The sequence below is a fragment of the Juglans regia genome, chromosome 14, assembly GCF_001411555.2.
Source record: "Juglans regia cultivar Chandler chromosome 14, Walnut 2.0, whole genome shotgun sequence".
Classification (NCBI taxonomy): domain Eukaryota; kingdom Viridiplantae; phylum Streptophyta; class Magnoliopsida; order Fagales; family Juglandaceae; genus Juglans; species Juglans regia.
The window spans coordinates 28433176-28493942 of NC_049914.1; the positions used below are offsets into that span (position 1 = coordinate 28433176).

The 60767-nt window shown below is 36.3% G+C and overlaps 6 protein-coding genes across 14 annotated transcripts; 2 read left to right on the top strand and 4 right to left on the bottom strand.

Annotated features, from left to right (window-relative positions):
• Positions 1-1842: 1842 nt before the first annotated feature.
• LOC109003582 lies at positions 1843-5341 on the top strand. 6 transcript variants are annotated; one of them, XM_018981810.2, is made up of 3 exons: positions 1843-1901; positions 2528-2947; positions 4936-5341. In XM_018981810.2, the coding sequence occupies exons 2-3, from the start codon at positions 2607-2609 to the stop codon at positions 4997-4999; spliced, it is 405 nt and encodes a 134-aa protein (XP_018837355.1). In that variant the 5' UTR covers positions 1843-1901; positions 2528-2606; the 3' UTR covers positions 5000-5341. The 6 variants fall into 6 exon arrangements, with proteins under 6 accessions (XP_018837355.1, XP_018837347.1, XP_018837330.1 ...); XM_018981802.2 differs by lacking the exon at positions 1843-1901 and adding an exon at positions 1918-2001; XM_018981785.2 differs by lacking the exon at positions 1843-1901 and adding an exon at positions 2011-2278 and having other exon boundaries at positions 2377-2947.
• A 951-nt stretch (positions 5342-6292) lies between these two features.
• Positions 6293-10971, top strand: LOC109003605 (protein MET1, chloroplastic). Of its 2 annotated transcripts, XM_035685228.1 has the most exons (8): positions 6293-6845; positions 7643-7749; positions 8927-9021; positions 9157-9233; positions 9655-9775; positions 10141-10200; positions 10292-10359; positions 10746-10971. In XM_035685228.1, exons 1-8 carry the CDS (start codon positions 6457-6459, stop codon positions 10810-10812), a joined length of 984 nt encoding a protein of 327 aa, XP_035541121.1. In that variant the 5' UTR covers positions 6293-6456; the 3' UTR covers positions 10813-10971. The 2 variants fall into 2 exon arrangements, with proteins under 2 accessions (XP_035541121.1, XP_018837365.2); XM_018981820.2 differs by lacking the exon at positions 10746-10971 and having other exon boundaries at positions 10292-10656.
• Positions 10972-11962: 991 nt separating this feature from the next.
• Positions 11963-19284, bottom strand: LOC109003613 (pumilio homolog 12). Its single transcript, XM_018981841.2, has 7 exons — positions 19062-19284; positions 16622-18272; positions 16356-16518; positions 14051-14214; positions 13014-13272; positions 12269-12379; positions 11963-12189 (listed from the first exon to the last, which is right to left on the bottom strand). The coding sequence occupies exons 2-6, from the start codon at positions 18265-18267 to the stop codon at positions 12272-12274; spliced, it is 2340 nt and encodes a 779-aa protein (XP_018837386.1). The 5' UTR covers positions 18268-18272; positions 19062-19284; the 3' UTR covers positions 11963-12189; positions 12269-12271.
• A 967-nt stretch (positions 19285-20251) lies between these two features.
• LOC109003624 (ruBisCO large subunit-binding protein subunit beta, chloroplastic) lies at positions 20252-26155 on the bottom strand. The gene is made up of 15 exons (XM_018981853.2): positions 25905-26155; positions 24740-24994; positions 24505-24630; positions 23893-24030; positions 23661-23756; positions 23287-23529; positions 22946-23180; positions 22681-22850; positions 22453-22530; positions 22297-22368; positions 22062-22166; positions 21794-21886; positions 21607-21699; positions 20870-20993; positions 20252-20755 (listed from the first exon to the last, which is right to left on the bottom strand). The coding sequence occupies exons 2-15, from the start codon at positions 24977-24979 to the stop codon at positions 20742-20744; spliced, it is 1827 nt and encodes a 608-aa protein (XP_018837398.1). The 5' UTR covers positions 24980-24994; positions 25905-26155; the 3' UTR covers positions 20252-20741.
• A 4086-nt stretch (positions 26156-30241) lies between these two features.
• On the bottom strand, positions 30242-32365 carry LOC109003410 (probable WRKY transcription factor 43). Of its 2 annotated transcripts, none has more exons than XR_004798352.1 (3): positions 31893-32012; positions 30904-31044; positions 30242-30639 (listed from the first exon to the last, which is right to left on the bottom strand). XR_004798352.1 is itself a non-coding variant. In XM_018981524.2 (3 exons), exons 1-3 carry the CDS (start codon positions 32275-32277, stop codon positions 30348-30350), a joined length of 468 nt encoding a protein of 155 aa, XP_018837069.1. In that variant the 5' UTR covers positions 32278-32365; the 3' UTR covers positions 30242-30347. The 2 variants fall into 2 exon arrangements, 1 of the variants encoding a protein (XP_018837069.1); XM_018981524.2 differs by lacking the exon at positions 31893-32012 and adding an exon at positions 32243-32365.
• A 9883-nt stretch (positions 32366-42248) lies between these two features.
• On the bottom strand, positions 42249-46269 carry LOC109003631 (probable serine/threonine-protein kinase PBL16). Of its 2 annotated transcripts, none has more exons than XM_018981874.2 (6): positions 45770-46269; positions 44633-44928; positions 44386-44521; positions 43684-43820; positions 43084-43207; positions 42249-42838 (listed from the first exon to the last, which is right to left on the bottom strand). In XM_018981874.2, the coding sequence occupies exons 1-6, from the start codon at positions 45831-45833 to the stop codon at positions 42441-42443; spliced, it is 1155 nt and encodes a 384-aa protein (XP_018837419.1). In that variant the 5' UTR covers positions 45834-46269; the 3' UTR covers positions 42249-42440. The 2 variants fall into 2 exon arrangements, with proteins under 2 accessions (XP_018837419.1, XP_018837423.1); XM_018981878.2 differs by having other exon boundaries at positions 44633-44938; positions 45770-46248.
• Between the last annotated feature and the right edge of the window lie 14498 nt (positions 46270-60767).

A 60767-nucleotide genomic window follows, 5' to 3' on the forward strand; every position in this document is an offset into this window, starting at 1 on the left:
GCCTAGGAGGCCTGGCGTGGTTCTGATACCTTGTCATAGATAGCTACACTGACAAGCCTTATAGCCAGGAGCATTATCGTTGGCTTTTCCAACTTCAGATCTCTCAAATTTGCCCTACCTCTCTCACTCCACCACCACCGACGATCCATACCCGGCTTGGGGATCAAAATCTATGGCCAACATGATATTGCTAGCAGTCTAGCACCACTCTTTTCTACATGTAGTCATGATGCAAAGACAGATTTGCAAAAGGGAGGGGACCTTTGTTCCCACAATCTTGTACAATCAGGCATGCGCTTGTCTCTTTAACGCATAAAAAAAAAAAAAAAAAAAAAAAGGTTTCCAAGCCTCCAATCAATTGCTAGCATCACTATTTTCCAAAAAAAAAAAAAAAAATTGAAAGCCTCACCGGGCTTTTCAATCACCAGCTTTCTGTAATGATGTTCATTTCCACAGGTTGCAAATTCGATTGCTGGGCCACCAAACCCCATGTCGTCCTTCTTAACATGTGGCACTCTTCCATATCTGTCAATTTAATAACATTTCTTCAAAATAATTATACCAAGCCAAATGATTACGTGTACTCTCAAAGTTTTGCGAATTTGGCTCCTTTAATTTGGAGGCTGAGTTTAGATGTTGAATTAAATTTAATTTTTTATAAATAATAATAAGTTGAATAGTGAAAAGAGTTATATGAAATCTATTTAAATTGAATTTAAAGTGTATTTAGATATTAATATGAATTTAATATTTTTTATAAAAAATTAAAAAAAGTTTTAGATCCTACTTATAAAGATGTGTTAAGTTAAAAAAGATTGTAGGTCTCGTGTATAAAGATGTTTTGAGTTAAGATGAGTTTAGTAATTTGAGAGTTGAGTATTTAGATATTAAACTCAGTTTAAAATTAAATTTAATTCAGCTGAATCTTGTAACCAAACGCAACTGAATATTTGTTAAGGCCGTATATCAGTTATGCGTGACATGATCTCTGTTTGCAAGAACAATTTCATTTTCTTAGAATGGAAACAGAGTATGAGAGAGGAGAAGAAAGGGCAAAGAAAGATCATATTTTTGACACAATGCCTTTTGCAATGTGACTTTCAAAGGAAGCTGGGGACAACCAACTGATGGTGGTTAACGCGTCTTAAAGAGTTTATCATCAAAGAATAGGGCAAACAGAAAGGAGAAAGCCTGTTTGTTCAAATATGATATAATTATTTATCCCTGTTGAGAAGAAAAGGAAAAAAGAAAAAAAGTGCAAAAAGCTGCTAAGCTCTTTTATGATCTGACCTTCTGTTGAGGAAAAGGCAGCCAAACTCCTTTTCAAGAAAGAACTGTTCCCCAGCTCCTCAAGAAATCAATGGCGTTTGCTTTAGCTTGAATCATCTCAAATTCCTTGAAAATCCTCACCCAATTATTAGAATATGTACGTATTGAGGCAACTTGGAAGGTTTAATGGCTAATCATTTAAAATACACTAAACTTGAGGTACTTGAGCACACCATTAAGAAACTAAAAATGGGCTTTGCTGAGGTTGCATTCTGGTTTACAGATGGTCCAAAAATTCTGCATGTCTCAATTATTTTTAATAATATATCACTTCATTGACCACAATCTTCTATGATCCTACTCGAAATCCCATTCCAGCTGTTCATTTTCCATACTTAAATATAATGAAATATTAATAGAGACAGAGAACTCAATCAAATCTCGAAACCTCTCTTTTTTTTTTTTTTTTTAACGTTAGTTGGTGCGAAAACAGACTGTATAATTTAAAAAAAAAATACTATTCAATACGCTAGTATATTAAAAAATAAATTCGGCAGTTACTATTTAATCTTTCTTTTGGAGGCTCCAACAGTTGCATGTTAGAATGTTGGCAAGTTGGATTTTCAGCTAAGGTTTTCTTCTCTTTTTCTTCTTTCCCATCTCAGCTATTAAACATTGGTGTCTTCTCCTTATTCAACATTGTCAATGGAGGTGAAATGAAATCCTCAAAGGGTAGGATAGTCTTTGTAATTTTGAGTAATTTGTTTGTGTCTCTGGTAGACTACAAAACAAGGAGTCTTTTCTTTCATGGGAACCGGGGAAAAGGAAACAGAGGTTTTTTTTTGGATGGTTTTGGGTTTGTTTCCAAGTAGCCCGTTTCTCTTGAAGATGAACTTCATTATCACAAACCTCCAAAACTCAAATTGCTTTCTGGGTTTCGCTTCTTTCACGGCAAAAGTTTGTATTTTTTTTCTCTCTATCAAAGCCTAATTCAGAACCACTAGTGCATGTAACCCCCCTATTTTTCTCTTATAATCATTATTTTCCATTTAGTTGCTTCAATTTTCGTAAGATTTTGTAATCTGGGTCCTTGCTATTTCGATATAGGCAGCTACAATTGGTCTTGTGTTCTTCAGTGGAGTGCCTACTTGATAACAAATTCACCATTTATTAGAGTTTTCCTGTGAAATTTGCATGTTGGGTTTTCTCTCATTACATTTTGAAGGATGATAATCGACCGGTTGATGATTTGATACAGATCCATTCTTGGTATTCGGAGTTGCAAAGGAATGGGCTAATTTGTAGTAAGAATCAGTAGTAAAAGAGGCAAATATGTGATGAGGTTTTTGTCCTGCAAGATTCATTGTCCTTCCTTCATTTGCTTTTGCAAATCCTCCCCTCATATTTACAGTCCTGGACCATTGAAATTGGAAAACATCCCACATGTGCTTTCAGAACCAGCCTCGGTTCATGAAGACTCTGATCAGTTATCTGGCGAGGCCATTGAGGTCAAGGAAGATTGCTTATATCTGAAACAACAACAACCAGCCGATCATCATTGCCTGAAAAGCAGTATCAGAAAGCCCATTCTCGCCGCCAAAGAGGATCGGAAGAAGAAGGTACAATGGGTGGATTTTTTAGGGAAAGAACTTGTTGAGATCAGGGAATTTGAATCCAGGTAGGCACTCCCCCTCTCTCTCTCTCTCTCCCGGCTTCCTCTCTAATCTGCCTTTGGATTTCTGGTTCTGTGTTCTTTTGTGCAATTTTTGTTTTAAGTGGATTTTCTTGTTAGATGTTGATATCTTATTGAGTGCTAGAGAGATCGATATCTTACTCATATTGAGAAAAAATATACGTCTTCTTTATTTATTTTCTGCTATTCGATTTGAATAGTAAGATTCCTTGTATGAATGCGGAGAAACTAAAAGGGATTTTCAGTTCCAAATGTTGTTGATCTAGAGTTCAAGACATGACGTTTGAAGGATAGGTTACCTTGAGGTTATATTTCTAAAGGTTGAATGAGTAGTACTTGAAAGATGAAAACCTTTGCTTGTGAGGTAGAAATGACTGTGTGATCGAGTAACCCAATAGGAAACCAATTCCAATTTCATATCTTGGCATTTTTGAGAGACATTTTGACTTTCAATGATTTCCTATTCTGGAAACGAGTATCCTTTGCTGCTAAAGGATAATCTTCGCCATAAATGCATATAATTATGATAAAAATGAAAATTGGTTCATGGTAGGTGAAGTAATTAATTTCTAAATATCTTTTGGGCATTTATTTCAATCCTTTTGAATAATTTGTTTCCTTCCATCACTTAAAATGGATAATATTTATTTAATATAAAAGGATAATAATAATTAGATTAATATCACTCTATATTATACATTAAATAAATAAATAAATATTATACAACATTGTGTTTCCTTTTGCTTATGAGCAAAAATAGAAAATAAAGATAAAATCTTTCTTTGCTTGAAGTTTCAAGATGACGTCCCCCTAGAAAATTGTGCACGTATAGTTTGTCAATTTTTGAAGAGAAATTCTATTTACAGTCTTGAGTGAAAGATTGTGTGTGTAGTCCTATTGATGAATGGGGGTAAAAGGAGAAAAAACATCATTTTTAAAAAGATATTATTATAATTTAAAATTTTTTTTAAACATAACTGTATGGACTTACATGAACAGTCTTCATTTGGGGACTGAATGTAGACTATTTGCATGGGCATTGGTTCTGGATGATTCCGTGTATAAACCGAGCCCCTTGACGATAGAAGGTGTTCCTTACCCTTTGTTCTGTCTTTAATGTTCTTATTCCAGCAAAGACAGGAAAGATTAAGATTGTTTCTCATAGTACTAAAAGTCTAAAACAACATGCTGGAATAGAGGGTGTGTGCCCATTGTTATGAGACAAAGATGTTTCCAATCGTATCAGAGAGAAATGGGACGTGTTAAACTTCTTATACCAAGAGAGATTTAATGATATTGTGGATGGAAGGAAGCTTTACCCATGGCGTGGTGTCCCCTGACTTTTCCAATTCCTCCCTTATGCTGAGGTTTTTATTACTGTTGGTCCACATGATTGATTTGGATATGACCCCTCTAACCCAGCTATCGATTTGAGATACCTCCATTACTTTTTCATACCTGTCCATGTTGGTGCACATGATTTGGTCAATTTTGTTGGCTTCTCTCTCATATTTAGAAGATTTCCCACATTCTTATAAACATGTTAAAAGACGTAAAAAGTTTCAGTTAACGTGACGACTGAAGAGACTTCAACAGAGATGCATGTCCAGGTCGAAGATTACTTGTGAGTGTAGTCTCTGCTCACAGGTCTGCTTCTGTCCGTCATCTGCAGTTCTTCGACTAAACTTTTTAAAGACAATGTCTTTTAGAAATGGAATAAAACTTATCTAGCCAATATCATCACACGTATAATTCCTTAGAACAGGAGGTGTATGGATTTTGAAATGTGTTTTCGGTTACATTGGCTTCAAACACGTAACAATTGCTTACTAACATATGTGTCGGCATGGCATTTGTAGGAGCTACATATATGCATGTACATTACGTGTTGCGTGTTGTTTATTTTATGCTGAAATTATGAACTAGGTTGTGTTTGTGGTTGCTTATCTTGCATCCTTTTGGTTTTCCAACAGTGAAATAGAATATACTGACAACGAAGGTGATGATAATAGAGGCTGTGTTTGTGTTATTCTATGAATCTGCTCAAAACATCCTCCGCTCTGCAATTTCCAACAGCAAGTGCCGCAACAACGAGAGAAAGACAAAACAGAGTTTAGCTTTCTGAACTGAAACACATTCAGCATAGGGTTCTGGAATTGGAATTGAGCCATGCAGTACGTCTGGCTCAAAGTTCAAAACTCGTCACTTTCTTTGGCGCTGCCTCTTCAGCCTTCTAATCAAGTCTAATTCACAGAAATTCTTGTATTAGTAGATATTTTCTTTTATCTCATAGATTATAAGAATGTCAAGCTATAGTTTATTCTCTTTCACCCGTCAAGATTTGATTCTTGAGCTGCTTAGCTCTGGCCCTTTGCAGCACATGGTTTTATTCCTTCACTTGGTATGCTTACTGTTTCATCACATTCATGTTTCTAACATAAAGGCTTTCTTAAAGCTGTTATGATCTTTGGTGACATTAAAGTACCTTACATTACAACCGGTTCATCCCATAAAAGTTGGCTTGCTAATTTTATTGGTTTTGACTTGTAATTTTATGATCTTGAACTTGTCACAACCCACTTTCTTTTATAGCAAACATTATCGTGGCCTTGTAAATTTGTAATGCATTCTTGTTCGAGTAATGCTAGGTATAAGTTCTAAATAGATAAATTTCGTGTAGACCTTTTACAAAAATATGGGTTCTACTAATTTTTTTTTTTTTCTCTTTTTCAATGTAAGGTCTATTTTTTCACAAAGGCATGCACGAGACTTATCTATTTGAGACTTGTATATTATATATATATATATATATATATATATAAATTTTATAAGAATGCAAATTTGAGAATTATACTTTGGTGGATCAAGCCGCTTATTTTCTTAGGCAACCGAGAGTGGTGCCTTTCAAAAGTGACCGATTTTGTGTCTTTTTTGTTTTTACTTAATAGTAATTTTTTAATGAATTTGTAATTTTTTTTAAATATTTAAAGGAATTTAAACATATTTTAAAAAAAATTATAATTAACACTATCGATATACATAATACACGAGTCACCTCTTTCAGTATCCCTTATAACATCGTCCTTTTCTAAATGGTCAAATTAAAATTCCTACAACTGAAAAAACACAAATTAAAGATCTCTAAATGATATTGTGCTAAAGATCAGCGTGTGAGATCTTTTAGTGGAATTCCTTCGTATTTATAGTTTTTTTCATAAAATAAACCAAACAATTTACAATATTTAAACATTCCAAGCCATTTTCCCGTAAGTGACACGTGGCCTAACACCATCGAACTTAGCACAACGACCTACCAGAGCCACTGAACAGTCCTGTAATCCAAAACATCTTCGAATTGGAGACCAAAAGTACTTCCCTCTCCAAATGGTACCATGTTTTCTTCCGGAGTTCACAAGTCTAACATTTCACCTCTGATCTGGTCTGTATAAACTCAAAACAGGCAAAATCAGACTGATTTTTTTAACATACCAACCATGTCTTTAGCTCTCTACTCCTCACCACCATTGCCAAGAACCATCAGAACCCCAGCTCTGGTTTTTCAAAGCAACCATTTGTCGTTCAACAACCACTCATTTCTCAGCCCTTCAAACTTTTTTTCACGTACCCAGCTGCTCAAACCATCCCTTTTGATCGTTAAAACATCGGAAACTGGGTCCCAGATGTCGAAACCAGGCGGTGGAAGTGAAGGGGGAGGTGGAGATGAACAACAGTACGAAGAGTATGAGGTGGAGCTGGTGCAACCATATGGGCTGAGATTCGCCAAGGGCAGAGATGGTGGAACTTACGTAGATGCGATTGCGCCGGGTGGGTCGGCTGAGAAGTCTGGGATGTTCACTGTTGGGGATAAAGTACTTGCCACCAGGTTTTCTTAACTTCCTTTTCTTTGCATTTCTTTTTTAATGTTGTGACAAAGTTTGTTCTGCTGTAAACGATAATATATGCAGTATGGATATTTATATAATTATATGCGTACTCGATTGATATGCTTGATGAGATTGTTAATGAGGTAGGAGGTTAACCTTCCATCTGGGACTTGATGTTATTTATTTGTGGAGGAGAATTTATATATCCTTTGTCCATGGAATGTTGCAGAGTTGGTCAAGATACAAGGTTTGGATTAAATTCTGTGATAGGGACGATCCGTAGAGACCAGGTCATCACTTAGCTTTAACGGAACTAACTTCTGTGTTATAATTGAGTCGAAGTTCTTTCTTTGGACGTTTTGATCATTTTCAAAGTAGACTAAGTTGTGACAGCATCGATTATGCCTGGTACTTATCTAGCATAGCATTGAGACGAACCAATGGATTGGTGGAAGACATGGCGCCTTGGTTGAGCTTAATGATGAAAAATTATGTTTCAAGATCCAAGAGATTGGATTTGTGCTTTACAGAGCTGAACATGGCTTATGAGTGTGAATGATGTTAGTGTCTTATTTTATATACCACAAGTTTCATTGGAATTTTATACTCATGCATCTCGCAGATTTTCAAATGATTTAGGGGTACCCCAGTTCCTGATAGGCAATATATATTTTTATGGGATTATCTACATCTGTTTGATTTCCCTGAATCCTAAAAGAAAATTCTGTGATTCTTGTTGGAATTTCGATGAAGACTTGGTTGAAATGTAACTAAGGAGTGCTAAATGTACATGCAGTGCAGTGTTTGGGACAGAAATATGGTCTGCTGCTGAATATGGAAGGACAATGTACACAATTCGCCAAAGAGTTGGCCCATTGTTGATGAGAATGCAGAAGAGATATGGTTAGTTTGCAATCCATTCTCAGGGAATAATGACAACCAACCGTGCTCATGCTAATGTCAATCATTTTAAATTTAATTAGACAATGATGAAATCAGAAAATCACAAACAACAAAAGCAATAGAATAGAAACTCCTGTAGGATAGGAGAGACCATAAAGTCTTCCTTTTTTTTTTCTTTTTAAAATAAAATTTCATCTCAAAGCATTTCTTCATTTTTCGTAGCAACAAAAGACAGGAGCATTGATTTAACCACTGAAAAGTGACAAGTGCTGCTACTAATCTATCAACCTATCATTTTGCACAATTTTCCCCATCTATTGCGTATTGAGATAATAAACCTCTTAGATTGAAAGGAGGTCTAAAGGATTGAGATTGTAATTTATGCAGCAAGTAAACCATTTCTTGGCCATATCTTTTGTATTGTTGAGGCCAGATGCTCTTTTCTTCTTGATAATATAGCCTTTTTCCTCCACCTCGTTATTGATTTCACATTTTACTTTATTCTCTTCTTTTTCATTAATATTAGCATATTCTTTCATTATTGCTATCTCCATTTGAAGCTCTCATTTTCGTGCCATATGACTGAATATTCATTATCCTAAAGCATTGAAGTTCCTTCGATTGTGGAGTAATTCAATAACTTGAGGTCTATGTACCCACATGCATGACAAGAACACGACTCTGATACCAATTGCTGGAATTTGAAACTCACAAACAACAAAAAACAAAAATTCACAAATAACATATGCAATAGAAACTCCGTTCAGATAGCAGAGACCCTGTGTGTGTATATAATAAATATATACGTGTGAATATATATATATATATGTATTGTGGTTCAGTTAGTTAGAAAATGAAATACAATCCAGTCATAATGCAAACATATACCAATCTAATCCTAACATAACAGTAGATCCAATCCAAACCAAAGACAACCAATAGACCTCAAGTCCTAACACAGCACAATCTCTCCCAATCTTATTCAGATGCATAATTCATTTTTGGCTTGTCTTCTATGACACTTCCAATTTCACTCTCTAGGTCAGAATGGTATTCCATCAGAAAATATCCCCGATTCCCCACAAATTTATTGCTATGTTCGTGTCTCCATTTTATAGTTTATATTGACCTTGTAGATTTTACATTGTGGTCTGAGGCTGTATACTTTTTTTGTCAGGTAAGCGGGAGGATAGCGGTGAATTAACAGAAAAAGAGATTATCAGAGCTGAGAGGAACTCGGGGGTGATTAGTAACAGAGTGAGGGAAATTCAAGTACGTGTTTCCTTCTCCAAAATGGAAGTTAATATTGAATATCTAGCTGATATTGCAAGCTGGAACTCTTTCTTAATTCCTTTGCTTCCTCTATTATAATTAATCTTTAGTGTCTGATTTTGTGATTGAGTTCAGTTGCAAAATGCTCTAAGAAAAAAGGAACAGAAAGAGCTCAGGACAAAGGACCTTCGTGAAGGACTGCAACTTTACAAGTAAGACATGCCGATCCAACTTGATTTAAGGTTGCTTTATTTTGTTAGTGGTGGCCTAAGCTGATGACTCTGAATCATATAATAGTAATGGGGTGGACTGCGACCAATTGTACCAAAGCCAAAATTGATAGATTTTAGAACTTGTTATTCTAAGGTTGTCGCTTTTCATGACTTTGGGCCCTATATCCATATCAAAACTTAGGAGAGGAGAGGTACCCTTTTCCCCTCAACAAAATTTCCAGCTATAGTTCTTTGGGGCCTGAGATGCCTTTTGTGCTTATTTGATCTGACACATATAGAATATACTGCTTTTTCCCTCTGCAGGCAAAGTAAGAATCCATCTGCCCAACAAATATATCTTTTTTTCCCTTTTCCCTTTTCCCTTTTCATTTTTTTGATAACTTTTATGTTAATGATAAAGGAATGCCAAATATGAGGAAGCATTAGAGAGGTTCGAGTCAGTATTGGGATCACAACCAGATCTAGATGAAGCTTCAGTAGCAAGTTACAATGTGGCATGTTGTTATTCTAAGCTTAATCAGGTACTGCTCACGCTTGCATGATCTCATTGCCATCTTTTGTAGGTCGAGCAAACATGTCTAAGAGCACTATCCTCAGTCTTCCCAAAGCCTATATAAAAAAATGGCAAGCCGACTCTCCCCCCATCTGCACTATTTGGCCTTGTTTCCCATAGAGGAGTTTTCTCCATTTGCAGTCTCTATTCTAGCTCATGTGCTCAACTAGGAAGAGCATCTCATCTGAGTTTAGCCATTGACTTTTTGCTAGTTGTTTACATTATTGCCGTTGATGATGGATATATTCTTGTTTTGTATCTCTCACACTTATTTGCCAAAAGCCAGGATTTTTATACATATGTTTATATAACCAGTAACTTTTTTTTTAACAGATCCAAGCTGGGCTCTCTGCGCTTGAAGATGCCTTGCAAGCAGGATTTGAAGACTTCAAGGTAATTAACCTGTGATTAAAAAGAACAGGCACCATTTTTCTTATACAGTACAATCTTGAAGCTGTCTAAAATTGTTGCTACTGATGAACAGAGAATCCGAACAGATCCTGACCTAGCCAGTATAAGAACATCCGAGGAATTTGAGACTCTTTTAAAAAGGTTCGATGAGTCATTTATCAATGAAAATGCCATAAATGCCATTAAGTCTTTATTTGGCATATTCAACAAGAACTAGAGCCTTGAATTAGTTTCAAATAAAACGGAGTCCAAGTTCTAAATCGCATTAAGAAAATGCAGGGATTGGCATAGCAATATTTCAAAACAATCAGTTTCTCTTTCGTGAATTTGTTCATGTCATTACTTTTCAATGACTATTGAGAATTCATTGTGATTTTTTTTCTTAATGACATGTTTCTCTTGAATTCTATCTTCAATCAGAATATATATTATGTGTAATTTTGAAGACAAAAAACTCATTGAAGGGAAGTCTTAACAGGGTAACGTTTCATTTTCTGTTACCTTGATTGTCTTCGTTTGTTATGCAGAACAAACAAACATACATATACGTGCAAACTCTTGGTTCCAAAATATTTTCTTGTTGGCAGAGTTTGAGAAGCAAGAAACAGGTAGTCGTTATTTTCTTAAATAAGTCGAAGCATGGTTTGAGTCATTTGGCAGTAAATGGCCATAAGTGCAATTGTTTGGCTAAACTGTTTCATTTTAGAAAAAGACATCATATTTAAACAACGAAATTTGTTTGCAACCCTCTCACTTTAAAAAGCTGGGATTGTTTGAGACAAAACGCTTTTTGTTTTTGTTTTTGTTTTTTCTTATCTTTTTAAAGAGAAAATATATTTGTAATCGTGAATTGTGCAATAGTCGCGTAATCGCTTTAAAAAAAGTGAATAAAATATAGAATTTACATGAAAAAAATTAATTTTTTAATAACGGACCAATTAAGCGGCATTTACGCATTTCATGATTATATGTAAAATTATTTTTTTTTAAATAAGTTTTTTCAGTCTACATGATAAAAAGCCGTAAATAATAGTTGACTCACTCTTGCAATATTATATTGGATAATACCGTTAATTGATGTAATCGGAGAACATTTTTAAGGTTTAGACGTTACAAAATCTGTAGATGTATGTATGCCTGTGTGTGTGCACTGCTCGCACTCAGTGACAATTTGATCATTTGTGCATTTAGAATAAGATATAAAGATGAGAAATGATATTTGTCGTGGATTACGTAAGTGTCACACAATTCCTTTAAAAAGAGTAAACACAAGATTTATGTGAAAAAAAATTAATTTTTTAATAATGAATCCTATTCTTTTTTAGAATGATTGTGCAGTACTTGCATACTTCACGACTGTATATAGCATTACTCTATAAAAATTGTGTCAAACAATCAATATACTTACAAATCTGTAGTTCTTAATTTATTTGTATTTTCTTGACATTTTCTTTATTTGTATCTCCCAAAGTATATCAGGTGAAATTACGAAAATGTACACTCTTAAGTTTTTGCTCTCATTTTTCTTTGAAGACGAAAATGTAAATTGCTTAAACGATGTTAAAAAAACAAAATAATCTCCAAGAATCCACACATCTAGCACGACTCTCCAAAGAATTTAAAAAAAAAAAAAAAGGTTAGTATTTTGGGCATTGCAGAATGCAGACTCATCAATAACTCTATAGATGGCATTATGAGTTCTAATGACACCAGCACAAGGTCAAGTAGAAACTAGGATAACATAAACAAGGTCTAATCGTGGCAATCTATTGCCAAACACCAAAAAGATAAATGCCTAGCATGAGAAATTCACCTTCCATCTATTTAGATGAGCTTTTAAAGGCATCATTGACCTGTTTCTCTTTAAGTCAGGGTTTTGAGTTCCGAAATTCACAAGCCATAAAACCCAGCTCAAACCTTTACTTCACTTGCTTATTACATAATATACAAGATCTTCTTCAACAGCCAGACCTAAAATGTACAAAGGAAAAAAAGACTGAGAAGGCTCAAATGCTATGTCCAGGGCAAACAAAAGCTGTATTATACCCACAATTTATTTCTTCAAACCGCAACTAGAGAGGACTTTCTTCCCATAAGGGCTCGTCTGAAGCACAGGATCATGGCGTCTTATGGCAGCCACTAAAGCATTATGAAGAGCTCCCTGCTCAACAAGTAAAATAATTATAAAAATCATAAATTGCCCAAAAAATTAGTTAAGTCATGGCAATCAAAGACTCAATTTCCTTCGGTAATCTGGAATTCTTACTCTAATGTCAAGTTATGTTTTAATTGTTCCCAGTTGGGTCACATATAATGCTGGAAACTAAACAATCCTCTCTCCAATTTTTAATCAGCATAACAAACATAGCAATCACAACAGCAGTTTGTATCAAAATTTACCACACAATCATATCTTAATGACGCCATCTATCACACTTCCCTAAATTTTTAAAGCCATAATTCCTGCTTTAATCTCCTGCTTCTACTTAGCAAACTGAGTACTTTAAACCTTGCTGTTATGACACCATACCTGAAAACATGGGTTCTCAGGAAAGAGAAAACTAGATTTAAATCCATGAAAAGGAAATGGATGCTTCAATACTAAAGAAGATGACTATAGTAATGACACCACAAGAGGAGAAGCAACCAAAAATAAAAAATAAAAAAGTCATCCAAATACATGATTGATCAATCCCAAGTCTTCTGAGTATAATCTTATATATCATACAGTTGCAAAGCAAAAGACGTTGAGATTTTCCGTTAAAAGAAAAGATTAAAACAATGTACTGACTTACCTTTGACTGACTTAAAGCTGCTTGGATAACATAATTTCCATAAGGATCTAGCATAATTTGATCTAACCGAGGATTATCAATCAGCTCTTGGATGACACGAGGTTGGTGGTCTTCACCTGCATAGTTCAGACATTTCTCGACCACATTACTGCTAAATTTCTGCACGGACAAGTCCGCATAGTTACCCTCCAATTGGTTAAGAATATCTACTGTTGCCCACGGAAGTTGTAGACTGAACACATACTGCACGACATAATTCCTGCGTAACCGAAATTTTAGATTCCAAATTTCAAAATCCAACGTTCAAACATGCACGCATAATGGGAAATTAAAAGCCTCACTAGAACAAGAACAGTAGTGTAATAAAAGTCGCTGAAATCTTAAAATCCAAATAGATATGGCATAATAGATACTGTTGGGTTGCCTTTCTTAAAATACATCCCTCACATGAAAAATAAAATCTCAAAAAATGCTGGAAATGGAGCCAGTGACCCACTTGCAATTGAGTCTTCAGACACCAAAGGACTGGTTCTGAAGCATTATTACTGCACATGCAGAGTACGAATTTAAGTGTGCACATTCCTTTGACCATTATGAGAACATTTTCTGATAAATATCAACTAAGCTGAATAAGAGTAATAATACACCTACAACTCTAAGAACAATTATGTAAAATTGAAAGATTCAAAGAAGAAAACTTAAGCATTTTTAATGAGGTGGCACTATCACATTGGTTAGTTGTTAAAGAGCTGTGGGCGTATCATTATTTGCTGAATAAAAGCCTCATTACAAGCATTTCAGGTTAGCTACATGACCTTTTCTTGGCCATCCTGGTTGGTGCAAGGCATAACGTACTTAAACCATGAGTGATCAAATTAATGCATGTTTTCAATTATTGTACTTATAAAAAAAAAACGTTTTCAATTATTGTGTGAGAAAAATTGCATCCAAGCTCCTCCCAGGAAGAGATGTGTTTATAAGAAAAAACGATAGCATGATTATAGGGGAAAAAAAGAAAAGAAAGAGAACAGGAGTACCCATATGGATCTTGGGAGAGTATCAGAGCATTTGATGTTATCTCGCAAACTAAACGGCGTCTCTGCTCACCATCAGAATGGCTAAGGCATTTTTGAAGCACGCAACAACCATGGCGATCCGTTGCAAGGTCAACACAATTAGCAGTTGCAGCTTCAAAAAGGAACTGCAAGGAAAATTACTAGCGTTTAATTTCATGGCATGGTGTTCCTTCAATTGCTGAGTCAAATATATATTAAGATTTATTACAGCAGAAACACTATGAGATGCATCAGCTGACCAAATAGGAGATGATAGTTTTAGTCAAGACGTGCATGGAAATTGCAAACATTATATTTGTTGCTTTTTTATTGGCAAGTTACCTCACATAGACTTGAATCCAGTAGTCTCATTTGATCCAGGTTTCATTGGTCTTACCTTTAATATAACTTGAAGGGAGGCAAAACACTAAATGTATACTACATTAATTCTACATGATAGAGGAAGAAGATACGCAACACTCGAAATCTATGGGAATGAGAAGTTCTTAGCTTTTATAATGATTCTAAAAAGTTTCAATCATAACGTGGGTGTCCCTTCAGAGTATAGGCTCAGATGTGGCTTGGGCTTTCCTTGAGTCGCTACAAATGGTATTAAAACCAATCTTCAACCAGAATAGTGAGACTTGTGCTATAGCACTTGTAACGGAATAGCTTAACGGGATGTTAGGAATTTAAGGGGGTGATTGTAACCCTCCAAATTCAGGGGAGGGAGAAATTGTTAGCCTATATAACGATTTCAATGAGCTTCAATTGTAACATTGTGTGATACCCCATATGATATGGATAAGGGTAGGTGGTGTATGGGATCCCACATTGCTTGGGAAGGAGAAGTTCTTGCCCTTTATAAGATTCTAGTGGAGCTCCAATTGTATTATTGACTAGTCCTTTTGGAGTATAGGCCATGTGGTTTGGGCCTTCCATTGGGGCGTTACAAATGGTATCAGAGCCTATCCCAACCAGAAATGTAGGACTTGAGCCATGCCACCTACAATGGACAGGCCCAACGAGGACGTCGGGAATTTAAGGGGGGTAGATTGTGATACCCCATATGATATGGATAAGGGTAGGTGGTGTATGGGATCTCACATTACTTGGGAATGAGAAGTTCTTGCTCTTTATAAGGTTCTAGTGGAGCTCCAATTGTATTATTGACTAGTCCTTTTGGAGTATAGGCCATGTGGTTTGAGCCTTCCATTGGGGCGTTACACATTGTCAGTCTTTTTGTCCAAACGTGTCTTGAGCTTTCCTTGGGTCGTTACAGGATCATTTTCTAATTAATGTAATTACCCAAATCAATAATACCAAGCTATTTATGCAATGCATTTGCTATGAACAGTACCCTATATTATAAATATGAAATGGGCACACTCCTTTAGTTGTAGAAATATTTAAATTCTTGGTGATATCTGAACTGACTGAAGCAATTGCCCAGAAGCTTAGAAAAAAGTCAATACTACTGGAGAGTAAAGCAATCACCAAAGAGGCCACAGAGATATGCAAAATAGTTTAGCCTTCTTTCATTATATGAAATGACACAACAAGAATTCAAGGTCAAAGCATAAATGCAAACAACCAAGAGGACGAGTGCCAAATGAGTTAAAAAGACCAGCCATTGATTAGGGAGTTATTTGACCAACCAGATGTGCACCATATGAATGCAGCTCCAAAAATTGAGTAATTCATTTTTGATAGACTAACAGAACAATAAAAATGCAGAGCTGCAAGGCGCCAACAGTAGGGTTCCAGCAAAGAGATAGATTTATACGACCAGATACTCACTAGCACCTTTCAATGTTAAGTGCAAGGTATGGACAATTCAACATCAATATTTTGGGTTCACTTGCACACGAGACAATAGTTAGTTCCTCAGCATTTTGAATTAAAAAAGGACCTAATTTTTGAGGGACAACTTCCTAGTCTCTTCCACCTGATAAAAGTCAAGCTAAAATATTTCGAGATGGTTGCTTTGAGGAGCAGCTTAACTACCAATAATACTATGGCTATATAGCGCCATATAAACTTAGACTTGAGTCATGCTAGGCTAGATTTAACTCTATTATATGTAGAAGAAATCTAATATAGAAAAAGGTTGTCATCCTACTCATTGGACACCTTTGACTAAGATGTCTAATCTCTAGATGGCCACGTAATCCTCCCGAAAGGGACTTAGGATGTCTACCCTTTGTAAACCCTTGGTAAACATCTTTTGCACACAAGTATTTCTATTGACTGAAGAAACTTACATGCACAAGAGACATGCACTTACCTCAGTACATTCAGGCATTAGACACTGCAAGCAGCGCTGTGCAACATGGTTGCCATTAATGTTTTTTATTAAAGTCACAATACCAGGCTTCAGTGAGGAAACAATCATGGAGAACTGCGCTGGAGTCTTGAGGGTCTCAATGACCTTCTGAACAGCCCTAGTCCTGCAGTTGGGAAGAAAAAGTCAGCCAATAACTAAAACATATTGAGTCAAAACAGTATCTATCAATTGTGCAACAACACACGTGAGAGAGAGAGAGAGCCGACCCATGCATATTACATGAAATCCTAACAAGTTCCCCAGATCTTCTAGTGATTGTATGAAGTATTTGCATCCGCTGATCATCATCACAAATTTCAAGCAGTTTCTGTACTAGGTAATTTCCAAAAGGATCTGTCATGAGCTCAACAACATAATCAATGATCTCAAAACAAATCTTTTCAACTTCTGTGGGGGTGCCCTCGGCCAATTTTCTCTGCAAGAAGCGGCAACCATGTTGGTCTTTGGCCATGAGATATATTCTGCCAGTGGCTTCATCAACAGAGTAACATTTCTGAGGCACTGGCTTCAGATAAGTGCTTTTAAGATCTGCATCTTCAGTTGACAAACCCCACAAGCTCAAACTATCCAACTGAAAGCCTTTGGTCCTTGGAATAGAAAAGTCATGCCAATGATGATGATTTGAGAGAGCCTCCTCATTTCGGCTGACACGGGTTAGCGATTCATTCTTACTCACAGAGCCAAACTTCACATTTTCTTGGGTGTTTGTTCCATGTGATCTTGTCAGGATTTTTTCAGGGAACTTATGTTTTGCCACTTTGTCCAAAACTGGCATTGCACTAAAATTTGGGAAAGACATGGCAGGATTCGGTAGGTTTAAGCTCCTGTAGTCTGCACTATTGTTCCAAAATGATTCCTGTCGAGAATTTTCAAGTTGGCAAGAGATTGGCACCTCAACAAATGGCTCCCTCAGGTTCTCACTTGTCAGTCTAGTTGTAAAATTCCCTTGGTCTTGAATAGGATGCTGAGCTTCTAGCCTCTGAATGGGAAGATGCTGCAAGTAAAGGTATTGGTGATGTATCCTACAATATTGTTCCTCTTCTATATTCCTCCAACTTATCTGAGGCTCGTTTATTTGCTGCGGATGAAAATAAGGCTGCAGAGAATGTGCATCCAGGAAAAATTGTTGCTGATCAGGCATTGCAGGAAACTGCACACCATGGTGGACCGGCACATGAGAGAGGAACTGGAGGCCTTGCACTGCATGAGCCAATGGTGCAGTAGCAGATAAATTTTCAAATTGCTGGCGATAGCCTACTTGGCGCTTCTCAAGTTCTTCAGCATTGAATTTTAACATATTTGAACTTTCCTGGCCAGTTTTTGTCTCACCAACCTTGTCGAAACCACAAGGTACATTTTTTGGATATTGAAGAGAAAGTATAGCCCTCACATTTGGATCCACATTAGAATTAGGTTTCTTTAAGTCCTTTAGATGGTGGCCATCCAATAAAATGGAGCAATTCTCTAAGGATTTATTCTCTGCCAAAGGACCACCAACTTCCGCTGTCACACCATCAGTAAAGCTCAATCCTGCAAATGCAGATGTCAAGGACTGATCATCGGGCAGATTCATTTCCTCTGGTTGAATCCTTATAATGGGTAATTGCTTAGTTACATTCGATGAGATTTTTCTGTCACCTAAACTCCCAAAGTTTTGGAGTTTCTCACTGATAGGCCCTTGGCTGATAGGAGACAAACTTCCCTCGAAAGACACCATCTTTGGCCCAGTGTCATCAGAATGTGGTTTCCCAGAAGTAGCAATTGGTATCTCACCAAGAAGTTTCTCAAATTCATCAAATTCCAGCTCAGTTCTCCCTTCCTTCATATCGCCAATTGTGAAAGGTTTACGCATGCAATCTGTCAAGAAAAGTAAGTTCTTTGTGATTCAAGCATCCATTCTGCCAAACAGACTAAAGGTCTACCAGGCAATGAGGATCCGTTGCAAAAAAAGAAAAAGAAAGAAAGAACCTTTAATGGAGAAAGGAAACTAAAATCACTTAAAATCAGTAATCCCAGAGTTATTTCCACATAAGCATTATTTTTATAAAAAATTACTAAAGAACAAAACAATCAGAGAAAAACCGATCCTCCCACTAAAGCGACTGATCATCAAAATTCCCAGTCAGAAAAAGAACATATATTCATCAACGGATACTGTCATCCCTATGTCACCAAATTCTCCAAACACAGGACAGAATTGAATTTTGAAAAACATAAAGAACAAAAAAAAAAAAAAAAAGATCTAAATGCAGCAATTCAAATAATAGGAAGACTACTAAGATCAGTAAAACAACATCATCAGATGCTACGCTAGATAATCAATTCAATGCCAAAAACCCAGATAAAAAACGGAGCCCACAAAATACTAGGGAGCTTGTATCATCATCATCATCAGTCATCGGACCAAACAACTCCGTCCTCAAGTTTTGTCAAATAGAAACCAAGAAGGAAAAGTCGAATGTGAGAGCAATTCCCACAGAATCAGAAGCGAAAGTCAAGTAGTTCGTCACATGTGCCAATAATGCGCGATCATCAAAACGGAGAATACAGAATGAAAGATAATTACAAGTGGAAAAAGAGAAGAAGGAACAATGCAGAAGAAAGCAAGAGGCAATAAGTGAGAATCCCAAGGGTAAAAGGGCTTACCACTGATAGAAGAGGCGTCATTAGAGACAAGAAGAGGGCATGGTGGAGGGTGAAGAGAAGATAACCCAGAAACAGAAGAGAAAGAGAGGCGGCGTGAAGAAGGAGAGGTTTACAATGGAGTGAAGAGAGAGAGAGAGAGGGGGGGGAGGTGGCAAACGCTGATTTAGCACAAATACAAAGGAACGCAAGAAGAAACGGAAACTAAATTACATGCATGGAATTCGGTGGAATAATAATAATAATAATAATACGATGATGGTATGTAATGGGAGATTTAAATAAACTATTTTTAAATTTAATACGAACATACATAAATGATACATAAACATCCTTCCTCATACCAATATATTCTTATCTTATCTTTCATATCATTATCATATGCTGCTGCTGCTTCTCTTTTCTCTTATTTTCATATTTCCTTCTTTGCTTTATTTCGGTTTTTTTTTAGGCTAAAAGATGTTAAAAAGAAAGAGATGTTCTATCTCCTCTCCTGCTAATGAATTTATCTTTCTTTTTAATGCATGATGTATATATATATATATATATATAGAGAGAGAGAGAGAGAGAGAGAGAGAGAGAAGAGAATTGAATGGTGCAACATTAATAGGTTATCTTTAATCATAATTAAGAATATCTTATTGACGTATAGAGCCTACACTCCTTATTATCCTCTACACACCAAATGACAAATCTAACATGGATTACACCTTAATTGAGAAAGGGAAGGAATAAACTCGATTTATTTTTACGTTTTGGACTAAGCATTTCTATTATTATTATTATTATTATATGTATACTTCTACAATCTCTGAGCGCGCACATCCTTCGTGTTAGTCGTCGTGAACAAGATGCCTTTCCCTCATAGTCATACATTTCTAAAAAGGGAGTTGGTCCAGTCCAAGACAGTAGTAGTCCCTCGACTATCCCTTTTCTATCACGTTTGCTTTTCTTCCATGATCTCCCCCATTTGTGTCGTGCTCCTGTGCCTGAGATTAAAAATGAGCATGCCTTTAACTTACCGTCCAACATCTTCATTACCACGGGTGAAGCTTAAGCCAATTCTGGTGCTTACAAAGCTCAAACTCTTTTAATTTATAATATACCCTTTATATATAAACATCAGCCTCTGCTTGTCTGTTTCTATGTTGTTTTTAAATCGGAGAAAAGAATAATACTAAGTAAGATGATGATCACGAATAAATGGTGAGTGCCACTGCTAGGTCTTCCCATTATAAATGCCATACCTTCTGCAGGCCCCGCACCAGACAAAAGGTGGTCCCCAGTGTGGTTGCCGTAAACACAACTTCACGTCCAATTTACACATTAGAAAAATAGAGAGAGAGAGAGAGATTAATGACCTTCATCACGCTGGAAATCACTCTCAAGGCAGTCCCAAAAAAGCTAAAAAGCATTATAGACCCAACGTCGTCGTACATGCGTCTTATAAGCCTTGAAAACATGCTCTACTACAGCAACCTAACCTCCTCACCACAATTTTACGTCTTTTTGCTGGGACATAATACAAAAATTCAGATCTAGTGTTGTTATTAAACTAACAGAGTTGATTTATGTGCCAGGCCTTTGCGGCAATTTTTGCTACTGCACGGGGTTTTTTCCACACCCCTGCCCCCTCTCTCGCATCTCCTGCTTCCGCTTCTAAAGCTCTGCCGTCAATCAACCTTAGTAGCCATATCCTGAAACAACCAAGAAAAATAACCCCGAGGCATGAGTTTCGAAAACATCATCTAGAAAGAAGAAAAGGATAAAATTGGCAGAGCATCACAATATCACAATTAGCAACTTCAGACCTGAATTGTCCATGGGATTGCCAGCAGGCACCGATTCGGGCTCCTTGATTTCAACAACTACGCAATCTGACATCAAGAACGTTTTTGCTACGGAGGCTGCATGCTCAAGGCAACATCTGACCACCTACAACAAGTAACTAGCTTTAAGACTTACCTTGAAAACGGTTTGACTAGTAAAATAATCCACTTCAACTTCAGTGCATCTTAAATCCCCATAACAGAATCAATCAACATGCAAACCAAAACCAAAATAGCTTAAGCTAAACCAACCACACTTTTACGCAGTTACCACAAAAAAAAACAAAAAAAAAACAAAGAAAAAAGAGATGAATATGGTTCAATAGACTGACGCAAGGAAATCAAGCACAGGTGCATGAACATTATGTTAACAGAGTTTTGTCAGGGTAAGGAAATCTCTACCAATTCTGGCGGCAGTGGCCCAATATTCCTGTGTTTAGCTTTTTCAAGATGTTACAATAGTTTTCATAGTGACAGAAACCCACACGCCAGAAAGACGTGCCAAAATATATATAATTTTCCCAAACAAAGAGCAAAAATCATGAGATACTACTCAACACCTTTAACCAGCATGATCAGATGACTACACTCATAATTTCAGAGTGATGGAAGCATTAATTTAATCATATGTTGTCCCAGCAACTTCAAAAGAAAACACACCAAATGCAAGGCAAAACCAACTTATGCTTCACTTGAAGAGTTTCAAGATGGAAACTCACCTTAGTTGGATCAATTATACCAGCAGCCATTAAATCTTCATATTTTCCAGTTGCAGCATTATATCCATACTTAGGATTGTCACTGGATAGCACCTGAACACAAAAGAAACAGAAAAAATCCATAGTCAGTACAGTACACCATTGTAGAGTTCAAAGCATACTACAATGACAAGAAACATGGGGATACCTTCTCACTGACCACACTTCCATTAACACCCGCGTTCTTGGCAATCAATTTCAATGGGTAGCTCAAAGCTCTTTTGACAATATCTGCTCCAACCTGCAATTAACCCGAATAATGTGACCCTAAAGTGCTGCCTTGAAAATATCAAAAGAAGAAACTGATGCTTCCTTTCATATTCAACACAATCTATAAATTTGCGTGATTTCTTCCGTATCTAAGACTTTGATTGCTTAGATGTGACTTTCACAATTTCAGAAACTTCAGGACTAACCTTTTCTTCATCATTGTCAAGGCTGTCCTTGATAGCATCCACCTTTGACGCAAGTCTCAGCAAAGTGCATCCACCACCGACTACAATACCTTCCTCAACAGCAGCCTGAAAATCATTGGAATTGTCAACAATGCTGCTTTATTTGTAGCAGAAACATGATGAGGGCTCTCCATTAGCATACAACGTATTGGCACTAATAGTACTGAAATGCTGCATAATTTTAATCATAAATTACCTTGGTTGCATTAAGAGCATCTTCAACTCTCAGTTTCTTCTCTTTAAGCTCTGTCTCCGTTTGAGCACCAACCTTTGTATTCCGAGGGAAGTTGATGAGCATAATATTTTATACTTAATCACAGATTGCAATAATAAGAGGTAATTGATAACTTACCTGAATCACAGCAACACCACCTGACAATTTTGCAATCCTTTCATTCAGTTTTTCCTTCTCATAGTCTTGTTCTGCAGCCTGTGTTAGAATACATTTTGCTTACCTTTAAAATAATAAAAATGTATCACATGCATGCAAGGCTCGTGTGTGTGCATGTGTGTGTGTGTGTGTGTGTGTGTGTGTGTGTGTGTGAGAGAGAGAGAGAGAGAGAGAGAGAGAGATGTATACCTCAATAAGATTTCTAATCTGTGCAACTCTCTTGTTTACAGCTTCTTGTGTGCTTCCATCACCAACAATTGTGGTAATATCCTTGGTAAGCACCACCTTTGAAGCCTGGCCAAGCACCTCCTTGTCAGCTTTGTCTAAGGTAAGCCCCACCTCATCTCTGATTACAGTTCCTGCAAGCCAAAAAAAAATCACTCCACATATCAACAATAACTCAGAAAAACACAGGAAGGATAAAACAGAAGAGAACATGATGATGCTGACCAACCTCCAGTGAGAATGGCAATGTCATCAAGGTACTGGCTTTTTCGCTCTCCAAATCCAGGGGCTTTGAGTGCAGCAATCTTCAGAGCCCCTCTAAGCTTGTTCACAACCAAAGTTGCTAGAGCTTCTTGCTCAATCTCTTCAGCAATTATCACAATCGGGTATCCACCTCTGATAGCATCCTCCAAAACGTTAATAAGATCCCTTGCATTTGTTATTTTCTTATCAACAAGAAGCAACTGCATTAAAAAAATCACATCAATTAGCAAAGCCAACACATATTCCTGCCAATGATATTAATTGCAGGAAATAGAAAATAACAGGTAAATCTGTCAGAATGCAAACCTTGCAATTTTCAAATTCAACAGCCATTTTCTCACTATCAGTGACAAAGTAAGGCGAGATGTAACCACGGTCAAATTGCATTCCTTCAACAACATACAGGCTGTTCTCGGCACTTTTTCCCTCTTCTAGAGTCACCACACCCTTGCGACCCACCTTACTCATGGCTTCAGCTATCATGTTTCCTACTTCATAGTTGTTTCCAGCACTAACTGCTGCCACATCAGCCAGCTCACTGTCTTCAACCTGAAGACCAATGTCATCCTCGATTGATGAGTGACATTACTAGAAACAAGTGGAACAATAAAGAAGAAATCATGGTGGCTCTATAATAATACCGCTTGAAATCAGGAAAGAAATGGCTGGATAAACATTACCTCTTTTGAGATCGACTTAAGCTCAGACACTAGAGCTTTTGTGGTCTTCTCAATACCTCGAGTAATTAAGACAGGGTTTGCACCAGCTGCTACCACCTGGAATTTAACTCATGAGGTCCGGACATCATTCATCATGAAAGAAAAGGCATAGGTTTCTATTCTTTCTAGTCTCTAATAACAAGTGGACTGGACAGGGTCCAGACAACTCCATGGCATGATTGAAGATACCAACCTTAACACCCTCTGCAATAAGACCTTGTGCAAGAACCACAGAAGTAGTCGTTCCATCACCAGCCAAATCATTGGTCTTGGCAGCCGCTTGTCTCACTAACTTAGCACCGATGTTCTCAACTGGGTCTTCCAACTCAACCTTAGATGGGAAAAACCATAGTCTATCAATATATCACAAGAGATGATAAAGAGTTTTTGCCATTGAAAAACAAAAAGTGGATGCAAGCATAAATCGTGCAAAGCAGAGTACCTATAGAATAGCATATAAAAGTCATTGTCAACATAATATTGTTGGACAGCTTCTATAGGCTCCATTCGTCCGTGGAAAGGTTTTATAAACAAACGTGTTTAAATTTCATGATTTTTTTGTAGCCTTTTCTCCTACTAAATAGTTGTTATCTTGTATCCTCCTGTATTCTTGGGTTGCGCCTTTTAATACATTTTTATTACTTACTAGATAAATATAATCTTGTTGGGATTAACAAGTTCAACAGCTCCTGAGTTTCAACAACAATGGAACCGAACACCAAAACATTCCGGGCTGGATATCAAGACTGTTTTGAAGTTCAATGGACAGCCTTGGTGCCATAATTAATAATGTATTATTGTGTACCTCTTTTGCCACTGTAACACCATCATTAACAATTTTGGGGGAGCCATACTTGCTTTCTAAAACAACATTCCTGCCTTTTGGACCAAGAGTAACCCCAACCAGATCCGCAAGCTTGTTCACACCAGTCTGAAACAAAACAAGAAATATATTTTAGAAGTTATAATTTTTTTTAAAAAAAATGGAAACTTCCCTCCAATAAGAAAACAAGTTAACAGTGTCTAAACTATAGACTTACTTGCAGTTTCTTAATAGCAGAGCCGTCCTTGTTGAAATGCAATTCCTTTGCCATTGCAAAAATCAAGGGAGATCGATTTCTTCGTGATATCACACTCTGCCTCCTAGCTATAGTGAATGGAGAAAAGGAAGCCGAAGATGACAACTTGTCGGAAGATGGAACAAATTTCTTATCCATTGTGCGGCAGCTAGGAGAAGCCAAGGGGCCAACTGAAGACATGGCAGTGAAAGATGATGCCATTTACCCCTCAAGACTCTGGAAATAGTAAACATGCTTTAGTAATAGTAAATACATAAAAGTAAAGAAAGTAATTCCAACTATAATCATTTAACAACCCAATAACGCAGAACAAAGACGGTTCATGTACATGTGAACGAGGCTATTCCTCAGAAGAATAAGTCAAAACAATACACCAAAGCCAACTTCACTTCAACTTGAATATCTTCAGGACGAAGTTCATTTAATAAAAATGGGAAAGAAGATAAGAGCTTTAATCCAAAGCTCGAGCCAATACTTTCATCCCAACAAAGACAAGAGATTGCAATTGGTTTGACGCGGAATCAGCAGTTATTGGCTCGAGCATACGTAAAGAAAACATTGATCTTCCAAATCAGAATAAATATAGTCGTTGGATCTCACGAATATGGAGCCAAGTTTCCAATATAAAGTATTCATAGATAGCATAGGTAGATGGTTTTACATGATTGAACAAATCAAATAGTCATGCATATCGAAGCAGTTCCTTTTCTGCTGAGAAAATGAAGCAGTTTTGGACGAACTCAAATGGCAGGGCATAATATACACTAGAAAAAAAAGAGATTAAGAATCTAATCTAATTCATCATGTTCAATTATCTCAACCGTGGATGCAATATTTTGGGGGAAAAACCGCAGTAGCTAAAGGCAATCGAATATGAGTTTAGCGCACCGGAGAAAACAAGAAATGCAACCGGATACCAAGCGATATCAATAATTGCAGGGAAAGATAAGCATTTTGCCCACTAAACACAGAGCCCAACCAAAACCCATATCATTTGTCTATTCAAGGGAAAGATATGGAACAAAAAATTCAATCAAACGAGGCAAAACAAAACCAAAAGACATACAAGAAGAAATGGACGAAGGGTTAAGTGAGTATGGAAGGGAATGTTAGAAATGGAACTTACCAAGAAACGGCGGAAGTGAGGGTGAGCTTTGATGCTAGGGTTTAGCGTTGGGAGAGGGGGGGTTTTGGATAAGAGAGGCCGAGAGTGCTTTGTAGATGTCGTAGCGATAGTAGTAGTAGTAGTAGGTATAGCTTATAAAGGAGATTAAAATTACCTTGTGATTTCTCTCTCCTCAAAGCACACACGGAGACGGAGGCCCTTTGGATTTGGACTTTGGAGGATAAACAAATTGAAAAGGGATCCTGAAGCTTCCAGTGAGTCTGGGCCGTTGGATGTAAAAGAGGAGCAGTTTTGTTTGTCCTATGTTGGAACACTCTAGAATAACCTCTCTTTTTTTTTTTTTCTTTTGGTTAGGATTGGGGAATAAATCTTCTCAACCTCCTAACACTCCACACTCCACATTATTTTTAATTTTTATTATTTTTTTCTTTTATTAAATATTTATTATATGAATAATAAATAGAAAATTTAAAATAATTTTAAAAAAATAAACTCAAAAAAAAATATTAAAAATTTTAAAAATTAAAAAAAGGATGGAGTGTGGAGTGTGGTGGAGGTTGTGTAGCAAAACCCAGGATTGGGTCTACTTCGACTTGGACATCATCTAATATGGGCTTTACTCTTTAAGATATGTTAGATAGAGTTTGGGCTCAGATGCGATTAAAAAGGCATAACAATTTTGTTTTTTTAATAAAAGAAATGATAGTTATAATCAAAAGTTTATAAGGATCGTATCATTATTTAAAATAAATAAATAAATATAATATTTATATAAAATAATAATAATTTTTTAATAATAAATTTTATTATTTTTTAAAATGACTGTACGATACTTATGTAACTGTATAAATACTCTTATTATAATGTCCTGCTTCTTTTTTTTTGTTTTTTTGTTGTTTTGTGATCATTAAATAATATTAACGGTACCATTCATTAGTAGTAGGCAAATTACTTTCCACTTAATTTATCTAAATACCACTTTTAGTATTAGTAATTACCCTTAATTAATTATATATATATATATATATATATATAGCCAAGCCAGCTCTAATTCGATCATGATCTCGTGTTTAATGCTATGTATATAGGGCTTTTGGTACTATATTTTTCTGTACGTACGTGTCGGCGCCCATGATCATACACACACACATATCTGCCTATACTTAAAAGTGCGTATAAGGTTACTATTTATTACTGTTTATCGTGAACAGTAACTCTAAATCTGCCGGTTTTTTTTTTTTTTAAATCTTATCTTATCTTATCTTATTACTATTCATCAACTATATGATGAACGATGAACAGTAAAGATTTTTTTTTTTATTCGTGTGAATGCCAATGTGCGACGTAATACCGCAATCGTGCATAGGGAATGAGGGAGAGGAAGAAAGAAAAAGTGAAAAAAATATTAATTTTTAAGTTTTAAATGATCAATAAAGAAGTTGTTTTTTTTTTCTTCGCATGTTTTTTTCGCATATCCTATTACTGTTTATTATATCATATATTAAAAATCAACTTTAATTTATACAATACTAATTTTTTATCATTAAATAAATGATGAAATTTTACTGTACATTTTTAAGAGAAAAAAACTATCTAATTAATTTGAATTTTTAATATAATTTAAATTTCATAATAAATTATGAACATAAATAAATAATAATTTTATTCTTATACATTAGACTATTTTAATATTTGAAATTACACTTTATTTATTTCTTCAATTTGACAAATGTGGCAAACGTGCTTTTCTCTTATCAATTAGAAAATCTTACGCCATACAGGATTTTACACAAGTACCACTAATTTCAAAATAACCAAGCCATTTATAAAATACTAATATTTCATCATTAAATAAATAATGAAATTTTGTTAAATATTTTTAAAAAAGTATAACTATATAAATAATTAGAGTTTTAACATAATGTAAATATGATAATATTCTTAATTAACTAAAGAGAACTGCTACAACTAATAAAAAAGTAACCTGAAAATATGTCATGAATATGTATTTCATTTTTTTATTTTTCTTTTCTTTTTTTCATGTATTTTTTTAATCATCATAAACATTTTTAAAAAAATAAAAAATTTACAACATCATTGGATCAGGAGGGAATTGACAATCTATCTCTTCTCAAACAAAATTATTGAGTTCGAGGAAGAGATTAATAGATTCTTAGGTTTTCAGAAACTTTTATATATTTTTTAAAATATTATTTAAATATAAAATATTTTTTTATTTGTTAATCTAATCATTACAATTTTCTTAAATATAAATTTTTTAAATTTAAAACAAAAACTACATTAAAAAATTATATTCCAATAATATTTTAACTTTTATAATATTTTTATTTTAACTTTTTTTCTCTCATTTTCTACAATCAAATAAAACATCTTAATCCAAATAATTTTATATATTACTATTCACAAACCATGTCACTACTATTAATACATCGATCCAAATCATATCTAAGGATATGATGTCTACGTGTGTTGTTTTTTGAAAGACGAGGCTGCTGCTGGTACATTAAAATTTTTAAGATTTAAATCCAACCCTTCATTTTACCACTTCTCATTTTTTTTTCTTCGGTTGGATTGCTTCGATTTATGCAGTGAAGTACTATCACTATCACAAAAATTCTCCACATCTCTTTTCACTTGTTAGGTACATAAATTAAGTTCATAAAAAAATTCTCTATATACTACTTATTTTACTTATGATTACGTTTTCTTTTTTTTAATCCAAAACATATTTATATTTTACAAAATAAATTATTTTTTAACTGGGCAAATGTGCCTCGCACATTACCCAACCGCTAGTGTATATATATATATACACTACGTACTACTTATATTAGCGATCATTGGAGTTTAATTAATTTCCAGTGCAGCTTAATTCCTGCATGCATGCATGGATTATTAATACTTCCACCTAATTAATTTGTTATGGTTGGTTAATTTGTGAGTATATATTATAGTATACTATATATTTGTTATGGCTGGTTAATTTGTGAGTATATATTATAGTATACTATATATTTGTTATGGCTGGTTTGGGTTCCCCAAAAAAAAATGAACCGAAAAGGTTGATATATATCCAACTTAAAAATTTGTGATCAGATAAATTAAGTGTATATATATATATATATATATAGCTAGCCTAGTTTATAAGTTTAATTTATTATAAGATCGCAGATATATAGTATATATATTTATTCTTTTAATTGAAACCATGCACTGATCAGCAAAAAATTTTACTTTTTAGGAATCTACTTAATTCATTATTAATATTTGAAAATTACCAGTTATGCGCTTCCATCGATGCATAATTTCCAGCATTACAAGTTAATAATTTGAACCATGCAACTGCACAGCATTACTAGTCCAAGCTCAGAAGATTAATGCTAATTATCTCATATATATATATATATATATATATATATATATATATAGAATCAGGGGCGGACCTACTTAATAGTTATCTAGGTTTCTTTTAGTTTTTCAACAATTTTTCATATTCACACATATTTTTTATAATAAATAAAATCTCATATTCTCATTGTTTTCACATCTCATAAGAGGCAAAGAAAGTATCTTGATCTCTTTTTATAAGCTATTTGGTAAATCTACAATTTCATTTTTCCTATTGATTTACACTTTTATTTTCAAGTCTTTATTAGCTAATTTATTAATTTGGATTAATTTTGTAAGTACATATGTACTACTATCGAATTAACAATTAGGAGTGAAGGTAAAGATAAAACCACGTAACTAAATTTTATCGTTTGTTTACTTAATTTCTATCGTTTATTTTAACAAATCTCACATAACTATTTTTATCTTAATTTTTATCATTCACTAAAGTCCGATGGAGCTGATCAAGTGAGAGGTTCAGATTGGCAGCTTGAATAATTTAGTTGTCACTAGATAGCTACCTTATATATATAGTTAATGTTAAATGGTGATGATACACTTTGCTATCTTAAGTGTTGGTTACCATTCATCCCAACATACGATACACTTTGCTAATTGCCCCTATGCACCAAATTCTAGTTCCACCCAAGTATAGGATTATCAATCACATATATTTACACATAAAAATTAACAAAAGCCTTTGATTACCATAAAATATTCAAAGATCAGTACTGCATGCATAGATTAATATCACAATTATAACATGTACAAGCTAGCAAATTAGATAGATATTAGATATATAGCTGATCAATATGGAAGAAAGCTAGAACAATAATATTATTCATGATGATCATGAGGTTCTAGCTATATATAATATTGCACAACAAACTAAGAAAATAAGAAGTAGTAATAGATCGAATATTATATATATACATATATATTTACCTTCGATCGATGAGTACTGGCGTTGCGATCAAATATATATAAGCTAGGCAAGCTGTAGTAGTACTAGTAGTACTTGATCATTCATTATTAATTCTGATGATGATGTTGATGATGATCATCATGATGAGAATTATTAGTTAATGATCGATGATCTCCAAAAACTTGTGTCAACAAGTCATATTGGTTGGCAGTACTTCTAGTACTCATGGAATTAGATGATGATGAAGAAGTGGTAGTAGTTCCATGGTGATGTAGATCATCGGATTGGGAATGGCTGTGCAACCCATCATACACCACTCGTAGGCTACCGGCCTCCGAGGTGGACCAGTCTGCTCTCTTCTTCGCACCACAATTACTTCTTTGGCACTTGAAATAGCTTCTGATCATCATCATCGTCATGATCATCAGTACCATATATATATTCATTTATTATTATTAATCATGCATGGATCACTACTCATATCCTGCAGATTATATATATATATATATCATTTGTACATATAATATATACATATATATATATATATATAATATTGCACGTATTTGAAATTAAGAAAATAGATCATGATGAAATCAATAATATTCATACAAATATATTAAGACAAGATCTAATTAATTATTAATCCTCTACGTATATATATACCTGACTTTGCCAATATTTTTTATGAACTTTTGGCCATATTTTTTCCATTCATACCCATCTTCTGGTAAGACCAATCGATATCCTCTACCGTCTATATCCTGCTGATCATCTTGATCTCTATATCCATCCTGATCAATTTCCCTATATAGGAAGAGGATGATCAGTTAAGACATAAAGAGCATTAATAGAATATATAATTTACTACTTGTTCTCTTACACTAATATTAATTAATATTATACAGTGGCATGCATAAGGCTGCCACAGACATTCAGATTATAATATGCAGATCACGGATCGAGGACTAATTAATTTATATAATATGCTTACACGTATATATATGAGATATTTGGTCAGAGAAAATTAATGGCCGGCTGGAGGAGAGAAGGGATGATCTCAAGTAAATTATATCGGTTCCATATATATATATATAAATATATTTCACGTCCAGCCATTAGTTTTAATAATGTATAACTACAGATCAAACAAGCTGGTAACAAGAAAATAAAGGGTAAATTAAGTTGTTTCTTTTGGACAGATCGAACTCTTAAGAACGCATTGATCAGATATAGGTTGGAAATAAAACAAAGTACTACGCATGAAGATGATCTTCATGAATCACAACAACAAGAAGATCAACAGAAAAGGCCAGAGAAAAAAATAGTGAGTTAAGGCGGCTAATCAAGTAAAGCTGAAGTCGAAGAAGATGAATAAACAGTACTACTAGTAACGTACATATGTATGATCATGTGGGAGACAAGCATGTTGAGACAGATCTGAGCTTAAAACTAGAAAACCAAGCAAACGAAATCTGCAGACACAAATGATTATTATTTTTTATCTAGCTAGCCTAATCTCAGAAGTTTGGATCCACACATGAGAAGGAAACAGAAAGCCGATCGAGGAGGAAAAAAACACAGTGCTTAAATAGGTCCCTACAAATATATATATATAGATCCAAGGACAAAAATCAGCAAACTTGCATCAGTACCTCCATTTACATGAAGTACATGATCATTACATGCGTATATATATCCGATCGATTAGAAAGCAACTAAAGAATAAATAGAATCACTGCAATCAAAGTTCAAACTCCTATGATCCAAGGTAAGACATAAATACACACACACACATTGGATCTCACGGATAAAATACAACTTATATAGTTAGAATTTAAGAAGGATCTAAGAATAATTTACTGAGGAAATTTGTCGGAAGATATCAGGAAATAGAAAGGAAACTGCCTAGGAGATCATGGCTATCTGTCTTTAAGATTTTTTCCTTGCAACTTCTAGCTGGACTACTCATAAAGTTAGAGAGAAAGGAGGAAAGAAGACATACATAGAGGGTTGTCTGCTATGGGAAGCGTCACTCATGGCCGCTACTCTCACACCCAGAAAGGGCCAAAAAGTAATATTCAACTCTTTTGTGGAAAACTGAGATCAGAGAGAGAGAGAGAGAGAGAGAGAGAGGGGAGAAAATGTTGTTTTCTTCTATAATAATATGTTTACTCTTCGGGTTAGGCATTTTTCCACGAAAGAAACACTACTAGTACGTAAGAGAAAATTCATTTACATTTTCTTTAAAAAGCAGGAGCTAGCCATTTTCATGGGACTCCCATCATGACCTTGAATCAGCCACGTGTCATTCATTTACATCAGTTTCATGGAAACTTCTGTATGACCATGTTCGATTAATAACTAGGGATGGAACTTGGAAGTGAAATAATAATCAAAAGGGTGTCGGGTGTGAAAAAGGAAAAGGAACAGAAGATGGCGAAGGGATAGAGACGAGGGCATGGCTACAAGTCTTGAACAACTGTAAAGTGACGTATCTTTGGTGACGTCAGCAACCTACCAAAGCTCCTTCGAATTAAATGTAAATGTACATTAAGCTTGCTTTTATTTATTATTTTTTCGAAAATTGTCAATAAAGTATAGAAGTAGTAGTGTTAAAAAAAAAAATTGATGTAGGGTGGGTCCTCAATTTTCACGTACCATGAACAAATGAATCAAAACGGGTTAACTCATCAAGAAGGACGTCGTCGCTGCTTGAGAGACTCACTATTAGGGTTGTAATTGGTCTGATTTTAGATAAAATTTAGGATCGAATCAATATATATCGATTTTGTATTTTCAAGAATCGATTTCGCACCGATTATCCTTTAAACCGATACTTCCGATTTTACTGGTTTGATCCAGTTTTCAAGTTTTAATATACTATATACTATATACTATATTATATAATATATATAATAATATATTATTGTATATAATTCTATAGTGATAATATATTGTAGTATATTATAAAATATATAATATAATTGTATTATAGACTACAGTGGTATAAGATTTTAAAATTTAATATTATATTAATTAGTAATTTATCATATAATACAAAACTATCTTATATATAATTATATATTATATATAAAAATTATATACAATATAAAAAATTATAATATATATATGAACTGATCTGATCCGGTTTTAGGAAAAAAAAAAACCAGAACCGAACCTATTTTGACCGATTTTAAGAAAAATAAAACTGGTACTGGACCGAACCAAACTCGTTACCGGACCGGGTTTGGTCCAGTCCGGTTTACCGGTGTTTTTTACACCCCTACTCATTATGTTGTGGTTTTTCTTTTTCTATTAATTATTTCCCAAGATTTTGAGTGCTCTCTTTCTGTTTTTATGATTTGGGAAGTGAGGATCAGATGATATTTGGTACTAGTATTCATGATCTTATCTTTCTGTTTATTTTTTTTTTTTTTGTTTCTAGCAAGCCAAAGTTGGCATGGTTGATGTTGCACAGATAGAGATTGAATTTTGGTTGTTCTTTTAGGGGGGATCAATATATATCAAATGATAATAAACAATTCTCATCTCATCTTATCATTACACTTTTTTCAAATCTACATACAAAATATAATAAACAATTTAACTTTTTCACATCTCAATTCACATTTTTTAAATCTCAAAACAATAATAATATTAAAACACAATATTTTAAACTTTCAAACAAAATACAAAATTCTCATCTCACCCCCCAAACCTGCCATAGTCATTCTTTGATGGGGCATGCAGTACTAGAGACATTGGATCGTGTAAAGAAAACAATAAAATGTTCTTCACATTAGGGGTCTGTGTGTCCAAACAATTTCTATCTTTGATGTCAAGTGGCCAGGGTGAGTTTCGCCTGTGGATGATTTTTGCGTGGAAGTAAGAAAGAAATATGAGATTTACAATGTGTAAATGGTGTTCGCAAAGATGACAATGAGCTTCTTCAATTTGGTTGATTACATTGAGCTCATGTAATGTTTCAGATGATCAGACTGGAAAACAAAAAATAAAGAATGTTCATCTAGTTTCTGTGTAGCATTTTAGAGAACGAAAATGAACAAAAATTGGGCAATATGGCAACACTCTCGTGAGGGTATTTGTCTCACAAGTTGGTGATGGACAAAGGAGAATTAAGTGTATTCACTGTACACAAATGGTCTCTATATATAAACCATGAGGTACTGGTTGACAATGGGCACAATTATTAGTAAGTGACACAACCTTTTGACTAAATCAGAAGATCGCGTTTCTTGACACTTTTTCAACCATCACCTCCATGGAAACCATCACAACGGAGAAGGTGTCATTCCAAGGAGTATGCCGTTTGTGATCACACCGCTTAGAATTACATCTCCCACTTGATCATACAAAACGGTGATCATCCAATTGAGTATTTTACCTTGGTACTAATATAAGATTTCCACCACTCAACTATCATCTGTATACTCCTGCAGATTGGCGTCTCTATGTGCGCACGTTTTTGTTATTACCTTATCTGACTGCACCCTCCATCATATATGCTCTCACTTACCACATATAAAAGGTGACTTCATTTCACTAAAAAAAAAATAGTAAACGACATCAATTTTTCGTGACTGGATCAATAATCAATATCCTTGTCACAATTGACGATTTCAGCTGAATACATGACACATGTATTGATATGCGCTGAATTTTTGTTAAGTACTTCACTTCCTTTAGAGGCTATTCATGAGGTTTTCTCTAATCACCTTATCAGTGACTTTACAAATGATCAACCAATTATTTGGGTTATCAACATGCTCTAAAGTTTTATCAAGTGCTCACCTTAAGGCCATTCCAGAGATTGTCTTTAATCACTTTATCAACGATTTTACAAATTACCAAAATTTTTATTTGGGTATCACCATAACTCTATTTTTCTAAGCGTCCCCATAATTTCCTGAGTTATATATGTCAACCATGAGGTTGTTTCACCTAGGTATCTCTTAGCCTCATTCTAATTACATGTTCTCTGAATTTCTCCATAGACGATTATGTGGTCATCGGATCTGCTACCATCTCGGTTAAGAAAATAAAATTAACATTGACACCACCTATTTCCACTATATCTAAAATATAGTGATAATGTACATTAATGTGTTTTCCCTTAGAACTTTGTGTTCTACTTTTTATCGATGAAATGACAGACTGATTATCACAAAACACATTAATTGGTTCTGTGTATGTACTCAAATTTAAACTTTTAATAAAGCAATTCATCCACGCCTCATTACTCACTACTGTACTACAAGTAATATATTCTGCTTTCATAGTAGACTTAGCAACACAGCCATGTTTCTTACTCAACCAAGAAACTGTTGTTTCGCCAAATAGAAATATATATATCTGCTTGTATATTTTTTATCATCTATATCACTTCCAAAATCAACATCACTATAGTAGATTAATTCTAAATCGTTGATCTCAAAACACAATTTCATATTTTTGATACCTTGAAATACCTTAAAATACGCTTCATTGCTTGCTAATGTTCCTTACTTGGATCAGATTGATATCTGCTTACCAATCTCACTGCATGACAAATGTTTTGTCTAGTACTTGTCATTACATACATGAGGCTTTCCACAGCTTGAGTATATGAAACTTTAAGCATTTTACTTATTTTCTCTTTATTTTTTGGGCACATACTTTTATTTAAAGTATGACCATTGCAAACAGGTGGACTTAAGGATTTATTTTCCATACCAAATCTTTTAAATACTTTTTTTTAGATATTTTTATTGATCTAAATATTACATTTTTTAATTTCTATCTCTTGAAGTTCTAATACCAAGAACATAGGCGGTTTCGCCTATGTCTTTCATTTTAAATTTAGATCTCAATAATTTTTTTGTTTTATTTATTATATCTAGATAATTACTTGTCAGTAATATAATAATATTACTTTATTATCATTTTTCCATACGTATACATAGCGATCTAGTATACTCATTTCATATTTCATTTCTAAAAGGGTTTGGTGAAACTTGAAATACCATTGTCTTGAAATTTGCTTAAGTTCATACAGTGATTTCTTCAACCTATAGACTTTTTATTCACGTTCTTTAATTTGGAATCCTTCTGATTGAATCATATAGATATAATCTTTTATGCCATTGAGAAAAGTTATCTTTACATTTAACTGATATAACTCCAAATTCATCTCGACAACAATAGACATGATAATCCTTACGGATGTGAACTTTGCCACAGGCGAATACATATTAAAAAAGTCTATACCTAGTTGTTGGGTATATCGCTTGGTCACTAACCTTGCTTTATACATTTCCAAACTACTATCAACTTTAAATTTTCTTTTGAGAACCTACTCGCAACCAATAGTTTTCTATCTTTTTGAAGATCTGTTAACTCCTATACATTATTTTTATTTATTGATTCTATTTCATCTTTTATGGCTTCAAACCATTTATCTGAATCGAAACTATTGATTTCCATAGAAAACTCTAAGGGTCATTTTTAAAATTTTTAAAATTGGTATTTTGTGCATAATAATCTTAAAATAATACCAATGGTCGTCTGGTTCTTTTACTCCTACTGTCTCCAACATCAATACCTGTAAGTTAATTTTTATCTGACTTTCTTTTATTTTTATTACTTTGTATCTGAGTAATATTATAATTTTCATTGTCAGATGCTGTGGAGATCTGTTGATTTTCTAGATCATTTAATAAATCTATCTGATCAATTAGAATAATAAGGTCTATATTTTTTAAGAAAATTGCATCTATACTGTCTATCAATCCTATATCAAAATGATAAAATCTGTAGCCACTTATTTTTTCTACATACCCAATAAACCTGTATTCACAGATTTTACTTTTCAATTTGTCTCTTAGTGACATTGGAATGAGCATTTATGCCTTACAACCCGACACTTTAAGTTTACTTAAATTTAATTTATGTCACGTCCATATCTCGTAAGGGGTTAAAGGTTTTGATTCGGTTTCAACTCTATTTAATCTATATGTCGAGTCGAAAATGCTTCTCCCAAAAAATATGCTGATAGATCAACATATATCATCATCGATCTCATCATATCAATAAGAGTTCTATTTTTTCTTTCTACAATTCCATTTTATTGAGGCTTATATGACATGGTATAAATATGTCTTACACCATTCAATTTGAAGAAATTATCCAAAACTTCAAATTCACATCCTCTATCACTATTTAAACATTTAATGGGCCTACCCAATAGGGTTTCTTCTTCTGATTTATATTCTTTAAATTTCTCAATTGTCTCATATTTATGTTTAAGTAAGTATATATGCTTATATCTTGAATAGTCATCAGTGAAAATAATAAAATATTCAATTCCTTTATGTAGGGATGAAAAAAATCCGATAAACCGGACCGAACCGAACCGGTGAGTTTGGTTCGGTATCGGGTTCGGTCCGGTCCGGTACCTATTTCATTTTTCTCAAAACCTGTCGAAATCAATCCGATTTCGATTTTCCTTTTTCTAACAGAGGCTGGTCCATATTTTTAATTTTTTATATTGTATAAAATATTTTTTATATGCTTTTTTATATATGATATATATAATTATATATAAAATAATTTTGTATTATATGATATATTACTAATTAATATAATATTAAATTTTAAAATCCTATATAAGTAACTATATATTATCACTATAGTCTATTGTATTAGTAGTTATACTAATATTATATCATTATATATTATAATATACTAAAATATATCACTATAGTCTTTAATACAATTATAATATACTACAATATTATCACTATATTATTATATACTATAATATATATACATATATACTATATTATATATACTATATAATATACCGGAACCGGTGAAATCAGAAATATCGGTTTAGGGGTGTAATCGGTACGGTATCGGTTATTCAAATCTTAAAACCAATATATACTGGTTCAGTTCTAAAATATGTCCAAAACTGGATCGAACCAGACCGGTTACACCCCTACCTCTATGGGTTTTTATTTTAAAAAGCCTAGAAACATCAGAATGTATAATTTTAAGTAAATATATGGATTTTTAATTTTTTGAAAAAGATTTACTACTCATTTTTCTTTTAATACATGATTTACATATATTAAAATTATCTAAGTTTATAAGTTGTATTAATCCATTTTTATACATTCTGATTATCTTATTTTTATTTATATAACCTAATCTTAAATGTCATAAATACGCATAATCAATAGACACACTCAAATAATAAGAAATAAATACTTTATTAATATTAACATTCATTACATGTATATCGTGATTTCTCACGTCTTTCACTGATACATCACCATTACTTATAATATCGGTTACATACTTAAGCTCAATTGTCTAGCCTTTTTTATTTAGTATAAACACTAACACTAAATTCCTACGAATACATGTACATATAATACATTACTAAGTAAAATAACGAAACCATTCACTTTAAATTTACATGTACATTGCCCCACATCGTAGTATGTATTGTTGCTCATATACACCCTATTTTCTTCTCTTCAAGTTTGACAAACAATTCTTTGTTCCTGCATATATGTCTTGTTGCTGTAAAGTCAGCCTACCATAAATCTGATGCTGGTTTCACGAGCATTACTTTTGAGACTGTGATCACAATATCCTTACTTTCTTATGTTTTTTTCTTATTAGAAAATTATGATTTGTAATGTACATTTTTCTCACATTTGAAACAGTTTCTAGTAAATGGTTTATTTTACCTCTTTTTCAACAATTTATTTTTCTTAAACTATTTTGGTTTTATCTTGTTCTGTGTAGAACGAGCCATCAACAAATTAAATGATTCATTATCTCTATTCCTCCTATTCGCCATTTCTCCTTGAAGTACTAAAAGTACTGGAAGAGATGTCATTGTTATTTTATTTTCACTATGATCCCAAGATGAAGGAAAATTATTTAGTATGAATGTAACTTGCATTTTATCAGTAAGAGGATGACCAACATCGTATACTTCTTTTGTAATCAATTCCATTTGAAGCACATGATTGCTTATGTCACCATTCTCTTTCATGCAAGTCTGGTTATACTTATCCAATAATAACTGTATATAAGTATATGATCTTAAAGCATACTTTGTCTCAACTGCATCCATAACCTCTTTGGCATTTTCATATTCTTCAAAGAGAGGAATGATATATATAATCATTGTTTTTATCTATGCATTGTGTTCTTCCCACTTATATCTGGTTCATACGCTGCTTTCACTTCCATTTGGCCCATTTTCTATATTTTTTGAGGGATTTGACGTTGTCAATGTGTATAAGGTCTTTTCACGGGTTAGAATAAAAGTTATATGCCTTATCTAGACTCATAAATTTCTTCCATTCAATTTTTTTATCCCTAATGGATCAATACTTTTTTTTGACGCCATAAATAATAAACCTTGAAAATTAACAACTAAAAATGTAAAAGTAATAAATGTGTTCGCTTGTAAATAAATTAAATACAATAATTCAATATGAGAAAATAAAATTATTACAAATTTAATATAATAATAATCATTGGATTTAATCTAAGGTGACAGCCTAGAAATTCTCCTATTATATTTTAAATAAGGAGAATAATGGAAGTGACATCCCGATCGAGTATTCCCATGAACTTTCTTTGATATTTCTCTCATTTCAAGGAATTTTTTGCAATAATCTCGACCAATAGGTAGGGATGTAAATCGGTCTGGTCCGGGGGGTGATGGACCAAAATTTTTAGTCTATCATTTTTCCCGGACTGGTAGCTATCGGTCCAGTCCTGTCAGTCTGTTCGATTCAACCTAATTATTTTGTTATTTTGTTTCATCTTTTTTGTTTCAAATAAATTAATAATTTTTTTTAAATTACTAAATTAAAATTAAGTGAATTATTAATGTGGATTATCATGTAACTAACTCATTAAAAAAATATTTTACTATAATTATATTTATGATATTGATAGTTACTACTTACTAACTTAGACTTTATTCTTTAGTACGCATAATTATTAATAATGTCATACATTTTATATATGGTTAATGAATATCAAATAATTTAATTGTACATAAATTATTTATGCTTACTTGCAACTTAGGTATTTAAAAAAACTTTATCTAATTATTTTAATTAAGTTTAAATAGTAAAATATGCATAAATGTATGATGTAATAACTATTTAAATATAATGAAATAAATTATCACATGATTTATGATTTATTATTAATTGATAACATATATTATTTTATATTTTATATGATTAATGATAATAAATTAGATAAAAATTACATCATTAACTTAAATAATTACTATATAAAAATAATATCTTAAATTATTAAAAATATTTTTAAAATATAAATAGGAGTTTGGTCCAAAATTTATAGACTCCGGGACCGAACCAAATTTTTTCGATCCGCAATTTATGGGATTGAGCCTGATCGGTCTCAATTCCAGTCCGGTCCAAACTGAACTCCTTACACCCTTACTAACAGGTGCCCTATAATGATTTGGCACGAAATTTGGAGACAACGACTTTTGAACGGATCAAATCGGGCTTAAGATGACCTAGTACGACCCAAAATACCAAAACTAGCCCGAACCGATTTAGAAAATCGAGTTAGCCAGTTCTGTCGGTTCTGTTAGTTCAAATCAGGTACAGGAGAAGAAAACCGGTGGTCAGCGGCTTGGTCAACAGCTTGTTCCTTCTCTCCGCTCGTAGCTTGGCTCAAGGCGCGGCTTGCGACTGCAAATGATGGGTCGGCTCTTGGGCTGGTGACTTGGGCTTGGGCTTGGGCTTGGGCTTGGGCTTGGGCTTGAATCCAGTTCTTTATGAGCCCATAGGCTTAAGCAAAATGGGCTGGAGGCTTGGCTAGAATTTGTGCCGTTTGAAGTAAGTCAGCTTGAGATGAAACGATGTCGTTTGGTTTTGCTAAAACGACGTCGTGTTGTTTCTTATGGGCGGTTTCCAACGTTTTAGGAATTGTGTCATCTGATGCACCGTTTGGTTCCCCAGTTGTGGCCAAAACGACAATGTCCTTTGGGTCACTTTTCTCCTTCCTTGGCTGAACGACAATGTCGTTGAGCCAAGAATTGTTTGAATTCTCTTAACCGTAGACCAAAGGTGTTGTCTTCTTCTTCCTCGCGCTTGGCTTCGGTCTGGTGAACTATTTGTCGGCGACCAAGGTTTTGACGCATCCCCGACACTTTCAAATCCTGGCGGTGATAAAGGACTCCGATGACCAGCTGGAACAGTAACATTGTGTGTAATATTATTGGACAGTCATTGGTTTTCCTTTGTGTAAAAATGTGCTAATAAATTTCTTTAAAATAATAACTTACCAGATTTTGAAAATTCTCAGTATACCCTAGGCCTCCCATCATAATTTGGAAAAGTTTTTTTCCTTGGATTCGAAAGTTTTCGAAGATGATTGTAATATGCAAGTGTCGTTGTCAAACCAAACACTTGCCTATTGATTGTCTTCTCAATGCATGAAATTAACATTTATGCTATGTCCAGGCTCTTGATACCACTATAGAATTTTGGAGAACGAAAATGAACGAAAATTGGACAACATGGTAACACTGCCGTGATGGTATTTGTCCTACAAGTTGGTGTGTATAAAGGAGTATCAAGTGTACTCATTGTGTACATATAGTCTCTATTTATAGATTATGAGACATTAGTTGGCAAAGAGCACAACCATTGGTAAGTGACACAACCTTTTGACTAAATCAAAGGATTGTTTCTATTGACACTTCCTCAACCATCACCCCCATGGTTCCCATCACCATGAAGAGGGTGTCATTCCAACCGTTTGATAATCACACCGCTTAGAATTACATTCTGTTCTACGGAATACGATAACTAATGCTTGATAAAAGTTAGCTTTCCAAGGGCAAACAAATACAAAAAATCATCAAGCAGGCTGATATTTTACAATCATACACTGGTCTAGATTGATATTTACTTACTGTTAAAATAATCGAATTTCAAGTAACTATGACAATCATATTTAGTGTTAAAAAGGAAAGAACAACAAATCAAAGCATTAAACTCTCTTTCCAAATTCCCCCTTTCAAAAAAAGAAAAGAAAAAGAAGAAGAAGAAGGCTACCTAATGCAAAAACTTCTCCCTTTAAACTGGAGAAGGTGCTTAATAAGAAAAACCCAGACCAAGTACTCAGTTACTCTGTGCATCTTCTTTTCCTTTTGACTCTGTATCTGAAACTTGGCTAATTATAGTTAACATAGTTTTTTCAGTTGAAACCTCAGTAGGGACTTGAAGAGGCTCCAAGGAGTCCACTATATCTCGCATTAGAGGCCTTGCCTTTGGATTCCTGTTTAAGCAATGGTAAGCTAGCATGGCTGCCTTGTGAACTCCTTTAATAGGATAATCTCCTTCTAGTCTTGGATCTATGATATTCAGAAATTTTTTCTTCTCTTTAAGCAACGGGAGAGCCCAATCTGCTAGGTTCTGCTCTCGGGCTGGCCTGAACTTGTCTAAGGATTTTCTTCCCGTAAGAAGTTCAAGAAGAACAATGCCGAAGCTATAAACATCACTACTAGAACTTAGATGGCCTGCACAAAACAAAAGATGTTTATGATGTGATCAGTTTTCAGCATTAACCTAAAAGGAATAATGCTTAAACTTTTAAGTGTTCACCAAAAACCTTCTCCATTCCACACGCCGTGTTGAACAACATAAACAAACTCCTCTGTTCTCCAAAAATCTCCCATGCAGAACGATGCTTACTTTGATGTTTTTTTTTGAAAGGATGCTTACTTTGACGTTGAAAAGGAATTCTAGTCAGAACATAGCTTACCTGTCATAATATACTCGGGTGCAGCATACCCATATGTTCCCATTATGCGAGTAGAAACATGAGACTTGTCTCCCTCTGGCCCATCTTTTGCAAGGCCAAAGTCAGAGAGCTTTGCATTGTAGTCCTATTTATGAATCATGTATATAAAAACCCGAGTAGTAAGTTAAAAGCTGGTGATTTGATTATAATTTGAAATAATAGTACTTTGATTGCACTAGAATAGAATAGATTTGTCTCCTTAATATATGTAAGTTTCAAGGAATTTGCAGTGAATTCTTTATCCAAAAAATAAGGTCTAACAGGGTAAAACGCTGAACTACTTAAAAAAATGTTTCACATGGATTGTATACTCCTAATCCAATTGGTAAACTTTTGAGGCGGTATAGTAGGAATCCACCTTTCGCCTTACCAAATTCCAACTACTGCCTCATTTTATAGTTAATGCATTTGAATTGAAAGAACAGAGTTCCATCATTATAATCTATAATGAGATTTCATCTAAGAAATTGAATGGTGTCTTCTTCTATGATATGAAACAAAGGGAAGCCAAATAATAACTTGATTTGATTTCTCCAGCAATTATTCAGTTCGTATACTAACCAAGTCTAACAGAATATTAGACGTCTTAAAATCACGATAGATGACAGGTTTCTCAGCTTCATGGAGAAAGGCAAGTCCTTTTGCAGCTCCAAATGCAATTTTCATTCTAGTGGACCAAGACATAGGAAGCAATACTCCTACAAAAACAAAAGACAAATTACGTTATCACTATTGAAACTAAACTATAGACATGCCCAACTGCCAACAACAACAGATTCAGAAATTACAGAATCTGTCTAAAAATAACTTCCTAATCAATGTTTTTCCTCCAACACTAAATAAGATGAATAAGAAGACATGGGTCTTCAAACACCTTAGAGAAAGTTAAACAACAGGCTTGCCACACCAATGAGAAAATCTTGAGACAAGTTAGTTATATATATCTAATAACAAGTTTAGGCCCCATAGGTATTTTTTGTTTTTCAAACAAGCTCCCGCCCTTGTGGTTTTTTCGCTGTAGTACACACAAGAGAAATATGCATAGATATCAACTCTTTAAATTTTAACACCTCCTTTCCTGCAGACAACAGCTGATACAAGGCTGCTAGAGTCATTGTAGCGTCTTATTAAGTTACTATTATCATAAGTTGGTAATCAGAATCTAAAATCTCGTTACACCAACACTGTCATCTTATAGCTTCAGCTTTCAGGGAAGAATGTTGAAAACGTAAAGGAAGTTGAAAGGCAAGACGAAATGCATACTTGAAAACAGATTATTTTCCACACTACCCCGCGCCATATACTCGTATATAAGTACCCGATGCTCATCTTCACAGCAATATCCAATCAATTTTACCAAATTTGGATGAGAAAGCTGCCCCAAAAATATGACTTCGGCCTAGAAATCCATAAGGAACTTATTCAATCTGGTATTAAGTTGCAGAGTTCTAAAAGAAAAGAATAGGAGATACATATAGCACCATAAGTTTGAAAGAATGTCGAAGATTACCAGCCATTCTCTGTGACCTTGATAGCTGTTGTCACCATCATGAACCTTAACAGCTACAGGAAGTGGAGCAAGCCCTTCCCTTAGATCCTCAGAAATAAACCCTTTATAAACACTTCCAAACCCTCCTCCCCCAAGCACTCGGTCTTGCCTAAAATTTCCAGTGATTATCTTCAGCTCATTGAAGGTGAAGGCAACCAATGGATTCGCTGCTGAATCACGGCGCAAATCTTCTACTTCTTTTGGGTTCGATGGTAATTTGCTATCATCGTTCCTTTGTTTCACCAATTGGGGCTGGTCTGTTGGAGACTCCAAACAGCAAGATGAAAGCATTATATCGCATATCCAGGTACGAAATCCATTGTTATTCTATTTTCATGACAAAACCATACTAATATAAAGAAGAAAACAAAGAATAAATCCAAGAAGAGACAACTTGTCACTTCACCATAACAGTATTCTACTTTCAAGGAGATAAGGTCAGAACCAGGAGTGAAGGACCAAAAAAACATTTTAGGATTGATAAAAAAAAAAAAAACATTTTAGGAGACACTTTCTTCGATAAAATAATTGTAACTCATTAGAATTATAGTGATAATACAAACATTAGAGTAGGTGAGTTACAGCAAATGTATACACTTTTTTTCTTTGGGATAAGAGAATGTACCCACTTACCACACAAGAAAACGAAAATATATAGCTTTTGTTAGGTGGGGAAAACAAGAAGGGAAAAAAGATATCATCATCATTTATTTTGTGGCCTTCATTTTAATTGATTACATATATTGATTTAGAATACAATCTTTGACAAGAAAATCTTACTAAATTCCAAACAACTTACTAACCATGGCACAAGGAAAAAGAGATGACAAACAGAAACGAAAAGGCGAAAACAGAGCATGAGAAGAAGATTGAAGATTGTTAATATGTAATCTTCAATCCCAAATTTCAAGAGAGAATACAGATCAGGAAAATAAAAATATACATATATCATTAACCACCGAAAATACTCAAGAGACAGAGAACAAAAACAAACAGAGGAAACTTCTCTCTAGAGACAACTAGTTTCATTGTAACAAAGAGGAAAAACAAATCAAATGAATCCAACCAGTAAAAATCATAGCTTTGTCGAAAGCCAACCTGGCTTTGCATTGGTTGAGACCCTGTAAATTGAGGTTTCCCACCTACACCAGCAATTCCCCATCACACACCAAACAGAGACAAGCTCCAGACTCACTTCCTCACCAGCCACCCATCACCAAAAGCGAAGTTATTTCACTTTTCTAGACAGAAGAATCAGACCGAAACTAGGAAAAAAAAAAAAAAAAACCAAAAGAAAACAATTTGAGGAGGCAATGTTTTACGAGATGGGTTTTCTGTAATTGAGAAACGTTGTCGGTTAGTTGTTTGTGGGTACAATTGTTGATAAAAACTGGAAAGTGCAGAAGAGGAATTCTTGAAGGTAATGATGGGGAGAGTGTCGAGGTGGGGGCTGGTTCTTGGCTATGGCGGAAATGGGCCCACAGAGTCGTGTTGTGTTGTAGATTCATAATATGCCTTGGTCCGCTTTCCTCTTAGTGCGCACACAAGGTGTACTCTAATCCCCACAAATCTCTTTCCATCACTCTCCAACATACTCTCTATCTTCTCCTTAGCCTGTGGCCACCTTTATTTTATGGAAAATGCTATGCATCAGTCCCACACCAGCACATACTTCACATTATTTTTTTTATTTTTTTACACTCAATAAGTTGAGTGTGTGCTGGTGTGAGGCTGATGCAAATATTTTTCCTTATTTTATTTCCATCTTTTTCTTCTTTTATAATCTTCCATTTGCGGGAAATTTTGCAACTACTTTACCTACCGATTGGTGTTAAGTTTTTAGGCAAAAAAAAAAGTGTAAATAGCCACATCTGGCCTATAATAGCAGAAAGTTTTCATTTTTTTCTTACTAATTAAAACTTGATATACCAGCAATATCTAGGAAAAAGGATAAATTTGCAAATATAATTCTATTTTTTTTTAATATATTTTCCCAACAAACAATATATGTGTATATACACACACAACTACTTCTACTTGGCAATAAACAATGTGTGTATTTGATGAGATTTACTATGCATCAGCTACTATTCATTCTTATACTCCACATCTATAACTTTTCATATGGTATGAGAGTATTTTTCATAGAGTATAAATATATTTTGCATAACATGTAGAATGTAAAATGACAAATAGTGATTGATAAGAAGAATTTTTTAAATGTGATATTGCTCTCGACTCTAGGCCGTTAATTGAGGGATTTGTATGTGCCAATAATTATGGGAGTACAATAGCAAGGCCACTGCATGGCTGCATTGCAGCATGGTAATTTCTAAATGACTTACTAGTTTGACATCACATGCATTATGCATAGCATGTAGCATGGGCTTGTTTACTCATATTTTATCGTTCTTTCCTTTCAGTAAATACTGATAAATATCAAAGTATGCTGGGTGGAGGTTGTTGCTGGAAAGTTTGATCCATCTGTAGTTGAACCTCGGGGCTGCGCATCGCATCGCATCGCATGCGTGCATGCAGCACTGAACGGGTTTAGATCTGGAGGCCGGCTGAGTATTTAGTTTTCACGCAAGTATTGTGGCCTCCAAACTATAATGCATATTGCATGGGCAAGAAATTGTCTACTTAAATATGCTTGCTTGTCAGGTAATTAAGGCTACTGTTTAATTTTATCATATATGCTTAATTGCAACTTAATTATTAGATTTGGTCTTGCACAGTTGTTGCCCCGAAGCATGAGAAAATTGACGAAGCCTGCAAACAGCTTGTAACACTCGGTCACTACGGTTAATAATGAAGTCATTTTTATAAATTTTCAGGAGTTGGAGTGTTACTATTGAACTTAACTTAAACTATTTCTTCTTAAATGAGTGTCGAATATATAGATTTTCAAAAATTAAATCATCTTTATTAAAAATACTGAAATCATAAAAGAGAGTGCACAAAAATATTTACTAAAATATCTCAAAATATGTGTCATAAAAATCATAACTTAAAATCTCTATACATGATCTAGGCCATTGTTATGCCTCCCTAGTCCTTTGACTAAGTTTTGTTCTGCAATTCTACTTTCATAAATATTTTGACATGATGTGGTTTAAAAACATAAAAATAAATTAAAATAAGTCGATGACTCAGTAAGACACCCATCATAATGTAAACATATTTAATATAAGATTTTTTATAAAATATTTTATGCTGAGAACTTAAAATCATAATCATTTATACTTATGCTCATGTTATGCATGATTTATCTTTAAATTATATGATTTATCATACTTATCTTACTGGCCCACATACTAATTAAAGGTTGTGCACTAGCCCCACATCTTGCGGCTGCAAGAGGAGCCACTAATAGCCTTCTAGCATATTTTGGTAGACTACGCTTATGTCTGTGACTTGCACGTCCACCGAATGCATCTAAATGGTTATCTGATTAATTGTTATGATATTATCTTACACTTGAACTTAAGATAACTTATGTGTCTTATGTAACGCAAGATGTACGACATACATAATACATACATAACTATAATATGCATAATGAAACATGATAAACGACGTACTTGCAGATATCATGGCATGCGTGGTACACAAACACTAACTTCCAAAGAACTGACTTTAATAATAATATATATAACTAAATAACGTATGTTAATCTTAATTTATGATCAAGTTACTTATCTTGTAGTATTGCTTCATAAAATTTTCGACATGAAATCGATAATGTACACTAGAAGGAGAGAGAAAATATGATGAATGTTGTGAGATGAATGAGGCAATTGGTTATTGGCGTCGTGAACATGGAACACGCACAGTGCTGGACTGGGTATCTTAGGTTTAGTTGCAACACTTATCGAGGTTTATAATTTTTTTTAAATAACACATGGAAGGAAGATATTTATAAAGAGATCTAGGAGAGGGTGTTGACGAGTTTGAGTTGGACTAGGTTAATACATATAGTGACACTAAGCTGTTGAACACTCAGCCGTAATAATCTAAGAAAATAATTTGAATTTAAAAACATGATCTAGCAGTTCATTCAATATAGGATTGATAGTGACTGAGACTGCGTAGGAGACTTCAATCGATGATGATTTTAGATTGAAATTAATTTTTAATGACCGATTTTTAAATTCTAAAAGTAGTCTAACTCCTTCAACCTAATTATTAAGCTTAATTAAAAGTCCTAATCAATTTTAATAATTTATCGCTCGTAAGCTAATTCAATATGACCCATTAAATATAATTTAAACTCAATAAAAATTATCAATATTTCAGCATTAAAATTATTGGTCTAGATCGTTACAGAGCTAGCTCCAAGTGTTCATTGCCTCGTGTCAAGTCTTATATTTAACAATAATATCCCACCGCACCAAATAGATTGGGGAAGAAAATGAAGAACAAAGAATGGTAGGGCAGGCCTAGTTAAACTGATCATTCCACACATTTTAATTTGTAAGATAATTTTTTATTTTTATATTTTTTTACATGTAAACATGTGATTTGTTTTCAAGGGTGGTCATTTCTTAAAATTGGTCAAGTCGAATACAAGCATATGCTCGACTCTTTTCACATGCTTTAATTCAATCCCGATAAGATGGGAAGGATCTGGTATTTTTCACAACTTTTTATAACCGGCAACAAATTAGTATTGTTGTGAAAAAAAGATGACAATAAACAAAAATAAACAATAAATAATCAAGCAATCAATCACACGACATAAATTTAAATAGTTTGGTAATGTGCTTACATCCACTAAGTTGTAGATGATTTTATTATGTTGAAGAATTACAAAGTACACTTTTGGAGCGATTTTTCATTGTTCAAAACGGTATACTGTACAAAATAATTATACTTATAAGATTATACGGCGGAAACCTTAATTTTTACTTTTCTACAACATTCGGTCGAGCGACATGTCGAGCGCTCATTGAGTGAGCTCTCTATCTAGCCTTCACTCGAGCCCACTGTCGAGCAAACTCTTTGCCTAGCTTTCGCTCGAGTGAAATGTTGAGCAAGATTTGAGTGAACACTTTGTCTAATTTTCGCTCAAGCTGGAAGTTGAGCGACTTTCGAGTGAACCCTCTGTCTTGGCGCTTCTCTGACAATGATTCATTTTAATTGCCAATAGATCACATATATTGTTAGAATATAATTTTTATTTTGAAATTTAAAAAAATTAATTTTTTTTTGTGTGTTTTGTTTGTAAGTTCAGAAAAATTGTAATGATTAAATGAAAAAATTAAAAAATTAAAATTGAGAAGGGTTTATATTTAAATGGTATTTAGATATTGAGATGAGATTATCTATAAAATTAAACAAGACCAAATCATTATAGAATCAAATGATCGAATCAGACCGCCATGACAATAAATCACTCTCTAGAAACCCAACAAGTATTTGTTGATAAACTTGTAACTTATGTCAGCTAAATGATCATTGCAATAAATAAAAAGGAAAATGTTTATCACCTAGAGAGACTCACAGTCGGTTTGGATAGATGAGTCGAAATCATCTTTACTATTTATTATTATTTATAAATTTCAATTTATAAATTTTACTATTGTTCATAAATGATCTCATTTCAATTCTTAATTAAAATCAAATCATCTCATTTAATCTCTCAATCAAAATCAAAAGCCATAATTTAATTATGAGTAATCGGTACTTCCACTATCAGTGAAAACAATGGGGAGTGGGACACAGAGTTCAGTGATGGACGACAATATAATAATTATATAGCATTTCTGACAGTATTCTGCAAAAATGTTATGAATTCAAGATTTGTCTTTTTGATCAAAGCATGCCTTAGCTAGCTAGCTAGCCAGTGTAAGGACTATCTATACATACATATATATACATATATGTATGTATATATATGTTGGTCCACATGTCAGTGACGTATGTATATGGCTCATATATACATAAAAGACTAAATTGGAAACATATATAATGGAAAGATTAGCTATATGTCCCACCTTATGGCCGGGCTCGATCGAGATTGTCATTCTTCTAAAAGGCACGAGTACTAGAGCAAGCCGGGATAGATTATTCTAACTTGTAAAGAGAATGGAAATGTTTTAGTGATGAATGGTCCGGTGGGTCCAAACTCAAGCATATATGATATGATATATTCTCTCCTCCTTGTCTATGTTTTGGGTACAAAAGCCTGGAGATGATCATGAGCACGTACAGATCATTGAAATGGCTAAACTGACCACCACCTGTTCATTCTGGAACCCCCTGACAATCGAGCTGGCCGGCCACATCCACCGGCCTCATGCTAATTTTTTGATAATAATGGCTATTAATTACATGCTAATTTTTTGATAATAATGGCCACATCCACCTGCAGCTCATGAGGCGCTGATGATCAGTGTCTGGCCTTTTATGTCGCCCCATTTTCTGACAGATCAACCATTCATCTTCATTTATTTCAGATTTTTCATATATAGGTTCAAGATTAACACCATCACCAGCTACATGCTTATCTCTAATGTTTTCGCTAGCTCTTTATTTCGATATATATGTCAACTTAATTACTCTCACTTGTCTTGTTTGCATATACCTGCATGCAGTAGTACTGCACCATCCTTTAGCGAAGAAGATTCTAAATGGAAATGACAGAATCGATCACTTTATATGCCACAGTTAGTACGTACGTGCCATAATATATCTTCGATCTACTACTCCCAAGTTTTTAGAATCATAACAGATCGATCTCTGTTGGGAAAATTTCTGTCCTGCATTTTAAGTTTTAACAGGTGCTTTTAATGATCATGTACAACATTCTGATTTCTTTAATTATCATATCGTCATAAATGAGTCATCCGTACGGATTTGTTTTACATCAGATACAAACAAAATATTGTGAACATATTTGCTTCTTCCTTCCTATATATCTACTGCTACACTTCCCTTTCCTTTGGCTTGCACAAGTAGTGCTTGATCATTACCCAAACGTACCCTTAGATCTCGAAGATCATTGCAAGGGAGGATCAACTAAAGAGTGGAGACCAAAGAAGATGGATAAAGACTTGGAATGCTTGGATGTAGGATTAATTTGACTTTTTATAACTATAATAGATTCCACGCTAAAACTAGCTTGGATGTGTGAATTTGGCGAGGGTGGCAACACCGACGCACGATGAGGGCATGACAATAACATCATGATGTACTCTTAGTGGATTGTATGGACCAGTTTCTACTGCTAGAGCAGATAATGAGTTGGCTTCCTCTTCAATTGTCGCCACTGCCCCTACTCATAATTCAAGCATCACCAGCATATATCAGATAATGGATTTGAAGTTTAGACACTCTAGTAATTGTATAGATCAGTTAATTTTAAAAAACATCATCTGTACATTTAAGTTCTATATTTTGAATTGATCTATCATCTTTCCATAATCTTATCATTATATGGTCATCAATGATCAAGGCTGTAACGCCCCGTTCCCGGAAGTTTGGAGAGTGGGTGAGTTCAGGGGTAGCTTACCGAGAGGAGAGCGACGAACTTGGATGGAGTGCAGCGCCCGAAGATGCTCCTTGCGCGGTGGCGATGACTTGGAGGAGGTTGGCGGCATGGGGTGGCAGGTTGGTGGCACACGGTGGGGAAGACTACTTCCTCTGTTTCGGGGGTCCAAAACAGAGTATTTAATGAATGGTGTTTCTTTCAACGGCTGGGCGGCGGTGATGTAGGGCGGTGTTGTGAAGGCTCTTAACCTTGCACGGTGGCTGAGAGGGAGGAGACTACGACGTGGTGGTGGTGGTTATGCTATGATATAGAGTCTGAGTGTGGGCTAGGCAGTGCTATCACACGGTGGTTTCCGTCATGTGGGATGTGGTTCGTGTGTTTCGGGTTGGGCTCAATCGTGGCAGTGGCTGGGGTGTTGCGCGGCTATTCCACGGTGGTCCCGTGATTAACGCTAGGAGATGCGGCTGCTGGTCTTCAAGCGAGTCTGAGGACGTGCACTGAAGTTGGATGGTGGGAGGGGCATGCAACGCTACGATTAATGCTATCTCTATGGCAGTGCACATGTTTTGTGGTGTAGGAAGGCAGATGTGGATGGTTGTTCTACCGAGGAGGAAGAGCAAGTGTGCAGGACGTGTTGAAGGTGAAAATATATAGAAACAAAAATTGATAAAAACCCTAGAGAGACAAAAGGGAGAGACCTACATTAGTGCAAGAGCGATGAGAAACGAGCGTGAAGAGCAACTCTAGTTGTGGGAGGTTATACGTGCATGAGATATGCCTAAATAGGTTGTTGAAACCCTAGGAAAAAGAGGAAGAGGTGTGCATGGTGTGATCTCACCGGTTTGGCTTTAGGGCTCGTTAAAAAAAAAATATATATATATATATATATATTTAGGCCTTGACTTACATCCAAACTAGCCTAACTAGTTCTATAACTTGTCGAGCCAAAAACTCAAAAATAAATCCCACTTGCTCCATAAAAAATATTTTAATCGAAGAAAATAATCTAAAATAATCAAGCCCAATAAAAAGTCTATAATCCGTCAATACAAAATTTGAAGCCCGTAATCTATTCTAAAAAATTAGTCGTTAAAACTCAGGTGGGCTTTCCATTCATATTAAAAAAAATTCGAACACGAGTTTCGTGTTGGACCCGGGTGTTACAAAGGCTGGCATCTACTCTTTCTCAAATCTGTTAAATGGTTTCACGGTACCAACTTCACTATTCTACTAACTACCCACTCTGCGCTATGCAAGCTGCCATAGCTATGCCTATTCACCATCCTCTTTTAACCAAGCTATAAAGTTTCCTAAATGGTTAGTTGCCGTGGCTGAGGAATTCAAAGCATTGCAACTCAATCAAACTTGGTCCTTTTGTCCTTGATCTATGGACAAAAATGTGATTAAAAAAAAAGTGGGATAAAATTCAAATGGCTTCATCGAAAGGTTTGAGGTTAGACTAGTAGCAAAGGGTTTTCAGCAGGAGTATATCTTGGATTACATAGACACATTCAATCCAGTTTTAAAGTCAACTACAATCTGAGTTATTTTTCTATAACAGTCCACTTTGACTGGCCCTTACAACTTGACGTCTCCAATGTATTTTTGTATTGACATCTGAATGAAGAAATGTATATGGAACGGCCATATGAGTTTATTGATCTTATCTATCCCAATCATTTTTGCAAACTAAATAAGATCCTCTATGTCCCCAACTCCAAGCAGACATCCCGAGCATGGTTTCACAGATTTTCACAACCTTTGGTTCACTTTGGGATTTAAAATTCAAGCCTGATTTCTTTTTATTGAGTTTCCCATCAGTATATGAATGAATGTTTACTAAATTTTGCGACAATATTTTCAATGTAGAACATAAAAGCCAGAAGCTTGTCAATTTTAAATACCATTACCAAAAGTTTTAAGGAAAACCATTAACCTTACAAAGTCAACAAATCAAATATAGGCTCAACAATATAGCAGTAATAACTTATCAAGATCCATTGATTCATTGAGTTATGAGAAAAGAAAATTCTTCATCAAGAAAAATGAAACCTTTAAAAATACCCAACAATGAGTGAAGTAGGAAAAAAAAAAGAGAGGAGAAAAACACGAAAATTTTAATATACCCAAATAGATTTGATTAGTTTTCTAAAATTTTAAAGTACCCAAATTAAAAAAAGAAGAAAATAAAATAGGTTGCAAGTTAAAACACTAGAATTTTAATAAACCACTCTAATTCCGTCTTCCGGATGCAAATTCACATGTTCCGATCGATCTCAAAAGCAAAAATCCTCTTTTAAACCCTCCACCGGCACACACCATTCCCTCATTAACCCCGAATCCTAGGGCTAGTTAGGGTAGTAGAGTATTCCTATTTATTATTTTATTATCACTTTTTACCTACTTTTCACTACTTGTGTGGAGAGTAATCTCTAGGGCTGGACCAGAGGGCCAAGCCTAGCCTACGAGGCCCGAGCAGTTTCAGGACCTGAGGACAAGGGCGGGGCCGGACCAGGTCGTCCTAAAAGGAGAAACAGTCGGGCTATACGCGCTGACCAGAGCATGGAAAGCAGAATTATTTGACACCACTGCTAGCCGATATTGAGGGACAATCCTTGTCCCTGAACCCCAACGTTTGGACAGGTCTAAGGGATGGACACATCTGACTGGGGCCACGCCGCATTTAATGGGACGAAAAAGGGCACGCCAAGACAGGGAGCCACACCGCATTTAATGAATCCAGAGTCTGGGCACTCCATGACGTGTCTCCTAGGGTATCAAAATAGCCACGATCGAGCCTGGCAGGCTTGTTGCGCACTGCTGCGCAGCAGGAAGATGGCAGGGACACCGGTCCTGGTATGGAGCGGCACACCCACCATCTCCTTCCCGAGTATCACCCTGACCAGGTATACATTCCCCCTTCCTCAGCTAGGGGACGGGTTCAGATGAACACTTTTACTCTTTGGAGGTGTCCCTAGAAGAAATCACATACTGACTTTAGCATTGAAGGTGTCCCCCACCATCTCGAAACTCTCATTTTTTCATAGTAGCAGGTGGATGAACTGGGCCTCCTAGTGGGAATGCCCCCTCCCTGCAACCTTCACGAAGTCTAGAGGCTCACCGGTCGAGTAGCGGCCCTAAATCACTTTATCGCCCAGTCGATCGATTGATGCCTTCCATTCTTCAAGGTCCTAAGGAAGGCCTAGGAATGGGACAATGCCTGTGACGAGGCGTTCACCGAACTGAAGAAGCACCTAGCCCACCCACCGCTTCTCAGCCAGACTAAGCCAGGCAAAAACTTGACTGTGTACCTGGCCGTGTCGTCGCACGTCGTGTCCGCAGTGTTAATCTGAGATGCAGAGGAGGGACAACGACCGGTCTACTATATGAGTCGGGCGCTTCTTGGGGTCGAGGCTAGGTACCTATGGATGGAGATGCTGGCATTCGCATTAGTAGTCGCCGCAAGAAGGTCGAGGCCATACTTCCAAGCCCACCCAATGAAAGTACTCACTGATGCCCCCCTCAAGAAGATTGTGAAGAAGCCCAACATGTTTGGTCGACTTGCCAAATGGGTAATCGAGTGAAGTGAATTCGACATTGAGCACTTGCCCTGTACAATGAACAAAGGGCAGGTGATGGCGGACTTCATGGCCGAGTTCACAAGTTTCCCGGAGGAGATACAAGTTGCATCCCAAGGGAAGCCCTGGCAGGTCTACGTGGACAGATCGTCTTGCCAGGCTGGTCGGGGTGTAAGGGTGCACATAATCATCGAACATGTGGAAGATCACAACTATGCGATAAAGCTCGCATTCAAAATGACCAACAACGATGTAGAATACAAAGCGTTGTTCGCAGGAATGTCGGTGGCAATACTATTAGGAGCCACAAAAATTGAGGTGAAGGTCGATTTCCAGGTAGTCGTCAGTCAAGTGTTGGGAGAATTCGCCACAAAGGGTGAGAGGTGTGACCTCTTCCACTACTTCTGCATACAGTAGATCCCGATGGGAGAGAACCAAAATGCGAATTGCTTGGCGAAGGCCGCCTTAGGGCAGGAAGAGCTCCCCCTTCCTGAACATACGGTGGTCAGGACGGTCGATGCCTCAGCCATCGAGGCCGAGGTGTCGGTTGCCACCTCGACACCTCCCGAATGGGCCATAAACATCATGAAATTTCTGCAGAAGGGCAAAGTCCCGGGCGACCCAGAGGAGGCACGAAAATTTAGGAACAGAGTCACGCAGTTCACATTAATGGGAGGGGTCCTATACAAGATGGGTTCTCCAAACCTCTCTTAAAATGTATCTCGTCGGACGAAGTCCAATATGTGTTGGTCGAGATACACGAAAGCATCTACGGGAACCACTCAGGAAGAAGAGCGTTGGTCGCGAGAGTAACCCGGGCTAGATACTACTGGCCCCACTCCCTCTGCGATGCGGAGAACTTTGCAAGAAAATGCTTGAGATGCCAAGAACACACGCCAGTGCCGCGCTGCCCTCTAGAGGAGTTAACTTTAATCACCTCCCCATGGTCTTTCGCGCAGTGGAGACTAGACTTGATTGGCGCATTCACGGCAGCTATGGGAAGGGCAAAATTTGTAGTCGTGGCAGTCAACTACTTCATGAAATGGGTCGAAGCAAAGGCCCTAGAAACCATCACTGCCCGAGCTATCACAAAGTTCTTGTGGAGGTAGATAGTCTACCGATTCGGTATTCCCCAATGTTTCGTATTGGACAACGGGAGACAATTTGATTAAGGTGCGCAGAGTTGGGGATTAAGGTCAAGTACCCTTCGTGGGGACACCCACAGGCCAATGGTCAACACGAAACAACCAACAAGACTCTATTGTCCACCTTGAAGAAAAAGTTGGGGATCCATATAGGGGGATGGGATGAAGAGCTCCCAGGAGTACTGTGGGCGTATCGGACGATCGTTAGGACCCCCATTGGAAAGACTCCCTTCGCCCTCACCTACGAGAGTGAAGAGTGATTCTCACAGAAGTGGGGATGCCCACATATCGGGTCCAACACTTCAATCCGAGCATCAATGACGAAAGACTAAAGGAAAACCTATACCTCCTAGAAGAAAGACGGGGAAGAAGCTGCAGTGCGGATGACAAGCAACAAAAGAAAAGCGGAGCAGTACTTCAAAGAGCGAGTTAGGCTACACTTATTAAAAATAGGAGACCTGGTGCTAAAACAGACCGGGGTGACCACCCAGGAGGAAGGGAAATTGGGGCCGCGATGGGAAGGCTCGTACAAAGTAACGGTGTGCAATAGACTCGGTTCCTACCTCCTCAAAGAAAGTCAAGGCCACAAACTCCCCCATCCGTGGAACGCCGAGCACCTGAAGAGGTACTTCACTTAGGGATCACGAATGTCATCCATGAATGGAGCCTATGTACTTACAAATGTATCTAGTGAACTTATAAATAAAGATGTGTGGATGTTTGCCTCAAACTCACCGAATTGTCAAAACTAAAAACCAACAAAGTTAAGTCCCTAGACTCGTCGTGGGGTTAAACTAAAAACCAACAAAGTTGAGTCCCTAGACTCGTAGTGGGGTTAAGGCCGAGCCCAGAGCATCCCGAGCTCTGCCAACCTGGTCACTCATATACAAGTCCTTAGACTTGTCGAGTATTGTGACCAGCAAAGCCGAGTCTCTATACTCGCCACGGGGTTAAGGCTGAGCCTAGAGCATCTCGAGCTCTGTCCACCTGGCCACTCAGATACAAGTCTCTAGACTTGCCGAGCCTTGTGACCAGCAAAGCTGAGTCCTTAGACTCGTCGTGTGGTTAAGGCAGGGCCTAGAGCATCTCGAGCTCTGCCCACTTGGTCACTTTGATACAAGTCCCTAGACTCATAATAAGCCGAGTCCCTAGACTCATAATAAGACGAGTCCCTAGACTCACTGCAGGGTTGCCCACATGGCCACTCGGACACAAATCTCTAAACTTGTCGAGCCTCGTGTCCAACAAAGCTGAGTCCCTAGACTCGCCGCCAGGTTAAGGCCAAGCCTAAAGCATCTAATGCACTGCCCACTGGGCCACTCGGATACAAGTCCCTAGACTTGACTAGCCTCATGTCTAGTAAAGCCGAGTCCCTAGACTCGCTGCGGGGTTGCCCACATGGCTATTTGGATACAACTCTCTAAACTTGCCGAGCCCTGTGTCCAACAAAGCCAAGTCTCTAGACTCGCTTCGGGGTTGCCCACATGGCCAGTTGGATACAAGTCCCTAGACTTGTCGAGCCTTGTGTCCAGCAAAGCCGAGTCCCCAGACTCGCCGCGAGGTTAAGGCCAGGCCCAGAGCATCTCGAGTTCTGCCCACTTGGCCACTCAGATACATGTTTCTAGACTTGCTGAGTCTCGTGTCCAACAAAGTTGAGTCCTTAAACTCGTCGTGGGGTTAAGGCCAAGCCAAGAGCATCCCAAGCTCTGCCCACTCAGCCACTCGAATGCAAGTCCATAGACTTGCCTAGCCTTGTGACCAGCAAAGTCAACTCATTGGACTCGCTGCGGGGTTAAGGTTAGGCCCAGAGCATCCCGAGCTCTGCCTACTTGGCCACTCGGATACAAGTCCCTAGACTTGTCAAGCCTCGTGACCAGCAAAGCCGAGGCCCTAGACTTGCTGCGGAGTTAAAGTTGGGCCGAGAGGTTAAGGTCGAGCTCATCGCGGGGTTACCTGCATGGCCACGTGGATACAAGTCCCTAGACTTGCCAAGCTGCGTGCCTGACAAAGTTGAGTCATGAGACTCATGTCCAAAAAAAAAAAGAGCAAGAAAGAACAAGTACACAAGCAAAAAGAAAAAGAAAAAGAAAAAGAAAAAGAAAAACTCGATCTATATATATGAGAGTCAAATTTATATATAAGCCTGGATTACAAAAGAGAAGAAAAGCAACAAAGGGGCTCGAAGCTCGTACAATAAAGACTATTAGGGCGGAGGGGGAACGCCCGTGAAGATTGGAGGCATCCCTACCCTTCCAAGGTTCTTGACGAATGCGTAAGCCTGTGGGTTCAATTCTAGGGAGGCTAGACTCAGGGTGTTGAGATTCGTCCAGGGTTGGTCCCGTAGATGGTCTCGCAACCGTTCAAAGCCCTCCTTGTAGCCATACCACCAAGCCACATTTCGAATGGCCCGAGTGTTCTGGATTTGGGACGTGATCTCCCCCAAGTACTTAGCACTAGCCTCTTGGCTGGACTCCATGGACGAGATTTGATTGTCCCAAGCCAAGATGTTGTTTGTCGCATTCACCAACTTGGCTTCGAAGCTAAGGGCTAGAGCCTCGTTCCACTACACCTCTGCCCTTTAGCGTTGAACTTCCCGAACGAGCGAGAAGTGCTTAAGCAATAGTTGTGAGCATCGCCTAGCAGTTAAGGCCTGCTCTCGGGCCATCTGATCCTTCTCTTCCCAAAGCGTCCTCCGGGCCGACTATAGCTCATCCTCTCTCTTCTCTAAGTCCCTCTAGGCGTTGGCGTGCCCATTCTGGAGAAGCTTACACTCCGAGGCAATCGAGAGAGCTCCTCCTTGGTCCCCGCCAACTCCATCTTCAGCATGATCTTCTTCCTTTTGAGCTTTTGGACCTTCTCCTTCAGGAGCCATGACGCTTCTTCAAGGCCTCAAAGTCGTCTATCAGCCCATCGCACTCTAGGGAGAGAATCTCGATCTTTCGATTCGCTTTGCGAACCTCTAGGAGGGTGAGAAGGGCCAAGGACCAGAGCGCCCAAGTCTCCTCCTCGAGCTCCCCGTGCTCCTCAATGATTATGCCCACCAATTGGTCTGCGGCCTACAAAAGGGGGAAGTGTTAGAAGGAGGAAAGGAAATGCCCCTAGGATGAGCTAAGTACAACCAAAGCATACATAGGCAAATAGAGGCCTCAGTTTCTGGGTCTCCTACTCAATCGCCTCTGCCCGGGCCTTCTCAAAGCTCAAGCCAGTGGTTTGGCTCGCCCCTAGTGGGCGGCACCCCCCGACTGCCATGAAGGCCCCGGCACGTCCTCGACGGAATCCAAGGAAGGACCCGCGCTGGGGGCTTCCGGCACATCAGCCTCCTCTTATTCAGAAACCCTCGCTTCCTTCTCGGGTCCCTCAAATACGGTGGGACCCGAGGAAGGTTCTTCAGTCTCCAAGGGCCCCTCGTCAATCGTGGGCCAAACCTCCCCCTCGACTGAGCCTGACTCATTCATCAAAAGATTTTGTTGGGACGCCCCCTCCGGAGAGGTAAGATAGGAGTCCACCTCCTGCTCTGAGGAGGAACGCGTGGAAGGTGACTAGATTGAGACATGATCATTGCTTAACTCCATGATGAAGGGAAGGCATGGGTCTGTTGTCTTTTTACTGTCGGGCCTTAAAATTGCTGAGGAGGAGGAAGCCCCTGCCCCAGTACTTGGAGAAATGGAGGGAGCAGCACCTTCCTGATCGGTGGTCTCTAGGACAGAAGTAGGGGCCGGAGACCCCTATGTGGCTGGTGGAGTGACAGACAGAGCGGCCTCCCGCACAAGTGTCTGCTCGAAAGAGACAAGAGGTTTTGCAACCAAGGCCCCCCGAGGGGCTGGTTGGAAGAAGGCGTTGAAGAAGGCAACCGGAAAAACATCGTCATTTTCCTCCTA

Excerpts from the sequence above, each read along its gene's own strand:
- LOC109003410 (XM_018981524.2), bottom strand. The coding sequence starts at position 32,277 with ATGAGTGACGCTTCCCATAGCAGACAACCCTCTAT. Across the intron at positions 31,045-32,242 it reads CATAGCAGACAACCCTCTAT|GGAAATTGATCAGGATGGAT; the intron begins GTATGTCTTCTT and ends CTTCCTATATAG. Across the intron at positions 30,640-30,903 it reads AAAAATATTGGCAAAGTCAG|AAGCTATTTCAAGTGCCAAA; the intron begins GTATATATATAC and ends GATGATGATCAG.
- LOC109003631 (XM_018981874.2), bottom strand. The coding sequence starts at position 45,833 with ATGGGGAATTGCTGGTGTAGGTGGGAAACCTCAATTTACAGGGTCTCA. Across the intron at positions 44,929-45,769 it reads CTCAACCAATGCAAAGCCAG|ACCAGCCCCAATTGGTGAAA; the intron begins GTTGGCTTTCGA and ends AGTCTCCAACAG. Across the intron at positions 43,208-43,683 it reads CTAATATTCTGTTAGACTTG|GACTACAATGCAAAGCTCTC; the intron begins GTTAGTATACGA and ends ATTCATAAATAG.
- LOC109003613 (XM_018981841.2), bottom strand. The coding sequence starts at position 18,267 with ATGCGTAAACCTTTCACAATTGGCGATATGAAGGAAGGGAGAACTGAG. Across the intron at positions 16,519-16,621 it reads ATTTCATGTAATATGCATGG|GACTAGGGCTGTTCAGAAGG; the intron begins GTCGGCTCTCTC and ends TCCCAACTGCAG. Across the intron at positions 14,215-16,355 it reads TAATGCCTGAATGTACTGAG|TTCCTTTTTGAAGCTGCAAC; the intron begins GTAAGTGCATGT and ends TTTTCCTTGCAG.
- LOC109003624 (XM_018981853.2), bottom strand. The coding sequence starts at position 24,979 with ATGGCATCATCTTTCACTGCCATGTCTTCAGTTGGCCCCTTGGCTTCT. Across the intron at positions 23,757-23,892 it reads TTATTGCAGAGGGTGTTAAG|GTGGTAGCAGCTGGTGCAAA; the intron begins GTTGGTATCTTC and ends GTTAAATTCCAG. Across the intron at positions 23,530-23,660 it reads TTAAGTCGATCTCAAAAGAG|GTTGAAGACAGTGAGCTGGC; the intron begins GTAATGTTTATC and ends ATTGGTCTTCAG.
- LOC109003605 (XM_018981820.2), top strand. The coding sequence starts at position 6,457 with ATGTCTTTAGCTCTCTACTCCTCACCACCATTGCCAAGAACCATCAGA. Across the intron at positions 9,776-10,140 it reads GTTATTCTAAGCTTAATCAG|ATCCAAGCTGGGCTCTCTGC; the intron begins GTACTGCTCACG and ends TTTTTTTAACAG. Across the intron at positions 10,201-10,291 it reads CAGGATTTGAAGACTTCAAG|AGAATCCGAACAGATCCTGA; the intron begins GTAATTAACCTG and ends ACTGATGAACAG.
- LOC109003582 (XM_018981810.2), top strand. The coding sequence starts at position 2,607 with ATGAGGTTTTTGTCCTGCAAGATTCATTGTCCTTCCTTCATTTGCTTT. Across the intron at positions 2,948-4,935 it reads ATCAGGGAATTTGAATCCAG|TGAAATAGAATATACTGACA; the intron begins GTAGGCACTCCC and ends GTTTTCCAACAG.